The sequence below is a fragment of the Pinus tabuliformis genome, chromosome 1_2, assembly GCF_031772625.1.
Source record: "Pinus tabuliformis cultivar Carrire ecotype Pingquan chromosome 1_2, CPIR1, whole genome shotgun sequence".
In the NCBI taxonomy this organism is placed as follows: domain Eukaryota; kingdom Viridiplantae; phylum Streptophyta; class Pinopsida; order Pinales; family Pinaceae; genus Pinus; species Pinus tabuliformis.
Window position 1 is genome coordinate 1,020,328,135 of NC_142298.1, and position 72,089 is coordinate 1,020,400,223.

The 72,089-nt window shown below is 37.6% G+C and overlaps 1 protein-coding gene across 1 annotated transcript; it reads left to right on the forward strand.

Moving 5' to 3' along the window:
• The first annotated feature begins 26,851 nt into the window (after positions 1-26,851).
• LOC149209577 (cytochrome c oxidase subunit 5b-1, mitochondrial-like) lies at positions 26,852-56,517 on the forward strand. The gene is made up of 6 exons (XM_089396395.1): positions 26,852-27,195; positions 28,356-28,444; positions 28,541-28,591; positions 37,196-37,262; positions 47,941-48,020; positions 56,140-56,517. The coding sequence occupies exons 1-6, from the start codon at positions 27,015-27,017 to the stop codon at positions 56,185-56,187; spliced, it is 516 nt and encodes a 171-aa protein (XP_089252521.1). The 5' UTR covers positions 26,852-27,014; the 3' UTR covers positions 56,188-56,517.
• The last annotated feature ends 15,572 nt before the right edge of the window (positions 56,518-72,089 follow it).

The following is a 72,089-nucleotide window of genomic DNA, read 5'->3' on the forward strand; positions in this document are numbered from 1 at the left end:
ATGATGACGATTTTTGTGCTTTTGAAAATAACATTATAGGAATTGGCTTGAAGCTAATGAAGAAAATGGGATATGAAGGAAAAGGCCTAGGAGTCAAAGGCCAAGGCAACGTGAATCCCATAAAAGTGGTAAAGCTACCTCGATATGCAGGATTGGGCTATGTCAGAGAGGAAGTTGGAGAATGTTCTAAGACCACCAATGAAAGAAAATCCAAAGCCACATAATTAAGAGAATATTCATGTGACGAGTCTGAATCAATGTAGGTTGAGATCACATCACACCATTCCATCGATCGTGATTGAAATTCATCTCCAAAGGGAGGTGATAATTTTATAGGACGAGCTAAGGTAAATCCTCCTCCCCAAATCTACACCAAAGAAAACCATTCAAGGAAAGTTTTGTCAACTAGGAAGAAGCCAAGACATGAAGAGACTTCTCCACAACAGGAGAAAAAGAAGGGAAATAAAGATTGGATGAAGAAAAACCATTGCAAACATTACAACAACGGTGGAAATCAAAGATCCACATGTTGGAAGCTTCATCCAGAGCTACATCTAAAGAAGGACCAAAATTTTATTAAAGCACATGTGAAGAAAACAACCCTTATGCAATAACCAGCAGAAGAGAAAATAGAGCACATTGTAACCCTCCATGAAGTTGCTTAGGGAGAAATTACGCTACAGGAAGAAAGCCCATTAACCTGGTTAGGTAAAGATGGGTATCCTTTTTTAGTAGTTGAGTGTGGCTCCCATTGTAAATCACGTGTTTCTTTTAAAGACACCATATATGGGTGAAAGTTTTGTAAAATTTATGAATTGTATAACATCACTTAAGTATGAAACATAGCGATATTTTAGGTGTTTGATAAGTAACGAAGAGTTTGGGTTTTGTTGTAAATCAAGGAAACATGTTTGATCTCTATATGTAAACTTTTGGGGTCCAAAAGTCCTTCAGTTGGGAGGAATGGTCCAGGAGGCTCCAGGAAACCTCAAAAATCAAAGTGATCAAAATTTTATGGAAATAGTGCCACATCGAAGAGCTCAATGAGATGATTCCAATGCAAATTGAATCTCATCAAACATAGCTCACATGACAAATATATTGTATTTTGAAGTTTGCATGAAATAGGCAAAATGTTGATAGGGATCCCATGTGGCACTATAGATGTTGGTGTTGAAAGACTGTATAGGAGTGACGTGGAAGGTACAACATCTGACATGGATGATATAGAAATGCATGTGTGGCTGGATGATTGTATGCATAGGTTGACCAATTAGGGTCTACCATGTGTCCCAATCAAATGGTGCCACGTAGAAACCACGAAGACCAAAAGAGGTGGAAATTTTTTTCAACAAACATCCAACTCATAGAGACAACGTGGTTTAACCTATCAATGGGCCATGCGAGGATCATTAGAATATCAACTAATGATGCTATATTTAAAGTTTGTTTTAACTATTTTCAAATAAAGGGGAGGCTTGCGGGTTTGGCCATCATACCTCCCCCAAAACAAACTCCTTAGTATACATATGCTAGTGAATGTGCCTAATGCACATCTTTGGTAAATCTACCCTCTCTTTTTTTATTTATTTAAACAATTCTATTGGATGAGTGTGGGCAGTAGGAGAGGGGTCTATGCACAAATTACAAGAGGAGTGGGGCCTGTGTGCCCAGTCATGGGCATGACCTTCAAGGTGGCACATTTTCCAATGCAATATGAATTAATTGCATAGAGTATAGTATGCGTAGCATGCTTTTCGAGGTAGAGAAACCTAGACAGGTCCAAAAGTGATGGTAACATACACCTATGTTGTTTATATCCATTATTCATGATTTTTCCAGATGAGTCAATTGGTGTAAACATAATTTGGATTTGAGCAACAGATATGAGGGCTCATGGTAAAAATCCACATGTGTTAAAAATGTTTGGCACAAATTTCGAGAGAGAGAGATGCACCTTTTTAGAATTTGGTCGTGTTTACAGTCAAAACTTGCAGAATGATGACACGAACCAGTTTGTGTTGTGTTTGATGCATTTTGAGCAGCCAATGGATTGTTTTGACACAAAATTGTGTATTTTCCCCTTATAATATATGTAAAAGAGTGAACATGTATTTATATATATGATTGAGTTTGAACAATAGATTCAAAGAGGATCTATGCCAATTTATGTGAGAGAGTTCAACCCTTTGGAAGGGAAAAGAGTTATGCCACTTTATGTGAGATTCAAGCCCCTTTAATGTGGAGAAAGGGAGAACAGTTTATCCAACTTGTTGGTGAGAATTCATTCCTTTTGTATTGTTGAAGGATAATGTCTTTTGTAGGAGAGACATTGCCACGTGAGTGAGAGTTGAGTCCTTTCATCAACAAAGAAGAGCCTTATTGAAGAGTGGTTAATGAAATGTCTACGTAGTTAGGTGGACACTAGAGACATAGCCCACACTGGGTGTACTCTATTATTAAATATTTGTGCAATTGTATATATTGTCATTTTTTCTTGTGTTTGATTCTTCATGTGTGTTGCACTTATGGCTATTACATGCTCTTTATTCAATTTGTTTTAAAGTCATCGAAGGAAAGACCCTGGAACAAGCATAACATGGATAAATTCCATCATCAACAAGAAAGGGAATGTTCCCTTGATAGAGAAAAAACCTTCAGGAGCTGGAAATTTAAGCTAAAGAGTTGCAAGGTATAAAATAAAATGCTCATTAGGAAGCAAAAAGTGCAGGCAAGGTTGAATACAATGCTACTAAAATGCTTGTTTTACATGCAAGAGTTGTTGCAACAAGAATAATCCTCTAAGGACATAGAGGAAATTCATGTTGACAAGGTTAAAGAGAAACCTTATGAGGATGGAAAGAAAATAAATCCAATTTCATGTTGACATTATGGAGAGGAACACCTAAGAAGAGATTGTCCTAACAGACTACGAAAGAAGAAAAAAATAGTTCATGTGAGCCTCATGCACATGAACCAACAATTTGAAATACATAAAGAGAGGAGGGAGAATCCCCTCAATCTCTTTAATATACTAAAAAGTCCCTTCTTGAATTATTTCGAGGGATGTTGGAATTTTGAGGTTGCTATAAACCTTGGAAAAGACTCGGTCTAAAATTTTGTATGTATGTATATATATATATATATATATATATATATATATATATATATATATATATATATATATATATATATATATAATGGTGAAGGATAACATAGAGCATCAACAACAACACTTAAAGGATAACCTCACTCTAGCGCAGAATCAAATGAAACAACAAACAAATCAACATCATTGTGGAAGAAGTTTTAATGTAGGAGACTAGGTATTTTTACGACTACAAACATACAAACAAATGTCCCTCAAGTAAGCTAAGAAGGATAATAAATTATCACCCAAGTACTATGATCCTGACAAAGTTTTACAAAATATTGGTATTATGTCATACAAATTGGAGTTGTCTGCATCTTCTCGAGTACACCTAATTTTCCAAGTTTCATGATTAAAGAAGGTTATCGGTGACAAGCTCCCAATTCAAACAGTGTTTCCAGAACTTGACGAAGAAGTAAAATTCATATTTGAGCCTGAAGCAGTCACGGAAACAAGAACCCGACAGCTATAGAATCGATTAATTTCAGAGTATCTCATTAAGTGGAAGAACTTACCCTTTGAAGATTCCACATGGGAGGATGAGAATTTTATACAAAATCATCCAGAACTACTCAAGCATTGAGGAAAACACCTTTTTGAAGGAAAGAGGCATGTTAGGTCCCTATAATACTAGTGTATCCCCCCTATTGTTATTGTTAGTGTACCCCCTGTTGTTATTGCTAGTGTACCCCATATTGTTATTGTTATGCCCTTACATTATTATTGTTATGCAGGCTCTTATTATATTGTGACCCCTTAGACTCCTATATATACCAAGGGGTTCTTATCATTTGTATCATCGAAGAAGTGTTCATTTATAATGTAAAGGAGGTTTCCCTCTTGAAGAGGCTAATTTTTAAGTCATTGATCTATCTTTTATTCTATTTTGTGAGTTGGTTGCATAACAATGGGAGTTGTGATGATAATGGAGATTCTGATGGTAGTTGTGATGGTATGGGAGTTGTAGTGTTAAATAATATTCTTGTCGACATAAGAGTACTTGGATGATAGTGTCCACACTCATTGGGAGGCGAGTGAGAGGGGGGGATCTATTTGGACCTATACCAAAAAGACTACATGGAGTAGTATGAGGGCCATTAAGTGATTGTCTTGGGGTTGAGAAATGCCTAGTGAACTAGAATTAATAACAAAACTAGATGAATACTACATGGATCATAATAGCCACCACTGAGTTCTTGCCTTGGGGCTAAGAAACACTTAGTGCTTATGAAGCTAGGAAAGCAAAGAAAATCCAAATATAATTATTAATTTCAGTTTGAATAAATTCTATGTTTAAGTGTTGATTTGAAATTGACTTCAATTTTTTATGGTTGAATCCATAATTAAATATGTTGATGAAGGCATGTTTAATTTACTTTAAAATTCTTATGATGGAACTCATAAGACTCATATTCTTCTGATGTAAAATAACTGCTAAACTGTCCAACACAAATGCATGAGACTGACTGTAATGCAACCTGTATCAACTCAATAACATCATTAAGCATGGTAGCAACACACTGGTGTTGAAGACTTTAGGAAGTGGGCCATTGTGGTGACACTAGAACCCTATGATATGCATTCATTATCCATGAGGTATGCCATGACAGATGTGTTATGTTATTAAATCAAGGCATGGGTATGCCTTGGTTGAGAAGATCCTTCCTGTATGTGGAAGCCTTACCAAGGGATGGATGACCCGAGGGATTGGAGAAGAAAATAAGGGGATGTCTGAGCTTGGAAGGTGAGTCACTGCATGGAAGACAACCAGATTGTCTAAGGGACTAATGAAGTAGATAAGGGAATGTTGGAACTTGAAAATTGAACTAGTTTCTAGAGAATCATGTGCATACCCATTGGGATTAGAGATGCATTAGGTGTGTCCCAAGAAGAAATGAGTTGAATTTGTTCCATGAAGGAGCATTAAGCATAACGAACGACATGGATGGACATTGGAGGTGAGTCATGCTCCAAAATCAAGTAATCAAGCAAGACAAATTGCATAGGAAGTATTGTGAACTAGATGAGGCCACTTGGAAAATGCTTGATTGAATGAGTATATCCTACCCATTTCTATTCATTATGTAAATGAATGTAAAAGAGTTGTGTAAATATAAAGTTCATTGTTGAGTTTTATGCTTAGTTATAGAGAATTGTTGAATTTTATGTTTAGTAATATAACATTGTTGAATGTTGTGTTAAGTTATAGAACACTAGGGATGGTGTTCCTCTAAGGGGTAGGGGTCTATGATATCCATATTTTTATCCCTCTTGTAATTACCACTATGAATTATAATTGATGTAAATATTGTGGAAATTTAAACACAGTGACTAGGTTGAAAGGAGAGGACATGGATTCAAAGGTTTGAGGAGGAGTTTCTTGGGAATTGGTTATCTAAGGACTATTCATTTAATTGCCACTATTTTTTTTATTAGGTTTAATGACCTGCTTGGTGGGAAAGGAGGTTGAGGTTGGGAGGGGTGTGTTAGGTGGTCAACACATAAGAGGGGAGAACAAGGTCAGCGAAATAAAGGAGGCCGATAGGAAAAGAGAGGATTCATACTTTATTTCAGGGCATTTAGTAGTAATGCAAGATATGTAGGGGCAACATACAGAAAAGAGGAGATGAACTCTTATATAGTAGAGAGTTGGATAGATGGGAGCATATAAGCATGGGGAATGTGCTAAGTATGAGGATCATATCTGGATAGGCATGTGGTGATTGAGAGACCACTTGGTTTAAGGAAGGTCGAGACACAACGTAGTCTGGATTCCTGTTGGGTTGAGTGGGTGGAACCGTTGTGCTCTGGATCATTGCATACCAGATGTAGAGGAGTGTGGTTGACGAGAATAAGTAGCTTGAGACATTGTGCATTTTGGAGTCTTGCGAGATGGACAAAGTGGAATAGAGTGTACTCTAGAGTCCTTGTAGGTAGAGGGGAAACTCTATGAATTCTTGAAACACCTGTAAGAGAGTAGGTGGAGACATTGTGCATTCTAGGATCATACAAGGTGGAGCAGGTGGAATATAGTGTACTCTGGAGTCTTGGTTAGCAAAGGGAAATCTCTGTGTGGTTTAGATATTTATGGTGTTAGTAGGTGGAGATTTAGCGTGCTCTCGATTCTTGGTTGAACAAGTGGAGACACCAAGGGATATAATCGTTAGCTAAGCAGGTGCATGCAAGGTGATCTTTGGATTCCTATGTGATTAATTGATTGGCATCGATTTTAATTCCCTTGAACAATTAAACATGTTGGCTTGATGGGCCCTGACCCAGGTTCAGCGTTAATTAGCCAAGAAAATCCCTACACTACTGGCCCTTTTGGCATCAATCCACAGAGCGCAGACTGAAGTCTCACCGGAAGCAATATGGGGGGATGCAAGAACCAAGTTTCCGCACCCTCAGATAGTTGTGATGTCGTTTGTACCCTAACACTTCCTTCACGCAGACAATACTACAATGTTGTTCATAAACTGAATAGACACAACATATGCCTTCCCTCAGCCCTCCAAGCCTCCTATTTCCTTGCGCAGTTTCTCATGGGGTTCAATGTTGCCACCTGTGTGTATTTTCCTCTCACACAACTCATCAAACTCAAAAGTAACTGCGCAATCTCCACGGAATGAATTCCTTCTGCATGCAAGAGATATCCTCAATGGAATATTCCTGCAACTGATTGTACATTGTCCCATCATCTGATCTCAACTGGGTCTCTAACTGAACTGACTTGCATGAGTTATTTATGAGAGAATATTCAATTATCTGAAGTGCAGTAGTTACATGCATGCATGCATTAATTAACTGAACTCATAATCAATTCCACAAACTATTGGAACTAATGTAACTTGACTTAACCCAGATAATTGAGCTAACTAATTACAACTCAAAGCACAACTCATCCTGATCTCCTTAATCAAGGGATAACTTCCTCAATCAATGGAGAAATTGTTGCATGTCTTCACATAGACTTCGTGTTTGATCTCCTACAACCAATTATCTCAAGATGAATTAATTAATTATTTTACAAACAACTGCTAAGATCAAACTCGAATTTTAATTCTCAATTTTAGTTCAGGGACTAACTAAAATTGGAATGTATCCCGAAATGCTATTTATAGTAGTGTTATTTTTAGCACTTCTATTTTTAGCATTTCTGGTTGCTATTTTCAACACTTAACAAACTTGAATGTGTGGGACCCCAATCCAAAGTTGGGGGACTTACAACTAATGGCCTTGGCATCATGGATGAGTCATGAGGAGGCTAGGGCTAAGGAAGTAAAGAGAGTGTTGGAAAGAGAAGAAAAAGAGCCCCTTTACATCAGAGCAGAACAAATCAATTCCATGGTTGTCATTAGCACCCACAACCTCATCGCCAATGATCCCCAACTTGCACCAAGATACCTAGCTACACAAGAGCAAGCAGTCACTCATTTTGAGGACACTTTGAGATTTCTAGGGGATGAAAGCCAACAAGCATGCCAAAGGAGATGGGGCACCTTACCATACAGCCTAAAGATCAAGGAGTATCATTCCCCTGAAAGAATGAGGGATGCACTAGAGAGGACCCCACTGTATAAGAAGGCACTACAGAGGCTCAAAATCAACTGTATTGGCTTGAAACCCAGTCCATCATTGCTCTTGGGTATGTTAGAAGGAAGAAAGTGTTAGAGCCTATATTTGCCTCAGGCTAAGAAAGGTAGGATCCAGGACCAACATCAAACCACGCTTAACCTGGTAGCTAGCCCTACCAGGTCGTGAGAGGGCTCTCTCCGGGTCAATCTCAGCCAAATATGATCACTAAGGGCTTGAGATGATTGATATAACTATTGATCTTAGGCTAGGTATATGTGCAAAGTGTTTGATTGAATAAAATGATATGTTTGCTAGCTCTAATGAAAAGGCAGATCTTGGGTGCAGGGAATGAGGTTCAGTCTTGCAGAGATCTCAATGGGGCAAGGTAGGAAACTGATTTTGGCACTTTAAATCGAATGAGATGGAGGGATTAGACAGATAAAGAGTTGAAGAGGGCAAGAGAAGCCATGGATCCTCTCCAAACAGCTGAAAACATCAAGAAACTAAAGCAAACCTCAAGTAGAGCACTGCAAATTTCAATGGATTCTACGTTCACTCTTGTTTGATTTAGTTAGGAAAAAACAAGATAGATAATGTCATACATAACACATAAGTAAATTCACAAATACAGAAGAAAGCACTGTACCAAAACAAAATGCCACATGGATCCCAAAGAGTGCTACAAACCTTGATCTCAATTCCTTAACCAAAATGCTGATATGAGTGTAAAATGAAGCTCCTTGCTTTCTCAAGAGTCCAACCATGCTAATGACTGAAAAAACATAAGATATAGACAAACCATAGCTCATCCTAGCCTCTAGGGGTCGAACTCACATGTTTAGGAGCTATTCCAACTAATTCTAAACTGAGAACTAGAAATTAGGCAACGGAACAGCATGCCTCTAGAAACAAGGGAACTGATTCATTCAGTTTCAAACAACTTTTTAACATATGAATCTACCTCCATAAGTGAAAATTTGACATATTTACATCATGATCCGTTAGTGTACATTAATTTACATCACAAATTTGACATTGAGAAGGTGAAAAAGTCAAACTGGCAAAAGCTAGGCGAAAAATAGAGCATTCATGGTCAAACTGGGCCAAATTTCCCCTATGCGTCACGCCAATTTCTCTATGCGTAGCGCCTGTTTGAAGCCACTTTTGGAGGCCTTTCTGGTGTCCAAATTTGCTCCAAGTGTGCTTTTTGGAAAGGTATGCCTGTCTACTTTCCAACCCAAGTGGGATTTTTGAATTTGGCCTCCATTTGCTCCTCCAAAATTGAGTTCTCCCAACATTGCTTCCTCTGTGTCAAAATAGGCACAGTAAGGTCATTTTTTTGGTGTTTTTGACCTTTTTGAGGGCCCAAAACCTGTCAAAATTTCTTGGCCATTGGTAGGCAAGCATATTTTCTCATGCTAAATCCAAAAATGCTGATTTTTTGTCATTTGGAGGCTCCCATCAAAAGCGAGTGCCACGTGGCGCAGCGCATAGAGCAAAAAATCCTGTTTTTTGTGCCAAAATTTTCAAAAATGCAAAAAGTGCCCCAAATTTTTTGAAATTTGGGCTGAGTCTTATCCATCAAGAATTTTGTTGGGCCAAGGAAGCCTCAGCCAATATTTGAAGTCGATCACGCTCCTTTCGCCTCTTTGATGCCCTCTTCAATTTTTCCTTTAAGCTCCTGATTCTCGCCTTGCAAACTTTGTTTCTCGCCATGTAATGATGGGCCATGTGCCTCAACATATTTTTCGCATTGTTGGACTTCTCTAGCATCCTTTCCCAAGTGCAACTTTGTCCTCTCAAGCCAAGATTCCCGGTCATGTTCAATCTCTTGCTCATACCCACGATCATTGTGCCTTTCCATTGTTTTCCTTTAGTTTTGAATAATGTGGTTGTATATGGATGGTTTTGTGGATAACAGTGTGAAAATATGGTGGAGGAATGAAATGGGTAGAGTGTATGGAAGAGAGTGTAAAAATGTATGTGTGAACAGAGTTTAGGGATGGGAGTAAGAGTTTTAGGGATGTGAGTAGGGTTTAGGAATATGGATAGGGTTTGGGGATAGGGGTGAATGAATTTAGGGATATGGGGGATAGTGAAATGGGTTAACGAAACTAGAAAAGAAGTGAAGGAATAAAAGGCGAGGGAGTGATGGCAACAAAAAAAAATTTACAAACCCTAAGCAATCATGTTTTCAACAAAAATTGCAAGGAGGTAGGGTTTTTGAAATTTTATCACTAAATCATCATAAACATCTTAAGACACACTTTCATTGGAATTTGGAGAGTTGTTGACTTGCTTTTGACCAGAGGAAACCAAGAAAATTGAGAATATGGATGAATTTTTGGTGAAAATGGCTTGTAGATCTATGCGCCGCGCCACAAACCCAATGCGCCGTGCCCCAAACTCAATGCGTCGCGCCACTAAACCCAATGCATAACGCTTTTTGCAGGAGACTTTTGGAGGCCTTCCCGGTGTCCAAATTGGGCGTAGGATAGCTCGTTGGAAATATTATTGAGTCTAATTTTCAACCCAACTAGAATTTTTCAATTTGGAGTTCATTTGCCCTGTCAAAAATCAAATCTCCCAAGACTAGTCAAAATGTGCAAAATGAGGCTGCCTAAAGGCAGAGTGCTGTTGCAGTCAACTTTTGAAAGCCTTCCTAAACTCCAAATTGAGCTCATGATAGCTCATTGGAAAGCTATTTGTGTCTAGTTATCATTTGACTCATCAATCAAGTCATTTGGCCAACCAATCTAGGAGAAATCTTGATTTTCCCAAGGTCACTTCAGAGGCGCATCAACTCTCCTGAGGCAACTGTATTTTTGACATTTCTATAAATCCATGACACCTGTGTAAAACATGAAGGAGGTTTTTCTTCCTTGGCCTATTTTGGACAAAAACCTATATCAGTTTTCCAAAATTCATCTTTTCTTGCTCAGAAACATCATTTGAGTAAAACCTACCTCAATGTGTGGAACAGGGGATTTGATGAAATGAAGTGAAATGAAGGGGATAAGGGGCTTCTAAATTCTTGAGAAAATTTTGAGAAGTAGGGAGGGATGTTAGGAAGTAGGGGAAAGTGGAATTTCAAAGATTGAGTGAGGGTAAGGGGTCCAAATGGGAAAAACACAGGCCTGGCCTAGAAAATTGTCAAGTTGTAGCAAGAAACTAGGGTTTGTGCGAAAATGATGAATTTGAGGGATATCAGTGATGGGAAGTGTTTAATAAGGTACATTAAGGATAGGGGAAGGTGTATGAACATCAGGATACAAATTTTGCTGATGCCTTGACCATCCATGAGAAATTGCCTTCAAAACCCATGGAGAGGGAAATGAACCTTACCTAGGCACAACTGAAGCATGAACAAGGTGTAAAATGACCCATTGGAACCTGACATGATGATGAAAACCCTTTGAATGATGGTAAACTCAGCTGAATGGTGACATGGACCGACATTTGGACAACTTTGAAAGGAGTAAAAGCAAACCCTAGACCTAATGCCTAGTGACCAAATTTCATTTGAAGATGCTCTGAAATGACAAAATTTGACCTTGACACCTTAAAATCACATTGTAAGAGCATGTTTGATCACTGGAGGAAGGCTGCAAAGACTGACACTAACATTGGCTCCAATGGGGATGGTAGCTCCTTGGAGGTGCCAAGAACGACAGATCTTTGAGAGAGCAGACCAGTGCCTTATCCATTGGGCAATGGAGTCAAAAACTCAAGTTGAAATGCATGACTGAAAACTGACGACTTGACGACACAAACTGACTCTCACTCAACTAAAAACTGACTCCACACTTAAACACAACTGACAAACTGCAAATGATGCTCAAAGTAGAGCTTATTCATCAAAACCTACTCTAACAGTTTCATTCATCACCTGATCAAGTGAAATGAAACAACCAATGCAACCAAGTAAGTAGTCTGACTGCTGTTTGTATTCTTCGCAAGTGCTTGCTTATGAACAACAAGAGAGAGCTACTGAAAGGCAACTCCCATGAAAACTTGTGAACAGATCCGTTGAATACTATGGATTCTATATCCGCCTCCAAAAACACTGCATAAGGGTCTCGAAATTCATGCACACTGGGACTTAGCTCATCCAATTGATTACTTCTCTTCTCTTCATACCATGAATGCAAACTTTGATATGAGCTTTTGATCCAGGTGGATGTTGGTGGCCACCCACCAACCCATTTGGACCCCCACAACTGTCTCTTTCAGTCTTTTCAGTTTCCTAAATTGCAGCACAGTTTACTATTTTTAGCAGTTTTTCGGGTCCTGAACTTCCGGAGCCGTTTTGAGGCCCTAAACGACGTTTTTTTTGGGATTCTGGGGCAACATGGGTCGATGGACCAATGTTGCCTCCCAAAGTGGTAGTACTCGGATAGATCTTTCTAACGAGCTATCGTACGCGTCAAACGGAGATCGTATGCCAAAGTTACGACCCCGGGAAATTGATGTACCAATTTACCCAAACGGGGCCCACAATTTGGCGTTTCATCTTCTAGGGTTAGGTTTCGGTATGTGAAGGGTTTTCCATTGTTTCTCAACAATAAATAGGCCTTCGAGCCTCATTGTAACACAGTTCGGAACAGTTCAGAGGCATGTAGCCGCACATCTCTTCTCAGAGATAGCTACCATCGCCCTAGCTGGTTTATTTCCATTTCGGGTTGTAAGCATATTTCAGTATTTTCCATTAATGAAATGAAGTATTATTTCCGCTGCATCTCTGTTTTTATGGTTATCGTATCTCTGTATTTATGGTTATCTTTGTAATCTATTGCGTTCCTGCTTAAATCCGGATCAGTGGTATCAGAGCGGTCTGCTTTTTCTCTGTTTTTCTTTGCATGTCCCCAACGAGGTCGGGATATAAGGAGTTAGGGCTTGAACTGGTCGAACCTTTGCAAGACCAGCCTCGCAAATCCCGACGGCCTCCCATGGCGGACGAGAAGAAAGACGAGGGAGCAGGAGATCCTATCAAAATCTTGCTCGAAGAAGCACTCGAGCGGCAAAGGAATGCGATGATGGATAGCTTTGCGCAGATCCTTCAGCGGCTACCCAGAGGCGACGCATCGGCTTCCAGCAGCAACTCTGGAAACGCCACGCCCTTCAAGGTACAAGTTAATTTTGAAATCCCCATCTTTGAGGGTCAAATAGACGCAGATGCCGTAGATAAATGGTTAAATCTGCTAGATGGGTATTTTTCTGTTCACGAATTTTCAAGTCGGGAAAAGATTGTTTTCGCTCTTCTCAAAGCAGCCCCCCACGTCAAGGACTGGTGGGAAACCTACTGCGAGCAGAAGGATGAAAGTACAGGCTCACTATTTTCGGCCGCACCCACTTGGAATGACTTTCAGGATGCCATCAAGGAGCAGTACTACCCTGTCGGAAGCTATGAGGACAAATACATCAAATGGACCACACTGCGGCAGGGACGAGACCAAGATGTGCCAGAGTTCACAAACATTTTTCATACCCTTCGCACACAGTTGGGTATCAAAGATTCTGAGCTGCATCTGGTACTCAAATACCGCGGCTGCCTACACAGATACATCCAGGAAGAGATGGGGTTCTTGAACATCCCCTCACTCGGCACAGCATACCGATACGCTGTCAAAATCGAACAAAAGTTCAAACAGAAGAAGCGAGACTTTGGATCTGCAAATCCGAAGCCCAAAGGACAAAGCCAAGGCGAGGTAACCCAAGACAACCCGTCGAAGCCGCAAGAAAAGAACAACACCACGAAGCTGAAGAAGGACACAGGAAAGTGGTGTGAGTTCCACAAGAGTCCCACTCATAACACAAGTGAGTGTCGGACCAAGCAGTCGCTGGTGGCCGAGTTGAAGGCTTCCGAATCAGATGCATGTTCCGACCTTGAGCCAAAACTCGACAAGGGGACTGGCAAAGGGAAGCAGATCATTGATGCGGATCCCAGCGCCACTGTTGCCACCGCCAAGATCCAGAAAGATGAGCCCGAAAATCCAGAGGAAGGGGAGCGTCTTTTCCACTCACAGATGTGGGTGAAGGGTTCGCCGCTACAGTTCATTGTCGACAGTGGCAGCCAAAAGAACCTCATTTCAGCAGAGGTCGTGAAGCGGTTGGGCCTACCGACTACACCACACCCACAACCGTACAGTATCGGGTGGCTTCATGAAGGATGAGATCTCAAAGTTCGCCAGCAGTGTCGCCTTCCCTACAGCATCAAACCCTTCACAGACGAGGTATTGTGTGATGTTACACCTCTGGATGTTTGTGATGTATTATTAGGCCAGCCATACTTGTGGAGGCGACATGTTGTGTATGAGCCAAGGCCTCGTGCTGTCATTATTTCTTTGAATAATTCATTATACAGGATACCGGAGGTAACCCCACTTACCGCCACATCTTTGATCACTACCAAGAAAGGCAGCAAGCTCATATCACAGACCAGGAAATTCATCTGTCTGGTTCACTCCCAAAGTAAGGGGAAGATCGTTGCTACATCCATGACCCCTGCAAAGGGTTCCTCTACGCAGCAGCAGCAGCAAAAGGATACGGTCATGACAAAACACAGGAACAACTTCTCCTTACCCACATGGGTACCATACAAGTTTCAGGTGGGCAACAAAGTCTGGTTGCATCGACAGAAAGAACGCCTTACCAGAACCCATCAGAAGCTCAGATCACTCGGACATGGTCTTTACAACAGTACCAAGGCTATGGGGAACAATGCTTTGGAGCACATCATTCCTCCATTCCTTCACTGGCACCAAATGTTCAATGTGGACCATCGTCAACCATGCTTCCCACCATCACTGGACACATCAGAGATTGCAGGACAAGTTCAGCAGATGGAGGAACTCAACGCAATGGGGACCATTGCTTCCTAAGGGGGGAGGAATGATCCAGGTGGATGTTGGTGGCCACCCACCAACCCATTTGGACCCCCACAACTGTCTCTTTCAGTCTTTTCAGTTTCCTAAATTGCAGCACAGTTTACTATTTTTAGCAGTTTTTCGGGTCCTGAACTTCCGGAGCCGTTTTGAGGCCCTAAACGACGTTTTTTTGGGATTCTGGGGCAACCATGGACCCATGTTGCCTCTCAAAGTGGTAGTACTCGGATAGATCTTTCTAACGAGCTATCGTACGCGTCAAACGGAGATCGTATGCCAAAGTTACGACCTCGGGAAATTGATGTACCAATTTACCCAAACGGGGCCCACAATTTGGCGTTTCATCTTCTAGGGTTAGGTTTCGGTATGTGAAGGGTTTTCCATTGTTTCTCAACAATAAATAGGCCTTCGAGCCTCATTGTAACACAGTTCGGAACAGTTCAGAGGCATGTAGCCGCACATCTCTTCTCAGAGATAGCTACCATCGCCCTAGCTGGTTTATTTCCATTTCGGGTTGTAAGCATATTTCGGTATTTTCCATTAATGAAATGAAGTATTATTTCCGCTGCATCTCTGTTTTTATGGTTATCGTATCTCTGTATTTATGGTTATCTTTGTAATCTATTGCGTTCCTGCTTAAATCCGGATCAGCTTTGTGACGAGACTCCTGCTGAAAATAACAAAGAAACCAGTTGCCGGATCAAGTTTGTGTCAATACTTTTGTCAATCTCACAGAGAGGAGAAGGACTTTGACTACAGACATTATCCAACACATCAGCTATTGGATTGTGAAAAACTTGAAAAGACTGTTGCAACCCATTTTCTAGTGGTTCCGATGAGATTGCATGACTTTCTACAGGCTGCTCATCCTTTGAAGATATACTATGCAGTTTTCCCTTTAGAAACTGAAATGATTCAAAACAGAAAGGTACATAATCATCTTGCATCATTTGATCATATGTGTCAGCTTCCAAGTCTTCATCTGCAACTTGACAATCAATGGCATTCGGGGGCCGCAAATTTGGGTATGAGAAGTCTTGAACAAGGATTTCATTGTCCTCAAGATGATCCAAATCAAGACTTGTCGATAGTTGATTTCTGATTGCATGAATGTTGTATCTGATGAACTGAAACGAAGCAAAACAAAAAGGCAAATATCCTTCACTTAATTCAACATTTGCTGCACTTTCCTCATCACTCTCATAGCTGATATGCATCGGCTAATCACTGTATTCGAGCTGCTGAAAATGAACTTCCTCCTCCCACAAACTAGCTGCTGATTTGTCTACAAGATTAGCTTCTGTTTGGAGAACATAATCGTCATCATACTGATCAAACTGAGGCAAATCATCAACATAAAAGACATCATCAAGCACACATGTCATATCAACAGATCTCTCTTCTCCAAGATGATCTATAAAACAATCATTATCTGATCTATGACATCTGGGATAAGAAAGAAAATGTTTTGGAGCAGCAACTTATTCTTCTTCAATCAGCAAGCCATGGGCTTGAACATTATACTCATTTGTTGTGGTGATCCTTTGCATCATCTCTTCCACTGCACTTGCCAAAATGTCAAGCTTTACCTCTAGAGATGTCGATTCCTCCATATCTGTGTTTCTCATCTCTTCTTCCTTCAACTTTGCCCTTCGGATCAACAAATGAACCTCTACATCTACTGCACTGTTTTGCATCTCTTCAAGTGTTGCAAGATTCCTTTCTCTCGGCTAAAACTCCATTTCTGGATCAAAGGTACCCGCGTAGTGCAAGAGAGCGGGTCCAAGAGGAGGTCTTATATTAACAGGCATCGAATAAAAACTTGGTTAAATCTGGCAGAAAACTGTTGTATTGTCTCTATTGGTTGTCTTTTCAGCTGGTTATACTCTTCTATAATCAAGAAAGGGGTTTGTCTTACCACCCACCTGTCGAGGAAAACTTTGACGAACTGTTGTAAATATGAGATGCTCGCATCAGGTAGGGTTTTGAACCAACTCTTGACTTTGCCTTGCAAAGAAAGAGCAAAAAGCCTAATACTGACATCTTCTTCGTCAACTTCAAAAAGGTCGAGAAAAGACTCAAAATTCAATACATGTCTCTCAGCAGTGATGTTGTCGCGTTCACCACCAAATCTTGGTAGATATAGATCATGATTTTTAGGGAAAGCATGGGATATAAGAGGTAAAATCAAAGGCTTGTATGATCTGGAATTTTACAAGGTATAGGGGTATGTATAGAAGGTATAGAATCAATCTTGGTCTCTTGGGGCTCATCAATTTGAAGACGGTCATCACAAGATTCAGAAGAAGGGTCTTGATCAAGCTCAAAGGCATGCAAATCTTTGGTATTTACAATCTTCAAAGGGAAGGAATCAAATGCAGGCCGAGGATCTCTTCTCAAACATAGTATACTTTGCAAAGCCTTCTTGACATTCTCGGGAAAAGAGAAGAAATAATTTATAACAAAGAACAAAATGTCTTGGATGAAATTCCAACTTGAATACCTGATCTGTCCATATTGTCCTTTCATGTTTTTGTTGGTCAGGTTCATCCTCTAGTGGAGTCTTTGGATTTGATCTTGAAAATGATTTGGAATCGCTAGGTGAATGATTTCAGCCTTTCTGTGTCTGATCGTTGTCCACCCTTAACAATCAGAACTTGATACATGTTACTGGGGAAATTTGCAAGTCAGATGTTTAGCTTATAAGACTAGACTGGAGATTGACTGAAGCAGCTTTTATCTACTTATGCACTCGCAAACCAATGTGTAGTTCAAAGGCTTCCTGGCATAACTTCAGGCTCCGACTGTAGTTTATAAAGCAAGAACACTAAAAAACAAACAATTTCTTCCCTAGTGGAGTCGCCACTATGTTAGTGCCTAGATTTGCCTCGGGCTGAGAAAGGTAGGATCCATGACCAACATCAAACCACGCTTAACCTGGTAGCTAGCCCTACCAGGTCGGGAGAGGGCTCTCTTCGGGTCAATCTCAACCAAATATGATCACTAAGGGCTTGAGACGACTGATATAACTATTGATCTTATGCTAGGTATATGTGCAAAACGTTTGATTGAATAAAATGATATGTTTGTTGGCTCTAATGAAAAGGCAGATCTTGGGTGCAGGGAATGAGGTTCAGTCTTGCAGAGATCTCAATGGGGCAAGGTAGGCAACTGATTTTGGCACTTTAAATCGAATGAGATGGAGGGATTAGATAGATGAGGAGTTGAAGAGGGCAAGAGAAGCCATGGATCCTCTCCAAACAACTGAAAACATCAAGAAACTAAAGCAAACCTCAAGTAGAGCACTGCAATTTCAATGGATTCTACTTTCACTCTTGTTTGATTTAGTTAGGAAGAAACAAGATAGATAATGTCATACATAACACATAAGTAAATTCACAAATACAGAAGAAAGCACTGTACCAAAACAAAATGCCACATGGATCCCAAAGAGTGCTGCAAACCCTGGTCTCAATTCCTTAACCAAAATGTTGATATGAGTGTACAATAAAGCTCCTTGCTTTCTCAAGAGTCCAACCATGCTAATGACTGAAAAAACATAAGATATAGACAAACCATAGCTCATCCTAGCCTTTAGGGGTCGAGCTCACATGTTTAGGAGTTGTTCCAACTAATTCTAAACTGAGAACTAGAAATTAGGCAGTGGAACAGCATGCCTCTAGAAACAAGGGAACTGATTCATTCAGTTTCAAACAACTTTTTAATAGATGAATCTACATCCATAAGTGAAAAGTTGACATATTTACATCATGATCCATCAATGTACATTAAATTACATTACAAATTTGACATTAGGAAGGTGGGAAAGTCAAACTAGCAAAAGCTAGGTGAAAAACAGAGCATTCCTGGTCAAACTGGGCCAAATTTCCCCTATGCACCGCGTCAATTTCTCTATGCGTAGCGCCTGTTTGGAGCCACTTTTGGAGGCCTTCTTGATGTCTAAATTTGCTCCAAGTGTGCTTGTTGGAAAGGTCTACCTGTCTACTTTCCAACCCAACTAGAATTTTTGAATTTGGCCTCCATTTGCCCCTCCAAAACTGAGTTGTCCCAACGCTGCTTCCTGTGTGTCAAAATAGGGGCAGTAAGGTCATTTTTTGGGTGTTTTTGACCTTTTTGAGGGCTCAAAAGCTGTCAAAATTTCATGGCCATTGGTAGGAAAGCATATTTTTTCATGCCAAATCCAAAAATGTTGAGTTTTTCTCATTTGGAGGCTCCCATCGAAAGCGAGCGCCACGTGGCGCGGTGCATAGAGCAGAAAATCCTGTTTTTTGTGCCAAAAATTTCAAAAATGCAAAAAGTGCCCCAAATTTTTTGAAATTTGGGCTGAATATTCTCCATCGATCATTGTGTTGGGCCAAGGAAGCCTCAGCCAATATCTAAAGTTGATCATGCTCCTTTTGACTCTTTGATGCCCTCTTCAATTTTGCCTTTAAGCTCTTGATTCTCTCCTTGCAAACTTTGTTTCTCGCCATGTAATGATGGGCCATGTGCCTCAACATAGTTTTCGCATTGTTGGCCTTCTATATAATCCTTTCCCAAGTGCAAGTTTGTCCTCTCAAGCCAAGATTCCCGGTCATGTTCAATCTCTTGCTCATACCCATGATCATTGTGTATTTCCATTGTTTTCCTTTGGTTTTGAAAAATGTGGTTGTATATGGATGGTTTTGTGGATAACAGTGTGAAAATATGGTGGAGGAATGAAATGGGTAGAGTGTATGGAAAAGAGTGTAAAAATGTATGTGTGAACAGAGTTTAGGGATGGGAGTAAGAGTTTTAGGGATGTGAGTAGGGTTTAGGAATATGGATAGGGTTTGGGGATAGGGGTGAATGAATTTAGGGATATGGGGGATAGTGAAATGGGTTAACGAAACTAGAAAAGAAGTGAAGGAATAAAAGGTGAGGGGGTGATGGCAACAAAAACAAATTTACAAACCCTAAGCAATCATGTTTTGAACAAAAATTGCAAGGAGGTAGGGTTTTGAAAATTTTTCACTAAATCATCATAAACATCTTAAGACACACTTTCATTGGCATTTGGAGAGTTGTTGACTTACTTTGGACCAGAGGAAACCAAGAAAATTGAGAATATGGATGAATTTGTGGCGAAAATAGCTTGCAGTTCTATGCGTCGCGCCACAAACCCAATGCGCCGCGCCCCAAACTCAATGCGCCGCGCCACCAAACCCAATGCGCAGCGCTTTTTGTAGGAGACTTTTGGAGGCCTTCCCAGTGTCCAAATTGGATGCAGGATAGCTCGTTGGAAAGCTTATTGAATCCACTTTCCAATCCAACTAGAGCGTTTCAATTTGGAGTTCATTTTCCCTATAAAAAATCAAATCTCCCAAGACTGGTCAAAATGTGCAAAATGAGGCTGCCTAAAGGAAAAGTGCTGTTGCAGTCAACTTTTGAAAGTCTTCCTCAACTCCAAATTGATCTCATGATAGCTCATCGGAAAGATATTTGTGTCTAGTTATCATTTGACTCATCATGCAAGTCATTTGGCCAACCAAGCTAGGAGAAATCTTGATTTTCCCAAGGTCACTTCAGAGGTGCATCAATTCTCCTCAGGCAACTGTATTTTTGACATTTCTACAAAACCATGACACCTGTGCAAAAAGTGAAGGAGGTTTTTCTTCCTTGGCCTATTGTGGACAAAAAATTCTCTCAGTTTTCCAAAATTCATCTTTTCTTGCTCAAAAACATCATTTGAGTAAAACCTACCCCGATGTGTGGAACAGAGGATTTGTTTAAATGAAGTGAAATGAAGGGGATAAGGGGCTTCTAAATTCTTGAGAAAATTTTGAGAAGTAGGGAGGGATGTTAGGCAGTAGGGGAAAGTTGAATTTCAAAGATTGAGTGAGGGGAAGGGGTCCAAAAGGGAAAAACACATTCCTAGCCTAGAAAATTGTCAAGTTGTAGCAAGAAACTAGGGTTTGTGCGAAAATGAGGAATTTGAGGGATATCAGTGATGGGAAGCATTTAATAAGGTACATTAAGGATATGGGAAGGCGTATTAATATCAGGATACAAATTTTGCTAATGCTTTGACCATCCAAGAGAAATTGCCTTCAAATCCCTAGGAGAGGGAAATGAACCTTACCTAGGCACAACTGAAGCATGGATAAGGTGTAAAGTGACCCATTGGAACCTGACATGATGATGACAACCCTTTGAATGATGGTACACTCAGCTGAATGGTGACATGGACCGGCATTTGGACAACTTTTAAAGGAGTAAAAGCAAACCCTAGACCTAATGCCTAGTGACCAAATTTTATTTGAAGATGCTCTGAAATGACAAAATTTGACCTTGACACCTTAAAATCACTTTGTAAGAGCATGTTTGATCATTGGAGGAAGGTTGAGAAGACTGACACTAACAAAAAGGAAGAAGAAGAAAGAAAGCATTGGGAGGAAATAGAGAAGCATGCAAGATTTTATCCACAAGAGGGCAATACAACAACAAAAGCCTGGAATGTCAGAGACGCCACAAGAGAAATGAAAGACATGGACATAGATTAAGTTGCTCAAAGGATGAGCAACACTTTCAGTAGGGGGTGATGATGAGGCTCATCAATATGTAAATTATATGGACCTTAATGCCACTCTCTAGCTTATTAAAATCAACTTTTCTCACATTTCTTTACATGTTTTGTTATATTTTTCTTACTGAGAAGGGTAAATATGGGATGTTATGTCATGTGGCCTAATGTGCATTAATTGTGGGATTTGGAGCAATTTTGGTTAATTTAAGCGTAGGAACTCGAAGTAGACAAGCAAAAGGGATTTTAGGAGGTTGGATCTCCCTCCTTAACTTCTCACTCACTCGAAGATTCCTCCACCAAATCTCATCAGCTCGGAGTTACAAGCAGCCAAGCCACCGAGGTCATTGGTAGCGAAGCCAGTGATAGTTGAAGATAAGTTGATCTTGAGTTCGGAGCTAAGCCTCCCTAGATTTAAGGAAGTTGTTGGTAGCTTCATTTGTATAAATAAGTAGGCCTAGAGCCTCATTAGGATTCAAATTTTTTGTTGTAGCCAAGAGGCATTTTCAAGCTAAGACATTGTGACTGATAACTCTTATGTATTTTTTATATTTTAATGAAAATGAAAAGTATTCCCTTGATCCAGCACTGAGTTGACTCAGAGGGCTGAAGCTCTTGGGTTAGGGCCCAACCCTAGCAGCAAAGTTTCCTTTTTCTGTACGTGTATGCTTAGATTACTTTCATAGTTAGCTGCTGAAGTGATTTTGGTTTTGTTTAAATCTGCAAGTATTTGGATCATTACTTAGTTTGCTTCCACTTGTGGATAGATAGATCAGTGGTACCATAGTGACAATAAACACTTCAGAAAGGCTTGTGATAGCGGCCTTTACCTCATCTCCCTTATGGGATCATGATTTGAGGGTTCTATTCACACAACCCCAAAATAGATTTATTGTTTGATTACTGCATAACCTAGGGTTTCTTGTTGAATAGATCATTGTCTCTAAATTTCTTAGAAGCATCTGCAATTGTCACTTTGATCTCGTGAGTTTGCTATGGTTTAGAAGCACTTCCATTCATAAACTTATCCATTAGCTATTAATAACTCTATTTTTCCTACATTCAACTCATCTTTTCCATGTATAGATGAACTTGTGCATAAATGAAGAAAAGAGTTTATGTTGTTGCAGGAGCTTCTGATCGACAGGGAGACCTCATCTCATTCGCCTCAACCTACGCTGCCAAAGTCCACCAAACCCTAATCCGAATTCTTGTTTTGTAAGCAAAGTTGACATTTTCCTTGAGTAAATCCAACCATCTTGAAGCATTTGATTGAACCTTGGGTAGTGTGCACCTCCTCCATGCCTTATTTCCCTATCAAACACCTTTCCCACCCTTCATTCTACCTTTTCTACCTCCTTATAAGCTTTCAGCCGGTTTCCTGTAGTAAAACAGGGCATCCTATAGTAGAACTAGGATATCCTGTAATACTACAGGAAACCTTGTAGCAGCCTCTTTTAAGCCCGAATTGAGCAAAAATCATCATATGAGCTTAGGTTAGGCCTCCACTTGGCTTCCATACTCTTGAAACTATTCCAAACATTCCCCCCCCCCCCCCCCCCCCCCCCTACCTATCTCCCATGCCAAAGAACAAAACGATTAAATTAGCATTTGCATTCATAATACTAAAAATCCTAAAAGGTTTTTTTTTTTTTTTTTTTTTTTCTTTTTTCTGCAATTTCTAAGTTAGCACATGCATGCAGTAGTCACAATAGTTCTTAGATAAAATTCCATGCTCAGTTAGTCCAGATAACTAGATGTTATATACAAGGTTAAGTTAGGTCTCTTTTGCAAGCAAAATGTGTAGATGCTTAGCTAGATGATTTCATGTCACTTTATAGCACCTTCCAATTCAGCGCTTTCATTTCCTAGAGTAGGCAGCATTCCCTTTTTGCATTAAGAATAATTTTCCCTTTGCCATTTGGTAGTCAGACTCCTTCTAATCAATAGAAGACTAGTTTGAAAAACCCTAGTAGTCTATCGCCCCAGTTGAAAAGTGACAAGAGAATACCATTGCATCTACTGTGTATACAACACTGTCACCTCCAAGTTTGTACGGACCCCAAGTTGATGAAGTAAAGTTGGTAGTCCCAGGAGTTGCAACATTCTTGCTGCAATACTGTTGCTCATCGCCGTCTTTGACCTATAAGTCACCTTTGGTGTCTATGCCATTTTCTATTCCCGACTTTTTTGTTAATGATCTTATTGTGGTTCCTTCTTTACATGATGACAAAGAGGATGAAAACACACCTTCTTCTACTTCGAGTTAGATTCATTGAGCAACACCACTACTTTGTGGATGGGTTCGTACAACACACGAAGCAACTGGTAATTGTACAAATCAATGTCGGACAGATTAATAGTTCTAGCGAACCTCCTCTTTTCACTCAAGCTTCAAAGACTCATGGTCTATAAACATGTGCAAAAGTTTGACCATCCGTATTAAGACATAAAAATGAATGAAGAATAACATTTGTCAATGGCAAACTATACTTGGGATCTTGTACCTCTCCCCCCATAACCGAAAAGAGAAGAAGAAACTTGTCAGATGTAAATGGGTGTATAGGACTAGTACACATAAGATGGAAGTGTTGAAAAAAAGAAGGCCTGGTTACTTGTAAAATGGTTTCCTCAAGCTAAAGGGATTAACTATGATGAAACTTCCCCTTGGCCAAAATGAATTCCATCTTCCCTGTTCTAGCCCTTCCCGTCTCATGTAAGTGGCAGGTCCATTAGATAGATGTTAAATCCACTTTCTTGAATGGGGATTTGCAAGAAGAAATTTACATGGAATAACCTCTAACCTATGTTTAGAATGACCCTAGCCTTGTTTGCCACCCTAAGAAATCTCTTTATGGTTGTAAGTAAGCTCCTCTAGCTTGGCATGCTAAAATGGATAACTTTCTTCTTGACATTGATTTTTTTAGATCTAGTTACAACCCCAATCTCTAATCCAAGAAAGTAGGTAACCATCTCATAATACTTGTTCTTTATGCTGACGACCTTATTCTCATTGATAAGTGATTGGTACCAACATCAAACTTTTGAACCATGTGAAATCCAACCTTAGAAAGACATTTTAAATGATGAATTTAGGTTATTTACATTATTTCCTTAGCCTCGAAGTATTGCAAACCAATGAATGAATTTCACTTTCATAGTCTAAGTACGCATGTGTCCTTCTTCATCTCTTTCACATGGAAGATTGTAAACAAACCCCATTTGCCTTCTAGTTTGGACTTGTTTCTGTTGGTACTGCATCCAAAGTAGATGGCACTCTGTACATTTAATTAGTTGGCAACCTTTCATGCTTGACTCATACCCATCTTGATATTTTGTTTGTTGTTAGCCTTGTTGCCTAGTATATGCAAATATCCCATGAGAGCCTCTGCAAGTAGCAAATATTATACTTTGAGATATTTGAAGTATAGTTAAGATTGGGAAACATTACAATTTAGGTATGATTCCTTTGTTGGTTTGTTTCATTGGTGTAGATTAGGTTGGTGACCTTGATGATCGTAAGTCTACTACAAGTTATGTTTTAGTCATGCTTTTGGACCTATCACTTAGGCTTGTAACAAGCAATAAGCTCTTGCTCTTTGTCTAATAAAGTAGAGTATCAAGCAACAACTAATGCAAGTCAAAAAGCTATTTGGTTTTGGCAAATTCTTTCAGAGTTTGGATTATAGCAACAACATTTGACCACACTCTAGTGTGGTGATCAGAGTGTCATCAATGTTACTAAAAGTCCAATTGAACATCAATGTAACAAGCACACCACACTACATAGACAATTGACTAGAAAACTTATTCAATATCATGTTTTCAAAGTGCTCTTTTGACTTACAAATAATAAAATTATAGGATTTTTCGCAAAGTCTCTTATAGAAGCATTTTAAAAAAAATTCGATTAATGTTAGGAACTTAGGAAGTTGTTACTAAAGGGAGATATGTTCTAATGCCTTCTTCCTTCTCCTATTGTGTCATCTTTATAAATCATTCAATCTTGTTCCAAGTTGTTCTAAAGGAGAGATGCTAGGATATTTAGACACCTTGGAGTTTTTTAAGATCAACTTGGTCTAATGTGTCTTCAAGTAAAGTGTGTTTCAGTAGTATTAATTTATAGTCATTTAATATAATAGTCATGATATGTTTTACACATAAAATGATCTGATGCTCAATGTTTTCTTAATGGTGACAATTATATTGCCCAATAGCTTAGCACTTGATTCACACGCGATTTATATTTAAACAACATGGAGGGTCATTTGTTGGTGATCAATTATGAAAAAGTCATATGTAAGTTTTTTTTCCTTTTTCATTCCTATATTGCATCAAGTGCCCGTGTTGGTTGTGACTATGGATTGTTTCCCTCTTTGAGAGTTTTAATCATATAAAACATAGGTGTATTGATCTTTGATTTGCATGTGTGAATAGTTATTAAGGTGTTCAACTTGTGTGGAAATACCATGTTTATCAAATAAATTTTTTATTATAATTGTATATATAGTTTATCAACATATAGTTTTAATACTCTTATTTCTTATAAACAATAATTTTGTTTTTGAGCATACAATGGCATCACTTTTACTCATGTGACGACAACTCTCTCATGTTAGGACGTAAATACATCTTTTGGTGCAGTGAATTCTAAAGTCTTTTGGCTAGGAGGGTCATCAAAGTAAGCTATCTATATATATATATAATTTTTTTTTAACACTGGGAAAACTTATCATAACTTTGTTTCCAAACCAACAGTGGGAACGACCATCACTGGCTGCTATCAGCAAATGCATGCAACTCATTACTGTTATTCAAGGAAAACCACTCTACTTGGAACTACCCAGTGGTTCAAAAGGAGGCATGTTTTCACTCTGGTAAGATGCCTTTGGGTCTTGGACCATTAACCTATTTCCTTACGCCTGGAGAAGATGAACTCTTAGCCAAACCAACACAGTTTTAGAGCATACTCCAAGCTAAAAGTAAGCGCTCTTAGCCAAACCAACATAGCTTTAAAGCATACTCCAAACCAAAAGTAAACTAATCTTATAGCAAAAAAATTCCCTTTTTCTTTTATTTTTACGAATATAATAAAAATCTAAAAAAAAATCATAAAATAAAATAAAATAATATTCCACAAATTTGACTCAATTTTAAATCTAGCCAAATCCATCAAAATGATAAAAATATATCTATTAATTATCTGTACATTAATCAAAATATCCCATTTCCAAGCATTCATATTATACTCCACTAATTCCTTTGATCAAAATATCCCATTTCCAAGCATTCATATTATACTCCACTAATTCCTTTGAGTCTAACTAATTCCTTTCGAGAATTACAGCCTTCATAACTTAATTCAGTTCAAACCAAAAATAAAAACCTTTAAAATATGTTTATGAAACAATAAATTAAACATTCAATATGATTGTAATGTCTAAGCTTCACCCTTAGAAAAAGCGCTTAAAATATATTTTATGAAACAATAAATTACTGATTTTAAAATATAATAAAATTGTAAAATGCCTTTGCCTTTTCTCAAATGACAAGCACCCTTATTTCCTAAAAAATGGCTTTTGCTATAAATAAAATTTAATAAAAAGACCATAGCACGTGGCAAATGGGGAAGATGGAGAAATTAGAGAAAGTGTTTCAGTAGATGTGACCAATTGACCAACACCTCATACTTCGGTGGAATTTGGGAAAACTTCCGCCCCATTTATATTTTCCCTTAAATTAATCGGGAAAACCCCATATACCTTCATCCATTATCAGCCCAGATCTCTCTATTTTTGTTTCTTTTGCCTTCTCAGAGGAGTTGGAGGCCGAGGCAGCTACAATGTGGAGAAGAGGAGCAGCCAGACTTGAAGCCCTAGCGGCCTCCGCGCTTAAACAGCGCGCATTAGTTCCTCATAGATGCGGCGGCCATTGCTGCAGCAGGGCCTCGTCATCGTTCATTCATTCTTACGCGGCTCCTTTTTCTAAAACGTCCCCTCTATCAGCCCATTCTGGAGACGGCGGTAAGTTAAATGACTCCTTTTTCGTGGAGGAATGGATCGATTGCGTACATTTTGCCATCTGGTTAATAGATCGGTTAAAGGTCTCGTACTTTTTCCCGTTATTTGTTAATCGTCTCGTATCTTTAGGCTTCTGTTTGATATGTGGCGGTCTTTTAATAAAAAAAACTTATTTGAAGTAAATGACAAGGATTTATCTATACATGAAGGAATTCATCTGGATGATAATATAATTTTGAACTCAATCACGGGCATGATCGAGGGTTTCTAAGGCTAGGTTTATGGTCGTTATGTGACACCATGGGAATTAAACTTGTGAATGTAGTTTTGCAAAACCTGCCGGTGGAAAAACGTTAACCTAAATTGTTGGGTTAAGCATGGGATTTTATTTGTCTTCGGGGTTTACTATCAGGGTTTAGGGCAGGTTTGGTGATCAAGCGGCAACTATCCAGTAAGGCTAAAAGAGCTTAGGTTCAGTATTTAGCGATGAAAAGGATTTATTTAAAGTTATTTTAAATGTTTTTAATCCGATAAATCAGTAACCTGTTGCATCTGATCTATGGGTTTAATTGTGTGAGTCTTGAATACTTAGATAAACGGCGGAAATACATTGAAATCAATAACTATGTGATAGTTCAAAAGCCATGGGTGGTTAGAGATATAGGGCGTTTCTTTAGCTCTCTGTTACCTATATCACAATTGATGTGCAAGCTTCCGTTGATCTCCATTGTTAATGTTACATTCTGCACTTTTTCTCCTTGGGTTTAGGGGTTATTCAAATTTTCTGTGTAATTCTATTCAATGTGCAAACTTCCATTGATCTTCATTGTTAACTTTCTTTTACACCTTTTCTTCTTGGGTTTAGGGTTTACTCCAGTTTTTTCTTTGTACAAAGAATTTGGTTTTTTGCTAAATTTGAAGCCAGGGTTCAATTTTCCATTCTAATTGGGACAGGCCTTTGATATGACATGGCTGTTGTCTGATTAGCCAATGTCATCTGCAGAATTGTTTTATCACCTGACACAGAAATATCAAGTACTTGGGGAAAATGTTATTTTGTCAAGAATTCAAAATTATTTGCACGTGAATAAATTGTGACCATGTGTGTTGGATTGGTGGTATGCTTGTGCATCACTAAAATTTGATAAAGTGGAATGATACAGAGAAACTGCTGAAGAAGGAGAAATCAGTGGAAGAAGTTATGCCAATTGCAACTGGACTTGAGCGAGAGGAATTGGAGTTTGAACTTGAGGTATTTTCTAAGAATCTGTGTTGTTTTCAGATCTTATTGTGTGCTCTGTATTGATTGCTGTTTGATGGTATCTAAAGCTTTTAAACTGTCATACAGGGGAAGCAGCGTTTTGAATTGGATCCTCCTTCTGGTCCTTTCGGAACCAAGGTTAGTTTCTAATAAATTGTTTGCTAGATGTTGCAATATCAATGCTATAATTTATGTTCTGGTTCATCTTACATATTATCTTTTAGTATCACGTGATAGCCATTTGGTCAATTTAATTACATTGTTTTGTACTTTCTTTTTTTTCCTGAGAAAAAAATTCCAGTAATTTTAAACTATAAAATCATATTTATAGATATGCTTTTGTAGCCTTCCAGTCCATCCCAACCTACATTGTTTTTTACCATATTAGACAGGCATTACTAATTGTTTGACGCTGTTGTAATTTACTCTTTAAGCCTAGGTTGCAGGAAACGTTGGAGAAGGGTCTGTTTCCGGCCGGAAACGAGGAAACTCGTACCGTATGGCCTGGAAACACGTTTCCAGCCGTACTGGCCCATTTTTCGAGGAGGAAACGTGGCCAGTATGGTCGGAAGCGTGTTTTCAGGCCGTACGGTGGAGTTTCCTCTTCTAACTTGATTTTTTCTTGTATTTTATTTTTATCTTTTCACTTCTAATTTTTTATTGGGTGACTAAAATATCTTTTGGATGCTTCTAGATGCCTTTCAAGTTATAAAAAAGAGGATTTTCTTTAGTGAGGCAGCCTAATTTTCAAGCCTATGGCCCTAGTGTTGATATGCAGGTCATGGTAATGTTAAATTCTTAAAGTAAAAGGATGAAAATGAAAAATAAAGGAGAATGTCACTTTTACATTTTAACATTACCATGAAATGACTCAGGATGTTTGAGAGTGGTTTCGCCCTCATTGGATTTCGTATGGAAAAAGTAGTATTTTAGATCTCAGTCAAAATCCAACAGACTTATTTGTTTTTTAGGATTTCAAGATTAGGGGAATTGCAATATTTCCATTGGATTTTGTCATGTACTAGGGTATGGAATTTGTATTTAATCAAGAGAACCAAGCCCTCTATGCAGGGGAGACTCCCAATAATCAAGAGCACGTAGGGTATGGAACTTGTATTTAATCAAGAGCACTAAGGTCGTTCGATTATGTAGGAGGAAACTCCCAATCAAGCATGAGACAAGAAATTAGAAATTTCTCGTGGCTGATTTTGGATATTGCTATTTTCATTATCTGATCATTCATGAGTAAATGTGATGTAAATTTAGAGACTTATAGTTTATGCATTGACAATTGACAATTTAATCATAATGTAACAAATTAGAATGGATCATATATGCTTTATGATTGCACATATTTCTTAAATGTCCTAATATATATATTGCGTTTCCCCGTTTCAAAATTTGCAGGGGTCACGTTTCGTACCTGTGCCCGTTTCGGAAACTCGTACCCGTTTCCTCGTTTCGTGCAACTTAGCTTAAGCTCATTTTGAGGTAGGCATTTCAGGTGTTCAAAATACTGGGAGAATCCTTAATTAATGCTTGCATGTTAAGGAGCAAATGGATATCGAAATTGTCCATTTTGACTAAGATATTCCACTGTTACCTCTTAAGTACATCTTGGCAATTAGAAGGCAACCTGTCCATAAATTATATCAACATTATGACAGATTTACCAAAGGAAGAAGTTGGTGGCGTCTCCAATATTTGAAACAAAGTGGGCTCTCTAGTGCATGACACAAAATGGCCTTCGTAGTGTATGATGATGATGATGATGGTAGTGGTTAACATCCACTGAGACCAAATTGGTCTATCAGACCTATAATTTTCTTAGTTTTTAACTGTCTGGCTCCTTGTCTTTCTTGGCGAGATTGATGCTGTAGCTTTCTTTTTTTTCTCTATGGTCTTCCAACTGCCTGTATCTTACACCTCCTTAATCTCTTCTAGTTCTTGGGACATTGGTGTCTTAGCTTCGCGATCTATTGTGTTCGTCCTCTTGAAGATAGACGGAGAAGAAGTTTGGTCTAGGAGATCTGCTTTGCTGTTAAATGAAGATTTATTTTGTGTGGTATCCGAATCCTCATAATTGTTGATGCTTGAGGGGTTGTCGAGTTCACTTTTTTGTTGCTGGGCGGGGCTTCTCTCTGCTTGTCTTGAGAGTTGTTTCTTTCTTGTGATTCAGAGTTTTCTCTAGAGTATTCTTCTTTGATGACAGTGTAGTGTTCTTTTTGTGCTCCTTCCCACCATGTAGATCTGTGGTGGTTTTTTCTAGCAGAATTTTTCTGGGAGGCTTTTGGGCATTTTTTGGCTAGATGGCCCGTCTCAAAGCAGGATTGACATCTGAAGAGGACACTTTCATAATCGTGTTTTTGGTTCCACACAGTCTTTACTTGTTAGGTTTATTTCAACTAGGAATCTGGCGCTGAAGTCCATTTCCACACAGATGCGTGCATAGGTGTTTTTGGCATATTCCTCTGTTTTTGGGCATCTGCAATAAAATTTCCCAATTGCATTTCCAATGGCTTTTAGCGAGGAGAGATTCCAGAGATGCAAGGGTAGGCTTGGCAATCTCACCCAAACTAGTGCTGAGGTTATGACTGCTGTTGAGGGATCGAATGATGGGTTCCATGGCTTCATGAATAGGCATGAGTTTTCCCAAAACCAAGGGCCGGAATCTAGAATACATTGTCTGCTTTCAGGATTTTCAAAATCTACTATAAAGAAACCCCTAGCACAGGGGTAGATATTAATTTCATTAGAAATGACAGGCTTCCATACCTCCGAGATCCAATTGTGGAGAGATGTCAACTACGGCCAAAAACCATTGAACCAGCAGATTAGGGCACTTTCAGAAAACTTCAAAGCCTCATTTAGTGAGGCTTGGACCACCTAGACAGTGGGAGCTGGGGCTTCACTGACGATATGGGCAGGAGTTTGCCCTCCAGAAGTGGACGGAATTGAGCCAGCAACTATTTTCGCGAAGCTGGGAGTCATATTTGCCCGTAGAAAGCTGAGACCCAGCCGCAGAGAAATAAGGCAGAAGATTAGATCTAGATCTAGCCGCAAGAGATTAGATCTAGAACCCAGCCACAAGAGATTAGATCTAGAACCCAGCCGCAAAGAAGACTAGTTCTAGATCTAGCCGCAGAAGATTAGATCTAGAACCTAGCAGGAAAAAATAAATCACCGACTTTCGCTTCATGAACCACTCGATCCGGAGATGCCCACGTAAAGGAAGACTTGCTTACAGATCTATTTTCGCAGATCTGAGATTGGTGATCATTATGGAGAATGCCGAATGCAGTCGCAGATGGAAGACGAAAGAACTGACGATTGAATTAGAGTGATAACTAAGAATCGCAAACCGAACTAAGAATTAGAGTGAAGAACTAACGATTGAATTAGAGTGAAGAACTAAGAACCTAGCCGCAGACGGAAGAACGCAGCTTCTTACTATAAAAAATATAAAAAATAACGCAGATCTGAGAACCGCAGCCACAGATGGAAGAATGCAGCTTATAAAAATATAGGAATTGCAGCTGCAGCTTAACGACATGCCTTCATAAACTTGTTTACTTTATGCCAGAGATAATCTTATGCCGCAGCCGCAGACGGAAGAACGCAGCCGCAGAGATAATCTTATGTCGCAGCCGCAGATGGAAGAACCTCAATGCCGCAGAGATCTGGTCTAGTCTATTTATAACTAGCAATGAAGCGACATTATACTTTCTTTGCTGCTCTTCTGCTCTCTAGTGCATGACACAAAATGGCCTCCCTAATGTATGATATAAAATGGCCAATTTTGATAAATTACTGAGATCTGGTCTAGTCTATTTATAACTAGTAATGAAGTGACATTGTACTTTCTTTGACAGTGTAGAGTGAGGTAATCTCACTAATTTCTTATGCTAAGTGATATTCTCTCTATTGGATTGCCAACAAGGCATCTAGAGTTTGTATTCAGAAATAACTCTTGCTTAATAATAAAAATCCTCAGATATGTTGCACCGGTTTTCCCACATTGGGTTTTTCTGTGGGCATTTGTCCAAAAAATAATGGTGTCATTGTGTTGTATTTTCTTTCTTGCTCAATTTCTTGTTTCCGTATTATATTAAATTAAGTGAAGGTTGCAGTGTATGTATTTCGATATTTGCTGTAGGAAACTGCAAGTAATTTGTTTAAAGGAATCTAACAAATAGGAGAAATATCATCAGTTGCTGCAGTAGGTGTTTCCTAGTGCACTTGCCTTTTTGCTAGGAAAACATTTTATAGCACCTTTTTAGCAAGTGACTTTATGTGTTATATGAAAGTCACTTTATAAAGTACTAAGTACTAATTACTTTCTAATATTAAAGTCACTTTATATTTTTAAGTTGACTTTATGTGGAGAAGAAGTACAAAATACAAATATAATGTTATAAAGTGACTAGTGAGTCATTAATGAGGGGGACCACATGAAAAGGGGGTCAAGTGAGGGAATGATATCCACCATTGATCTAGAGGGCTGAGATCTCAGCCCTTGATCAAAAGGGTTAGGGTTCTCCTACCTAATGAAGCTAAAGAAGGGAGAAAAATGCATAGGGCTCTCATTTTATACATGAGAAGTGTTGAAGGGGAGAGCAGGGAGAAGAGGAGAAATGTTGCTGAAGGAGTGTTCAATCCTTAGGCAGTCCTGAAATTCTAGGCAAACTCAGGCAGACAGTTCAAGGGAAGTTCCAGCTCTTATTTCAGGGAGAACAGGCCGCACCATTGAGGGGCTGACTGTAGCAGACAGACAGGCTGAGTCTCAAGCTGACCTGTGTGAATTTCGAGGAGAGAATTCACTGAAAGCAGGGACACAAATTTCCAGATTGACAGAGATACCTGGGCACACTTTTCTAGGTGAGAAATTTGGACTGTGGGTGTGAAATTTGAGGGACAGAGGTCAGATTCCAGTGCAATTTTTGAGGGCATTAATTACTGTTCAGTGGCTTAAATTTTGAGGAATAAATTCAGGCAGAGGACACAATTTTTAGAGCAAAGGAAGTCACATTGTTGGCACACTTTTTGAGGAGCTCAGAGCTGACCTGTGGCACAAAAATCTATGCTGGAAAATTCTGACTGTGGCTTGAACTTCAAGGGGATAGATAAGTATCCGCAAGAAATTATTAAAATATCTCTAAGAAATTAATGCTTTTATAATTTTCCTTAGAAAGCAAATAAAATCTCCTTAGTACTGCTTTTCCCTTGTGGGTTTTTCTACAGTCAAGTTTTGACCAAAAATAGCTGTGTCAAAATTTGCGAATGCTTGTGTCTATTTTGTTTTCTATCTGCTGAAAAGTGCAAAAGAAGTAGAGGTAGCCTACTAGTGTTTCAACTAATTTTCATTAAAGTTTAGTGTTTCAAATAATTTTCATTCAATTTTATTTATCAGCTAACATGTGGGGCTGTGGGCATTAAACCAAATGCAAAACCATTGAAACTTGGTTGGGGCTACAGATCTTGAAATTTTTACATGAGCAAGGCAGGCTCCAGTAGCATTCTCTTTCCTAATTTCTAAGGCCAATGGAGAAGCTCTGGACATAATGCTTACTGGAAAGGAGCTGGAAGATAAACTGGACTGTGCAATATATTCTCTAGCTTGCCTAGTTGCTGTTACATGGTTTTATTGTGGTTCAGGCTCTTTCCTCTTCCCCTTAGCACTTAATTTCATTGTGAATGTTTTCAGCTAATTTCCAATCTGCATTTACAAATTGTTTAAATGACCCCTGAGCCATCCTTGTTAGAAGACCTTTCATTTGCCACTGTTATTCTCTTGCTTTCTTACAAATGGATTTTGTCTCTCGTTTGAGCTGGGTCCCCTGGGAGAAAACTCAGCAGCTCTTCTTTCTTCTCTGCATCTGAGCAATACCTTGTAATCTAAGCCCCCTTCTACTCACATATCTCTAATTTCTCTCTTCCAGATTCAAATTGTTCTTTAAGCCTCAGATTTATCAAATCCTCGTTGCTACAAAGAGTTCCTCTCTTGTTTACTGTTTGTCCTAATTCCTTTCATCCCTCCATTAATTCTTCCGTCAGATTTTGATTCGCTTGTCTCATCCCTCCATTAATTCTTCCATCAGATTTGGTTCCCATGTCTCATCCCTCCATTAATTCTCCCATCAGATTTGATTCACATGTCTCATCCATCCTTTAATTCTTCTATCAGATTTGATTCCCCTGTCTCATCTCTCATTGCTTCTTCTATCTGATCCCTTTTCAACTTCCTTTCAACCCTGATAACTGAATGTCTAGCTACTAGAATTTGTCACCTTTAATTTGTTGATTGAACAGCTGTAATTTTCTCCCTTATGGGAGCATGATTAAATGGCTCTCCTTTCCATGTCACCTAGGTGGGGAAGGCTCAACAAGGGATTCAATATCAGCAATGCAGCAAGGGATTTAGTATCAACAATGTATATTTTGTCCAGCATACAATTTTTACAATCTGATTTCTTAAAGGCAACTGAAAATTTTCTTGGATTACTCACTTATCTTTCACAATTCAATAGAATTTACTGAGTTGCGAGGTAGATTTACAGTTCTGACAGCTTATACTCGGGTTTTCATCATTTTATTGTAATGTGAATGCCAATGTATGTAGAATGAGAGTAATATTGGCCTTTAATGTTCTATCCCCTCGTATACTCTTAGTTTCTCAATGCCTTAATAAAAGATAACCATGATAGACTGCAGACTCTCTGTCAGGCCAGGAGGTAACTCAAATGTAATTGCATTATTCATTCAGGTTGTTCATTATTATATACAAGAGGGAGTGACTGTTCAGTTCATCTCCCGATGACTCTCTATTTCCTCTATTATTTATTTACACTAATTACAGTTGTTCACCCAATCCTTATGATTAGGTGTCAACATTCCCCCCGTTAATCTGAAGGGATGCTGGTGAGTCCAAGCATCATTTTGAATCTTTCAAGCTTTTCTCTTCCAAGCGCTTTGGTGAAGATGTATGAAATCTACTCATTAGTGGAACAATGGTGAAGATGGATTGTTTTGGCCTCAACATGATGTCAAATTAGATGATATTTTGAATTGATGTGCTTCGTTCGATCATGGAATTTTGGGTTCTTGGCCAACTCTATTGCTGAGGTATTGTCAATCATGAGTGGAGTCGATTGTATTTGTTTTACCTGCAAATCTTCCAGAATTTTCCTGAGCCACACAATTTCTTTTGTTGCCTTAGCTGCTGCCACATATTTTGCCTCTGTTGTGGAATCTGCTGGAATTGATTGTTTGCGTGATTTCCAGGAGACAACTCCTGATCTATGATAGCATAACCCGAAGTAGATACTTTAGTTTCTTTGTCTCCATCGAAGTCTGAATCAGAGTATCCAATCAAGCTGAAGTTGCCCACCTGTGTATACTTGAGTTCAAAGTCTTGAGTTCCCTTCAAGTACTTTAGAACTATTTTTGCAGCAGAGTCCAGACCAATGTCCCTCACAAGGCTTTTGCATAAACTTGGAGAGGATTCCAACAACAAACGAAATGTCTGGTCTGGTAGTAGTCAGGTAGTTGAGACTTCCTATAAGCTGTCTATACTTTGTTGCATCCTCAAATTATTTTCCTTCAATGGATGTGAGCTTTAAGTTTTGTTCCATTGGAGTAGTCAGAGGATTGCATTCAGTCATGCCAAACCTGTTCAACATATTTCCAATGTACTTCTTTTGAGAAAGAAATATGGACTTCAGATGTTGAGTTACTCCAATACCAAGATAGGAATGAACATAGCCCAAATTAGTCATTTCAAAAGCTTTCCTCAATTCCTTCTTTATGGATGCAATATAGCTCTCATTGTTCCCTGTCATCAAAAGATCATCTACATATACAAGATATACAACTGTTTGTCAACTCTCTTGACAAACAAAGTTGCATCATCAAGATCATAATGTTTGAAATTGAGTTTCAGAAGATGCTTAGTTAGTTTTCATGCCAGGCTCGTGGTGCTTGTTTGAGGCCATACAAGGATTTCACAAGTTTGCATACTTTATGTTCATGTTTGAGAACGTATTGCATCTATATAACATTGAAATAAATAAACTGAAGTCAACATATTATCTAATTTAATTTTAGTGCCTTAGGTGCCCTTAGGAAAGCTCCGGTTATGTGGATGTGCCTTTAATTTTTATGCAATTGTGTTGTTTCATTTGAACCTACAATGAAGGCATAAAGTGTCATGAGAACATAATACAGTTAATTTAATTTCTTAATCTCATGTAAGCTAAGTAATCTTGACATGAAATTGTACTGGATAAAATGTGATCTTCAGTCGTTCCTTTGCATACTTCTTCTTTTTACATGTTAAACCTAAAATTAATATAACAAGTCCAATGTGAGCATTATATGGGCAAAATGTATATAATTTCTTTAGTCAGTATAACTTGGACAGTCTTGATATGAATTTCTATTGGATAAACTATAATATAACATGTGATCTTTTAATATCTTTTATGAAAATTTGTTTTAAGCATGCACTTCTAAGTTCACCAGTTAGATGATAGATTAATAATAGGCTTTTCATGTGGTTTCTCTAATCAGAGTTCTGTTCAAAACCTGCTGGTTCCCATCATGCATGAATGTGTGTGACAGAGAGACATTTGTTGTGTGTTGCTTTCAAAAAATTAGCTTCTCTATCATGAGGGGTCATCGATGTTGGTCTGGAAGAAGAATATTCCAGAAATGATGGATTTTGAATTGTTGTCTTCACTACAGGAAGCACCTGCTATTGTAGAATCCTATTTTGACAAGCGAATAGTTGGCTGCCCTGGAGGAGTTGGTGGTGAGTTAAAAGTTATTTATATCATATTAGATAAGGCCTAAGGGTCGTTGAAAGGTTTTGGCCTTTTTTACTGTTGTTTTGCTTGTTGTTTATATATTATTTTGAGAAGCTGCCTTTCTTTCTTACTTATGTTCGTTTTTCATTTACTTTTCAGTTCTATTTTTGTTTCATCTTTTCCTGTTAGTTTTTGGTAATAGTTGCTGTATCTGTTTCTTTTTATGTTACCAGAATGATTTAATAATGTGTACTTAAATTTGTAATAGTTCTTCCCCTTTTTTTTGATGACTACCAAAAAGCATGCTTATGTATATTTGTTTGTTTAGGATTAAAACATTTCAGCATTGCTGATGTTCAACTCTGCTTAATTCCTTGATCACCGACTATTGGTATGCTGTCGGTGATAAAAAGGGCGGGCCGGTTTTTTGTTACTGTTTTCAAGCCGGTTGGTTTCCTTTGTTAGATGAGAAAATTTTGTTTACCCTGTAGTTTTTATGATTATTCTGTTTGCAAAATCCAAACATAAGGCTTTTTGGATCCCATGATGAATTCTCAAAATTATCTAGAAGAAGTTCTAGACATGCAATAAAAATCTGAAACTTCTTATCTTACTGTAATTAAGTATTTTCTTGTTCACAAAGCTTATGATTAGTTGTTCAATCCCTCTATCTGCTTCGACACTATCGTTCTATGGCTTAAATCTTTGAAATCCATTTATCATTGTATACTGCATATAGTTCAGAGATTAATAAATTTAGAGATTTTTCTGAACCTAGATATTTGTAATTGTTGTAACTAATTTAGCAATTATAGGGTAAGGTTAGAGTTCTTAGTTAGGGCTGGCTGGCCTTTACTAGGGGTGCTAAGAATGTTTAAAGGAAGGATAATGCCTACTTGAATAAAGTTGAGAAAAGTTTTTTTCAAAAGAAAGATAAAGTTGGTCATGATAGATAATAAAAGGCCAGACAATAATGATTTATGGATTTGGTAACAACCCTTTACCAACTACATGGGAAGGAAATCAAAATCATAGTAATAGAGATGGTCTATTGGATGTTTATTAAGAATGACATCTCTGACTAAATCATGACATTCTAGAAATGTCAAGTAATGTTACATTTATCATTATTGACAATTCATCTCCAAGCGTCCGAAATTCAAATTATATGCAATATTGGAAATTATTGGGACACTTTTGAAAAAAAATATTTTTCTTTACTTTTCAAAATTTTAACCTCTAAAGTAACATCAACATCAAAACAAACACATTGCTACATAAATACGAAAATAAAATTGATATAGAAGACATATAAGATGTCAAGTGGTACATCGGTTGTTGTTTCTGAAACATGATATATGTCTTGAGTCATAAGATTTGATAAAATGATACAAAACCACATCAAAACACAAATAAATGTATCTCATGAGATGAATCATAGCAATGAAAACAATGGATTTCCCTTTGTTTGCTTGATGGAAAATGGTCACAAAATCTTACAATGTTATTAGAATTGGAGCAGTCAATCTCAAAAACTTGAAAGATTGGTGACCAAAAAATACTTAAAAGTTTCAAATATTGAGAAAAACATATAATTCATGTGCATCCATATGAATCCAAATCACTATACACAAATATGTAAAGTTTTTCATGTATATTGCAATTAAGGGTGCGTCTAACCGAAATAGCACAGAGTGTAATCCATCTTTAAAGTTTAAACCAAAATACATCTACAAAGAGTCTTTAAATGACCTTAGAGTCCAAGAAAAAATCATGCTACAACAAATAGCTACATAACATCAAAATTATTGCCCATGTCTGGATCTCATCAATATCACCCTCGAAGCATTAAAAGAAGATAGGAAAAGCTAAACATGCGTAAATAGTGATTTTACTTGAGTGAAGTGTACATTTTCATCAGGGTCATGATAGAGGAGTTCATCAATCAATGCCACCAACGTCAAGGTACATAGAGGGTTTGGTGCCCTTGATTAAATGTTAGTTGCATGCCCTTATACATCACAAAATTTAGTGGAAACATTGCAATCCTGCAAATTTGAAGTTTGCTGAATTTGAATGGAATCTAAATTCTACTTTATTCATATGAAATCCAATGAGGTTGGAACCACTCTCAAACATTTTGAAGCAATTAAAGATAATTTTAAAAATTTGAATAAAATGATGTATCTCATGAGGTGAATCATGGGAAATTAAAACAATTGATTTCTCCTTATTTGCTTGATGGAAAATAGTCATAATATCCTCAGAGCTCAATCCCTTAACTCACTTTTATATGAGCATGAATTTGGTTATAAGGTGGCAATAATGGAGATAAAACAATAATCTCCAACATAATTACCTTAATTATCATGATGATTTCAAAAGGGCAAATTATCACGATATATGGCAGTGATATTATCATGATAATTTCGATAATATCATGATAAGTAAAACTCTATTGAAACTACCTAAGGAGGAGGGTGTTGTATTGTTGTTTTACAAGATCTTTGTTGGAGCAACTACTGTAGTACCTTCTTTGTATGTGCTCAAATCTTCTTTTCTTGTTGTTTCCATTAATGGCACTCTACTGGGCACTTCCTAAGGTATTAAAAGTCCAACACTCCTTGTTATTGAGGAAGTGTTCTTTGCCAAACACAAGATACTCTTGTTGCCTCTAGAATCTCCCCTTAGGTAAGCGTTTAGCCCAACAATTGGCCATCAACAAACCTAAAGAAACATGAATCTAGATCACTGATCCCTTTTGTACTTTGAAGTCTCTTCAAAATCTTCAAGGTGAAAACCTTCTAATCTGTAAATTTTGATGGATATTCTACTAGATAATTTGTCCCAATAAATCTACTAAAATGTATTAGAAAATCTGAAATCTACACTATGAAGGCTAATATGGATTTGTTAATTGTTATTTATTGTGCATGCATGCAAATGATAAATATGCAAAAAATAGAGAAAAAATATAATAGTCACCCATAAAACACAATAACACAAGATATTACGTGGGAAACCCCTCCGAGTTGAAGGTGACGCTGTTTCGCCCTCTTTCTCTGAATGGAAAAGGATGCAAGTACAAAAGAGTCAGACATGTGGCTCGTAGGCTACTACATTGTACAAAACAAATTCTCTCTATTTGCTATCTCACCTTATCCACTCTCATCTACTTTGCTCATCTATGGAACAAATTGCACTCGAATAGAATGGACCCCCTTTTCCTCTTGGTGGCCTAGTTATAACATAGCTTGGTAACGTATTAGTGGTCAAGTTTGATTCCTTAAACTCTTAAGTAGAGTTATGACATGGACTCTTCTAGACTCTTCTTCATCATGATCACATGGCTGGCCTCCTTTTCATGAATAATGGGGGATGATGTGTCATCCTCTCGTATTATAATGGGCAAAACAGGAATATCAACTTTTTGGTGGAATAACCTTTGCATATAGACTTTGATTGAGGTGTTTCTTGCATTGTGGAAAGGTCTGTATGTAGAATGGCGCTAGGGGATGATGCACTTAAGTGACAAAGTTTTAAAACCAAAAAGCACTGTTTGATGCCTCAAATTGCTTTCGGGTTTCAGACCCCAATTTGCCAAATTGGATGGATGACAAATAATATAATGACTTGATCTGGATTACCTTCCATACAAGGAACAGTCTGTTAGCAAGCTACCGACCTTCATCTTTCATGCTATATTTGTTGACTAAAATCTTCTCATGCCGCATCATGGACCATTTGGGATTTACTGCAATAATCCACTTGTCTATATACAAGGCCTAGACAAGCGTATCATTTCAAATAACAAATTGAAATCTACACTTAACTTAAAATAACATGAGTGCAACTTACTGGTATTGAATCCAAAAGGTGGCACATGTTCCAAATTGTCTAGGGAAACTCCCTTCTACTAGGAGAACCATCCAACAATCATCAAGGTCAACTACCTCTTGCAAAGAGAATCCTTCTGTAACACGCTAATCATGGTACTCTTCCATACTCCCATTATCTACAATTAAGAAATCAGTCACTGATTCGATATTTAGTTCATTTGTCTCAAGGCTAGAGAAACCCTCCTCCATAATGGCATGTTGCCTTCCTATTCAATTGAATCTACAAGTAGCCTTTGATGGCCACCTTCTTCCATTCCTTTGTCCAAAAATCGTTGCCTACCTATTCAACTAGATCTACAAGTAGCCTTTAAAGACCACCTTTTTTCTGACTCTTTTGGCCAAAAATCAACCAAATCCATGGTTGATGTCTCTAATGGTGACTACTTCATCAAACTTAGGTAAACACTATAAATATGTTATGCAAGAAACTGAAAGTGGACTTTTCATTAAGGCAAAGGGCATGCAAGATTTAATCTAATTCAGTAGAATCAGCTAAAGGCATATGGAAAGATATGTAGCCCATTCCCTTCACAGGGCATGTGGCATTATCACCCATCTCCATGAGAAATCCTCTCTCTATTGAAACTTGTTGAAGATCCTTTTATCATATGCTCTATACCATGAAGCTCCGGTATCTACATATCATCCAACCCCTGAAATTTTGTATATGAAAAGATGGGAAACCATGACAAAGTGGGTATCTAGCTTAGCAATCAAATCAATTTTCATCACTTTATTCCTAATTTAGATGTTTCATATTTAGAACTTTGTTTCTATTTTTGAATTTTGTTTTATTTACGAGTTGCATGCATAATTAGTTAGGGTGCTTTGCATGTGGGAAGGTTCCAAGAATAGATGGGGTACAAATCCTTAGAAGAGAGAGATGCAGGCATGCATACTTGCACTCTCTTCTAGTGGACACACCTTGCTAGTAATAGATATCGCTAGCGTTCCACCTAGTGTCTAGGATGCAAGGACACAAGAGTGGGGTAATGTTTTCCATGCATAGCAGAAGTACTCCCCAAATTTTCAGGAATGTTGAAGGGGACATCGGGGTCTTCAACAAAGGGGACCCCAATCGAGGTACTAAAGATCATTGGAATTTTAGAATCTCTTATGCATAATAATGTAACAAAAGAAATCATAATTGTTATCATCTGTAGGCTATCACCATTGCATTTATCATTATATTTAGAAAACCGAAAATTCAAAAGACATAGATCTAAGGCAAGATAAGCTGATAACTATTACAAATTTATGACATGAATCAAGAGAAAAAATGAAATACTACCACTTTGAAATGAAAACTCAAAGCTATGAACTCTTAATCTTCTATATCAAGATTCAAAATTTAAAGTGTTCGAGGACTTAAAGAAGCAACATGATTAAAACTAAAACAAACTAAAAGAAGAAAGTAGTAGAACGTGTCAAATGACAAATGGTCATCATGGCTCAAGGTAATGCTCCACTAGTCTCTGCATGCAGCTACTACACGAAGGAATCAGGATCAACCATGGGAATGTTTCTATTTGAATCAAAATTATTAAAACTAAAACAAACTAAAAGAAGAAAGTAGTAGAACGTGTCAAATGACAAATGGTCATCATGGCTCAAGGTAATGCTCCACTAGTCTCTGCATGCAGCTACTACACGAAGGAATCAAGATCAACCATGGGAATGTTTCTATTTGAATCAAAATCATTTGCATTCCTAGTCATGCTTAAGGGCACACCAACCAACTCGAGTTGTGCCTCATTAGGGCACCTGTTATGCATATACACGTCTATCATCTTTTAGATCAACATCCCGTTGTGTAGCTAGATCCTTCAAATAGTCAGGTGGCTTTTTGTGCTCAAGTCGTAGGGCATTATGCACAATGACTAACTTGCTTGCCCTTTTAGAGGTAAATTTGTTCCTCTTGAGAGAGTGGATGAAATTATGTGGTCCAATTCTTCTTTGCCACAGAGGAACTAGCAATCTAAGACAAGAAGTGGATAGCAAGTTATTTGAAGCTTTGGAGCTCCATCCTCCTGCATCCTTCACCAACCATGTGAGTCAGCTTGGCCTAGATCAATGCGATTTGCTTGAGCATTGAGCTTGTTGAAGGGGCTGCTAAGACTTGCAAGTTGAACAAATTGTTCATCTTGAAAATCATTCTTTACCCTAGGATCATCAATGGAGGGAGCTCTTCCAGGCCTTGCCACATACCATTCTGGTTTAAGTGCATATATTGCCATGTGCAAAGATGTGTTCATGATGTCCCATCTCCTAGGGCTTTCCACATACCATTTTGGGTTAAGTGCAAATGCTGCCATGTGTGAAGATGTGTTAATGCAGCCCTATCTACGCTCAATGATGTGTCAAAGTTGGGTCATTTAGAACTCTTAAGAGGGCTTACTATGGCTAATGGTCAACCTAACCTGACCCAACATGCTATCAAAAGTCTTGTAGAGACTAGGAGCATTTAAATTAGTATAATGGATGACCTCCACTATATGGGCCATTAATGACACCAAATAAGTACAATATGTTTACCAATCACTGTCCAACACTTGAAGTCTTGCCTTCTTTCAAAAGTTTGTGTTGGATTTTGACCATCTTGCCCACTCCGGACTTTTAACCAAGAAATGTAATGGTTCTTGTGCCTCCAACATCCTTTCTAGTTAGAGAAAATAGTTAGCATATCTAGTATTAGCAAGCTTGAGGAACTTCCTTGTGCAAGCCATGTACATGGCTAAGGAGGTGTGGTGGTTTCAAATAAACATCTGCACATCTCTAGCAGCTTTCACCAAGTTTGATGCCCTTTGAATTTTTCCAATGTCTTTCAGTACATTGTTGAGTGCATGCATTCAATGAGTTCAATAAATATTCTTATATTTGATCTTGATTGATAACCCAGTCAATAAAAAAATTGCTGCTACATCTGTTGCAACTTGTACCACATTGTTAGCCTAGACATCCTTTATAGCATCCAAAATAAGCTCAAATTGGAAGGTTACATCCTTCTGCTTTCTAGAACAATCAATGGATCTAAGAAAGAGTGGATCTGCCATAATTGTCACTATGATGTTGATTAGTGGGTGCTTTCTAATGTTTGCCTACCCATCCATAACAATAGATGACTATCCTCACCCATGTTTGTCTCAACTTCTCCTTTTACACATTAATTTTTGATACTTTCTAAAATTGTTGTTTTTTGCTTATGTTCACTAGGGGGTACATTGAGGGTCCCATCAGAATGCTTCCTTATAACAAGGAGACAGAGTAACATGGAAGGGAATTCTATTAACAAAATGAAATTTGCCAGCGGCATCATATGTGTCATCTCATTTTCGATATTATACATTCAGTCAATGTGGCACCTATTACAAAAGAACGAGATGTAACCCCTCTGTTTTTGATGAAGTAGCCCCAACCATTGATGATGGTGGCATAAATGTTGATGGGTTAGCCCAGGAGGTGATATTTTTGCTAGGAAAAATCCCTTTTTCATCCTCGGCCCTTTGCAACCTCAAAAGTTCATATTTTTGAGAGGTTGTCAGATTTAGGCATATAGTTACTCCTTTACTTGCAATCCCCAAAATATGTTGCCTAGGCCTACTATAACTTCAAACATAATGATGGCCACCAGAAGTCTTTGAGCTTACTTCTTTTCAATTGTTTGTTTGCATATAATAAGCAAGGATTTTTAAGGATTGAATGACAACCTCTTTGAGTATTTTGACAAATATTTTGGTGGGTTGGAATTCACTTCAAATCTTCGTCCATGCTCATGTTCATTTGTTGCCGTCCATCCCGTTGTGTTTGCTTCTCCCATTTATCCCTCATTTCCATTGCTTTTTGCATCAATATCATAGTCACTATCACTTTAACCACTGTTGGTGTTGCCAGAATGACTCGTCTTTGTTATATGTTTTAGGTCTATCTAGTTTTATAAAGTAACCTACAACAAGGGCTTGCAGTATTTCATATTGTCATTGAATGAAACATTTATGGTTTTTCATGTTTATAGGTCTAAAATTTCAAATAATAATTATTGTTATCAATCACTAACAACTTTTAAAGAGATGATGATTGAAGTTTGGTTCTGGAACAATAACCATTGATATCTGAAATTGCAAATTGATTAAAACATATTTTTTTGGTTCACCTACATCCAACAGCTCCTCTAAATGGCGAATACACAGTTTGCAACAGCTTGAGCAGCCCACAAGAGGATAAGATCTAGCAGTGTAGTAGCACTGTCGACTGCAACACCCTCATTTGTAAGTTGTTGAATGATCTAAACTTGAACTCTAGGAGCATACAGGTTGATCTCTCTACTCTCCCTTAGTGACCCAAGTTGGTAACTTGATGACTATAGTCTCTACTCCCCTGGATCCACAACCCTATTCACACAGCAGTATGGTATACCTGTCCAGTGGCTATGGTCCACCCTCCCCAAGGTTCACACAGCAATACAATATACTGTATTACCTTTACTCTGACCCATCTCACTCTAGTGTCTATACCCTCCTCTCCCGCGGGCTTAGACTCTACTGTCTGCGGCCCCACAAAGTTCAAGCCTCACGCAATGGCTTAATCCCTCTCACACGGAAATGAGTTGAACTGTCCAACATGACATCATGATCACTTGCACAACAGGCTCAACCCCTCTCACAGCAGACAGAAATATGAAAATGGTGGGTGGAATGGAGGGTGGCAAGTGTCCAGAAGGAAAAATCACAGGTAGCGGATGTCCAAAGAAGAAACTTGCAATAATTGCAGAGGAGAAATCACACAGCAGCAAGGAAAAAAATAATGACCAATGAAAGATTAGGCTAAATGAGATCATATGGGAAGCATTTCCTTCAATTTTTTATTTTATTTCCAAATTTGGTCAATGGGGATAGGAATACCATTGTTGGGGAGGGAACATTCCCTTTTTTAAGGGGTGTTGCTTTCTGTGTTTTGGTGCGTTCCCTCAAAAGGGAACATCTGGGAAGTCCTCTTTTAGTGTAGGCATCTCTCGGGAGCACATGGAACAAGTCCTCTACCCTTCGGAATGTGTCCGTGTGTGAATACTGGATCTTTCATGCAGGTTGAAGGCTTTAATCCCAAGGCCAGGAATGGATCCAGGTTTTAGGTTTATTTCAGTCAAGGCACTGATGTACATGTCCGGTTTCATTGTACCTTCTAGTCTGTGAAAGAGAAGGTAGGTGTATAGGTTTTATTCCTTCAATTTATAGAGTAGCAGCAGTGGGTGAATGGTAGAGATTGAAGCATTCAGTGTATTTCCAGTTTTCAAGACTAATAAACAATGATGATTTGAGTTTAGGGTCTGTGTACTTGATGGCACTTTCATCAGTAGAATGTATTTTGGTATATATTATCTAGTAGGGTTCAGATTGCAGTTTTGATAGAAGATTTCAGTTCTCTGTTTTTCTGAGTAGGTAGGTTAGAAATTAGACTGGGACAGTTACCGTGCGCTGAATAATTTTAACTTAACTGTGGTGTGAAGGCCTTTTTTTAATTAAATCTTACTGCATACTGATATGATATCTGAATATTTGGCAGATCAATTTACAGCATTACTGGCCTTAAAACCGTTTTGATTGACAAGGTGGGTGTATCTGTGAGAATGTAACTGTAGAATTTGGATTTATGCAAGAATTTATTCCTTGCACAAAATCTATGCATACCTTTAGTATGAGATGCTCATTTTGGAAAATTTTGCAAGGTTTAAATACTACAAATTACAATACGGAGGTCTTGTGACATATGACTTCTTAAATCCTTTATGCTCATCGAAATTTCAAATATGTAAATATACAAAGGGAAGACAAACTCTCAGGATGGTCTCTGTCCCTTCTGAAAAACTAAAATCTGCAAGGGATGGAGCCATTCATGTATGCAAATAAAATAACTAAGAATCCCTATCAAATAACTTTCTCTATAATTGACCAGAAAGCTGAATTTTTTTTCTACCACAATAACGACAATTGTGGAAAAAGTTATGGTCATCTTGCCAAAATCCGTTTGATAGGTATATATCAGCGATGGCCCAATTTGTTATAGATGTATGCTTGTCAATAGTTTATAGTGTTAAAATATATAAAAACTATGAACTGCAAAGTCATTTGTTTGATAAGCTTAATCTATGAAGTGCTTTTAGGAAAAGCCTGGTGATTTAAAAATTCTAAAAGCGTTAGGAGCTTTTGTATTCAGTATTACAGAATAGCAGGAGCAAATCTCAAAATGTACATATAATAGTAACATGCAATGTGTACTTGCATAATGGTCATCAAAACTTTGTACTACTACCTGATATGCAATACTGTTACGATTGAATATAACAGCATGGATAAAAACTCAACTTTTGTGGCTTGCTTAGTTATGGATATGAAAAATATATTTTTCTTGCAATACCTGGGATTTATTTATCTGAAGTTTCAACATGACTTGCCATTTATTTTTCTTTGGTTTACGCTGATCTCTGTTCTAGGACTAGTTTCTAATTTTCAATACAAAACCTAAAATCTATTTGGCAACTTCTTTGAACTTAAACCAACATATATCAGTTCAACCTGGTTTTCTTTATGGTATGGTATTTCTATATTCTGTTGAAAGCTACACATCTTTTATTTGTTATTTTATTTTCCAGAATCTTGTAATTTTTTTGCATTTCTTGTGTGACTGTAAATTTGTAGACCTTTCTTTTCTGAACTTCGAAGTGGCATGTTTTGTTTAGTTCCTATATTTTTGTTGTATGATAAATGTGTTCAATCACTTGTGTATATTGCAGAGGAGGAGCATGATGTAATTTGGTTTTGGCTGGAGAAAGATAAACCTTATGAATGTCCAGTCTGCAGTCAATACTTCCAGGTGAGATCCACTATTTCGTAATGCTATTGTTTTCTTATATGTCATTTCTTCCATGTTGATATTGCTTCTGGAAATAGTACATCAGCAAGTCTCTTGCAAAATGTTGGGTGGCCCGTTTCTGTGCCAGGTAGTATCTGGTACATAAACTGGTAGACAAACCCTGGATGATGATATGGAAACTATTTGTAAGCTTTTGAGTAACCTTTCCTTGACGTTTCATGGCAGTTTGTTGTATAGTAGAGTTGTTGCTGGCTTAAAAATGTTTTCTTTCTAAGATAATTTTTGAAAGACATTTCCTTGATTTTTCATGGAAGTTTCTTGAATAGTTGGTGTGTAACGTGTTGCTTGCTTCAAAGTTCAAAAAGATGTTTTGAATTTGGGTGTTGTAGGCTCTAAAAATGTTTTTGTTCAAGATAACTGAAAAAAATAGTGCAGCATCAATACGCAAGTACAAAAAGAAAAGAAGGAATAACAGAAATAAGAGCCTACCTAAAGATCTTCTAGGTGTTGTGTCCTTGGGTTTTTTTATGTTATCTTTAGTTACTGGAACAAATGATATGAGCTTGCTGCCAAGTGAATGTGTATCCAATTGAGGAGAGTGCTTTTAAATAAGTCTGGCTAAAATGGCTTGGTATAGTATATACACAAAATCTGGAGGAGTTATTCTCTTTACTTTAGTTACTGGCATTTTTGAGCTCACGGTGTATCCCATTGAAATTCATAATCTGTTAGGAGTTTGAGGGGAAGCTAAGTCACCTGACATGAGCACACGGGACATGCAAATTCGAGCGTCTGACACAGGGCATGTAGACCCCCTGGAACAGTACACATATGACACTTTATATATATACATGTTAAAAATTAATAATAAATAGATATTTCTTACACACATTCTATTTCATGATTCAAATTCAGACAGAGATCTAGATTCTACGTTGTAAATGTAAAATTTGTAAGTTGTACAATGTAACATTATGCATTCAAGTACAATTGTGACAGATTCATCAATGATCCAATAGGAGAAGGACAAGAAACTGCAGTTTTCTTATTAAGTCATCAAAATCAACATGTGTTATATAGGTAGTAGCGATGCCAATGGCAAATAGAAATAGCAAATACAAAACAACTACAAGGTAGTAGGTAGCTCATCAATCATCATCATCAAAATCAGCATCACTGTCATGGTCACCACTACTCTCGTCTATTGTATGATTGCATCCTTCTTGCTGTATCCTCTGTAATCTCTGCATCTGCTGGTGTGGAGAATGGCCCCCCCAAGAGTATCACCATCATCAAAAGTGACAGACTCTAGCACTAGGCCATTAAGATCCAAGTTGGCCAATGCCAACTCAGCACTGTTGTCCAAACTCATATCATCAGGAAAGACATCCCACATCTTTGTCTTTTCCTTCAACCACTAGGGGCAATGCAAAGTTGTGCAATTCTTGTCCCATCTGCGGACAAGAATACCCTGTATGGTGGTGAAGAAGGCCTCTGATGATGTTTTATACTCGGGGCACTCACTCTGTAAAATAATGGTCCTCACTGACCCAATAATGGAATCCCATTCCACATAAACCTCTCATAGGATGGGTTGGTCTATATTTGCAAATCATAGCAAAGAAATGATATGGTCCATGATCTTAATAGTGAGATCTACCCTCTCCCACCAAGCATCATCTAACACTGCGTCCTTCACTCTTTTTGAGACTGCTTGATTTGTCTTTATCGAAAAGGACCAAAAAGCTGAAATAACCATGGCCCCAAGAGTGGTCTTGGCCTCCCCCAACCTCTTCAACATTATGAAGGAAGAGGCAGACTGTGTATCTGCAATCTTTCAACAATGATAGATGTGTGTATTCCTTGTAGATTGTGAGGGAATTTGTATGATTGTGTACAAAGTTGCGGATAATGCAGTGCATCCTCAATAATACTTCCAATCCAAGGCACATCAGAAGCAATAGTTTTAAGTGCTAAATTCAAGGAATGGACAATGCAAGGTGTCCAAAATACTTGTGGATATTTTGCTTCCAAAATCATTCCAACAACCTTGCAAATATGTGCATTGTCTGTAATGATTTGCACGCAAGTATCAACACTTACATCTTCAATAAATTTAATGAACAACTTACCAATATATTGTGCATCCTTGTATTATCCATGTGCATCCAGTGATTTCAAGAAAATTAGTCCATTCAAGGAAGACACCATGAAGTTGATGAGTGGGTGGCATGTTGGATCTGTCCATCCATCAGAAGCAATACTAACCTCAGATGTTGGCCATGTTGATTTAATAGGCTCAAGCATTTTGTCCACCTCTTTCTCTGCCTTAGTCAACAATGTAGTTCTAAGCTTCTTTGACCCAGGAGGTACACACCCTAATGGAGCCCCTTGAGTTAGAGCTCGACACATCTCAAGAAATAAAGGTGAGCGTGCAACATTAAAGGATTTGAAGTTCGGATAGAAAAGTCTTGTCCATTGGACCAAGTGCCACTGCCTTTCTTTTTGCTGCTTGACCCACAACCCCAAAAATCTCAAATGGAAATTTGTTGCTGCTTTTCCTCAAGAATGGAAGGGGATCAGGAAAGACATCCCACACCAAGAATCTGCCCTCAACATTTGAAGCTGCTGTTGCAGCCCCACTTCCAATAGAGGGAACACTTGCAGACCCCGATGAAATTGGAACAAGAGGGGCATCACCAATGGGGACATTCTTCCCCTTCCTTGCTGCCCTTGACTGAGCCATGAATGTTGTAAAAAATAAAGAAAAAATGCACATACTCGTAAAAAAAATTGGACAGGAAAACTGCTGTAGCAAAAATGCAAAAAAAAAATAGAAGCAAAATGCACTTACCTGTTTGCTTGAATCACCTTCAAAATGCCACCAAACCCTTTGCTAGTCGCTCCCACACACACAACAAGAGAGTCAAGAATGAGTGAGAAATGGGCCCAAATGGGCCCTTAAAGGCCGCGCGGCACGCCTTTCAAAGGGACATGTACCCATCAAATCGGACTCACGTAAAATATGTTTTAAAAATACATGCGATTTTTATGTATCTAGACCGTATAAACTAAAACTCTATATGCAGTCTTCCCATTTCCTAACAATTTGAAAGTGGTGTTTCTGACATTTGTGCAAATGTGTGGTGTTTTGGAAAACCTAACATGGTATCATAGAAATATACACTCCCATATGATCACCACTCTATTCATAATATTGTGCACATTTGTTAAACCTAGGCATGCCAGAAAGCCATACTAATATTGGTTTTCAACTATACCCAAGCTAAGGATAAGAAACTATCTTGATTCTTGACTCCTTCAGGAATCGGTTCTTAACAAATAAAAAAATTGTGTTACAATTATCCAATCTAGGTAAAGTGATTGTTTACTTTATGTTTTTTCTTCCTCCAAATATTATGCTTCTCTAAATGGTAAATCTAACAAGATGCATGAAGGTCATCTATTCTACTAATTTGGGAAAATTCTATGTTTGTTAGGTGAGAAAGGCCCATGTTTGGAAGTTTGTGCACCTATGGTTTTATTTTCTAGTATTCTGGCTTCATTTTTTGAGTAATTAGTTCCTTAGTAATAAAAATTATAAAATTACATATGTGATTCTTTCTTCTTGGGCAGAAAAAGTTATTAATTTTATAATATCAAATTTCTACAAATGTCAGGTCTTTGTCATGTACCAGCTTGCCAATCCTTCTTTATGTAAAACATACCTGAATTTTTGGGTTACGTGAAATAGGGAAATGGGTTCAGTTTACAAAACAGCTGGAAAACATTACTTTAAAAGTTTTAGTAATTGGGGAAACAGTGGTGTGTCATGTGTAAGATTCCTTTCCAATAATTTTCTGAGGTTTCAACAATTTTCTGGGTTTATGTTTTAAATTTTCACTGATGCCATTGGTCAAACAGTTCGAATACACACTGCTGTGGGTTTACTTTTTGCAATCCCAACCAAACAAAAATACAAGCACAGTAACCAATATGCATTCAACTGGTATATTCAAAAGAGAGACTGATATTGTATAATACTCAGAAAGTTATATACAACTGGTACATGATAATAACATTATAAAATAAACTGCAATAATTCCTCCAACTTTCCTCCAATGAATACACAGAGAATAATGGAATAGGGAAACCTGCAAATTTATTTTGATGCAATCTTTCACATATCAGCCAAAGGAATAGATGAGGCCATCCCTACAAGCTCAGAAAACAACAGCTCCCAACTGATGCGAACCATATTCTTGTTTGTTGAAGTTAGGAGCTCCCCAAATCTGGAAATGAATGTTCTTGGGCTTAATGTTCAGGCATGGGAAAGTTAACCCACACATCCAACCAGGGAGAGAGTCTCAACACGCCCTAACTGAAGATAATTTCCAGCCAGTTGTATGCTCTTTACAGCCAATAAATCACTTCATAAAATCGGTCCCTTAGTGAGGTAGGTTCAGCTTCACACTCAGAATTTGATATGGCTCTCAACAGTGATAGAATCTCGTCCCTTCAGCCAGAAACTCGACTCAGAACTAAGGTGATTCTTCCCATGATAAGTGTAATGTGGTTTGTCCTTTGTTCTCAGAGAACCACGTCCAGACTGTAGCAAATAACTGCACTGATACAGGAGGGAGATTAGATTTCCTTTAATGGAGAACTTGTGCCATTAGTAACCAGAACTCGGCCTTGTCTCTTTTCCCAATATACGACCTCTATTCTCAAGATTCGACCAGCAGAATAAGAAGGGAACTTGTTCTCTTTCCTGCTGTGGCTGTGGCTCAGTTGTGGCTTGAGTCTTCTACCTGAAAGATTAATGAAGAGAAATAAATAATGGATTCAGCGGATAATACCTCTTCTAACTCAGAATCTTTTGCAAATCTTGTACTTCTTTGAAGTGCATTGGTGAAATCTATGTGATTTCACTCTTTGGACCGGCCAGAGTGTGTAGTCTCAACTCTGAAACCAACTATGGCGGCTAGGGTTCCAATAAGCTTCCCCTCAAGAAAACTCTCCAAGAGCTCGTTTCTCCAAAAACTTAAATGCACAAATGAGGAGTCTCCTCATTTTCATTCTTTTATAAACTTATGGTCATCTTTTTGCGTCCACTTTACCAAATCAACTTTTATAAAGTCACTTTATGATATTTCACTTTATAAAGTTAAAGCGACTTTTCACTTGCCAGGGAAATGTCACGTTTTCCCCTTTTTAGCCTTTATAATGTTTTCCTTGGGCAAATTAAGTCCCATTTATTACATCATGTGTGCGAGTGATAGTGATCAAGCATTGAAAAATTCTAAACATTTTATTGATGTTCATGTAGTAATAATAGCAATAATCTAATTTTAAGGTCACAGCCAAGCCAGACATCAAATTGGTGGTTGAGACCTTCTTTGAGAACATGCATTGATGTACTATATTGATGAGCCACTTTAAAACCAGAAGTGCTTTTATTTGCTAGAATTTAGGTACTAGACGAGAAAGTGGTTGGATAGATGATGGATTTTACTAGACAAGAAAATGGTTGGATAGATGATGGATTTTACTTTATAAACTAGGCAATACAGTTAAATTACAATAAAATAGACACCAAATGTCCTTGGTGATGAACTGCATTGGACATCTTCATGCATCTTACAGGTACTACTAGCTGTGTGTGGTGCAGAAGCTGAAAACTTTATTGTGGTTGAAGATAAGTTTCAGTGAAACTGAGATTAGTGCCCAATTCAAGTTAGGATCCCTAGCATCCACAAAATCTTTGAAGGTCAACAATATTGTAATTATATGTTTGACTGCAAATAAAAAGTATTTACATTGATATGCTATATGAAAGCAAGTCCCATCACCAACTCCGGCCTCTGGAGTTTTGGTGTTTGGAATAGACTTGCAAGTAGTCCCACCCGTGTTGTTGTATCGATGTAAAGGTTTTGCTGAGGTGGAAGATTGAAAAAGCCAAAAGGGATCTGCCATTTTTGTTTAAAGAAGATAAATAAAGGATTGTCAGACATGGTTTGTTCGTTATGACATTTGGATTTCCCCTGAACATGCTTAACCCCATAAATGATAAGGGTAATGATCAAATCAATCTACAAATCTGGTGATTGGTGGTCTTATATGAGAGGTCACAGGTACTACTAGCTGCCTGTGGTGCTGAAGCTGAAGACTTATATTGAAGATGAGTTTCTAGCCAAACTGAGATTAGTGCCCCTTCAAGTTAGAATCCTTCGGATCCACATCAAATCTTTGAAGGCCAACAATATCACAAGTATATGTTTAACTGCAAATGAAAAAGTATTTACATTAGCCTGCTATGGATGGTGATGGTTTTGCTGAGCTGGAAGATTGGAAAAGCCAAAAGAGCTCTGCTAGTTTTGTTTAAAGAAGACAGAAAGGAGTGCGAGACATGGTTATTTCCCTTTCCCCAGACATGCTTAGCCCGATAAATGATCAAGGTAATGATCAGCTCATATCTAATTCTAGGTGTGTTGTGTCCAAGGAGATCATGCCATCTATTTGCTCCAGGCTAACCATTTCACAAATCTGCTGATGCTTTCATTTGGGTTCATTGAAAGTCTTGTTGAACACATTGTTCCTAAAAATTAATTAACATGTAGTAACTAGTGTTCCATAAGCATCAAGTTGTCAGTATTTTGGACATTGTGTTGCGAGTCCTCTTAGATTTTTCTGCCCATAAGTGCAAACTGTTCAAGCTTGTTGTAGTTTAGGATAAGTATTAATAAAACATTTGTTTCAAGACTGTATTATAGCATTTTGCATTTTGATAGTGCCTGAGTTCAATTATCGGTTTTATGGTTACCTATATTACGCCTTGTGTATTTCAATAGGGTTATGCTGTCTCATGATGTGAAGACTCAGAGGTAGTTTCATTTGTAAAAGGTAAATGTGCACAGCTATAATTGTGAGAGAGCGGGTGTCTGAAATTGGGGTGTGATAAATATCAAAATTTGGAAGCTCGTAAAATTCAATGCTGATTATGAAATTATTCAACGGTCAGATTGGGCTTACGATATATATTACTGATTATGGTTTATCTGGGTTATATATGAAAAGCCTTGTGGCTGCATTTTCTGAAATTGGCTGTGTTGCTAGAGTATGGATTTGCCACTAAATATTTTTGTCAACAGGATTTGAGTTCAAAAAATAATGGGGTTACCAGTATGGATAATCTCAAAGGCCTATGTTCTTGTATTATGAAATTGGGGTGGTTCTCTGGAATCAAACTGGGGACTATGTGTTTACAGGTTCAACTACAAGATATAGATGACTTTTACGAATGGTAATAGTGGGTCAAACTAAATGCCAAACATAAAATTCTCTGTTAGTGTTCTTGTATTATGAAAGCGGTGTTGATCTCTGTAATCAAACTCGGGACTGTCTTTTGACAGTTTCAATTACAAGATATGGATGACTTTGCAGAGCAGTAACAGTCAAACTAGTTGTCAATATTTCACATAAAATTCTGTGTGTTGATCTCTGGAATCAAACTGGGGACTATGTGTTGACAGCTTCAACTACAAGATATAGATGACTTTGCAGAGTGGTAACAGTTAGTCAAACTATATGCCAATAAGTCGCTTGTAATTCTCTGTTAATGTTGCATCATGAAAGTGGGGTTGATCTCTCTAATCAAACTGGGGACCGTGTGTTGACAGCTTCAACTACAAGATATAGATGATTTTGCAGAGCAGTAAAGTCAATGAAACTAGTTGTCAATACCTCAAATAAAATTCTCTTAGTGTCTTAGGGAATGGCCAAAATAAAACGGGTTTCATGAACCTGAGGTTGATATATTCTTTTAGTAGATTTGTTGGTAGGGGCCTATGTGAAAATAAATATGACTGGATAAAATCTGATTGTGCATAAGTTCATGGCCGTTTAGAAATTGGAATAATTCAAACATGTTTTGTATGTGTGCCTATGTTTTGACTGGTATATGAAAATAATAAAATTTTCTTAACTGTCCTTTACAAATTAGTTTCTATTCCAAAAAAAATGACGTGTTTGATGTTATGAATGTTTAATTGCTTTTAGGCAGTACATGCATACATAATACTGTCTATTTTGACAAGTGCATTCTTTATGGGCCATGCAGCTTAAGGTAGTTGGTCCCGGAGGGCCTCCAGGTGGGCACCATCACTAAGAACTCAGGAGAGTCAGTTGTAACAGATTGTATGGCTTGGTGACCTGGGATCATAATCTCAATAAAGTAGCAGCCGAAGCTTGTACACTCTTGCTAGATTATGCAAGAGATGCTATTTATTTCTTTTTGGAGGAGAATGCAGGATTATTTCCAGGATGCTAGCTAACAGTGATGCTCCATTGTAATTTCTGCATTCTATTTTTGCGGATTTGGAATTAAGAGTGACTCATTCTGTTGGCTTTGGATAGTCTGTTCTCATAACATTCTATTTTATTTTTCTGAGCGACTTTCATTGTATGAAGATGAATGAAAATAATTGGTTGCTTGCAACGACTTGATGTTTTAGAAATTTGTTGGCATGGTTTTTACTATGCCTGTGAAATGCATGGTTTTTACTATGCATTTTCATTTCTTTCTTACAAGTTCTCCCCTGTAGGTTTTAACAGTGGTCTCAGTCTTTCTCCGGTGGTTCAGCAAACTCTTTGTCTATCTACTTTACATTCTGTTTTTTCCTAAGTCTCAATGGTTTTCATGGATTTTGCAAGATATACACTTTAAGCAAGTGATCTCTTTGTTCCAGACATTGTTGCTATGCTCTTTAGTAGATCAATATAAAAATTAATGGTCGCATAGGCTGTAGAAGAAAGATGAAGATGTTACAAGCAATTTATACTAATTGGAGAAATTGCAAATGGTGCCCATTGTTTTCATTTTCCATAAATGAAAATTGAAGCACGTTTCATAATCATTGGAACTGTGATTGCAGTAAATTTAGAATCTATTTCACATTTTGATGATTGGTTCACTAAAAACATCCCTATTTGACTAAAAACATCCCTATTATTGTTAGTTCTGATATGGTATACCTTTGCACAACCTAAAATTCTTCACAAGCTCATGCATAAAGAATCCCATCAATGTATTCACTATTTTAAGTATCACTTACTGTGAAACATCCCTATTATTGTTAATTCTGATATGGTGTACCTTTGCACAACCTAAAATTATTCACAAGCTCATGCTTAAAGAATCCCAGCAATGTATTCACTATTTTAAGTTATCACTTACCGTGAGTTCCCAAGAGAAGCTTGGACACTTTATTCTTTTTAAATCCCCAAAATAGATTTTTAATTCTTGTTAATATGACAATTGGCATGATGTTTGATATTGATATTTTGTGTTGATCCCTCTATTATAATTCCATTTCCTTTGTTATATTTGCATTTACTATATGCTTTGTAAAAAACCAAAACAATTAGTTATGGTGCATGATTATAAACCAATAATCACATTACAAATTTATAAGCAAGTTTCACTACAAGTGTGGGATCCAATCCATGACAATTATTAAAGAGCAAACTATGTTGTTTTTCTTTCTTCATGTGCATACAATATTCCTATAAGCAAGTTTCACTACAAGTGTGGGATCCAATCCATGACAATTATTAAAGAGCAAACTATGTTGTTTTTCTTTCTTCATGTTCATACAATATTCCCATTTTTCTGAAGCATCCAACATCTTGTCAAATCTAATCTAACATTCCTTACAACAATGCTATTCAATATTATCTTGTCAAATCTAACATTCCTTATAACATTGCTATTCAATATTTTCTTATTATTAGAGAAAGAATTTGGTCTTTCAACCACTTAGTATGTAGTTCATGACATCCACATTATGTCAACATATACTTGGGAAAAAATACATGATACTTGAATGCAAGTCTTTCAATAATCCCCACTAATCTTTTATGTATTTTGTCAAGCTCGGCATACACATTAATAATAACATAGAAATATTTAGAATTGGTGATAACTTGCATGTCCTTGATTAAGTTTGTGTGAACCTACACAAAATGGACTTCACCGATATCGCTTAAAATTGGGACTATAAGAATAAGAATTGTGATATTCTATTGAATCAACTTTTTGCAACAATAATTTCATACTATTCATTCTCATTGTATCTTTATCTGTCACATTTTTTTTCCTTCTTCTTTATAGAAAGATTGGCATTATTGTGATGATACTTAGTAACATAATTCATGTTATCATGAGATCTATTGAATATGGATTATGCTCTAAATCCACGATGTCATGCTCTTTTGCATGGTTTGAAATATAGTGTATAATCGATGTCCTCACTAAGAATAACTAGCGAATAATCAATGTCCTCATTAAGAATACCATTACCATTCTCTGTTCTTGATAAGTAATTTCCTTTTGCTTTGTGCTAATATCAATGTCCTCATTAAGAATACCATTACCATTCTCTGTTCTTGATAAGTAATTTCCTTTTGCTTTGTGCTAATAATTTCCTTTTGCTTTGTGTTAGTAATTTCCTTTTGCTTTGTGTTAGTAATTTCCTTTTGCTTTGTGTTTGTATTGACCTTTAGAATTATAGAGGTACTAGCTTACATATAAAAAGAAATGGATAGACTTGTACTGAAAGAAATGGATAGACTTATACTGAATATTTATATGTTCATAGAGCCCTATAAAGCAAGAAATCTCTTTTGTAGTTCTTATAATGTTTTGATATTATTACCTTTTTAATAAAGCCTTTTTCTAATGTTATTTAGAACATGCATGATCTCTATAGATAAGCATTATTATGATATGTTTGAGATTAGTTTAAGATGAATCTCTCAATCATCACATGTATACACAAAACAAATATTTTTTTGATACGAGTGTTATACCAATATTTAATTATAACTGTGTTTAAAGCTCTGCATTATCTTTTTCGATACTTATAAATTCCTTTAATTAAAATGATTATGGGTTGGAATTAATAAAATTTTATTTATTTATTAATTTCTAACGTTGTAATAAAGCTCTACATTATGTTTTTCTTTACTTATAAATTCCATTTTAATTAATGGTTCGAATTAATAAAATTTTATTTATTTATTAATTTCTAACATTGTAATAATATAAATATGGGTTACCATTAATAAATTTTATTTTTATTCATTAATTTCTTATAAATTCCTTTAATTAAAATAATTATGGGTTGGAATTAATAAAATTTTATTTATTTATTAATTTCTAACATTGTAATAAAATAAATATGGGTTACTATTAATAAATTTTATTTTTATTCATTAATTTCTAACACCGTAAAAATTGTGAAGACCATATTTAATTTTGAAACATGTATGAGAAAGAGTTTTATTTTTATTTATTAATTTCTAACCTCGTATAAATTGTAAAGACAATATTTAATTTTGAAACATGTATGAGAGAGCCGGATGAAAATACATGAATGCTATGCTACATAATAATTAAAATAATTAAGACAATATTTAATTTTGAAACATGTATAAGAATGAATGCTACGCTACATAATAATTCAAATAACTAAGACTATTTAATTTTGAAACATGTATGAGAAAGAGTCGGATGAAGATACATAAATGCTACATAATAATTAAAATAATTAAGATAATATTTAATTTTGAAACATGTATGAGAAAGAGTCGGATGAAAATACATGAATGCTACATAATAATTAAAATAATTAAAAATAACTAATGGTTATATTTTGGAATATGAAATATTTGATGCATGATTAAAAGGATATTCAAAGATAGTTGAAAGTGTTGGATATTTTTTTTAAACACTGGGAAAACCTATCATAACTCAGTGGTCAAACCATGGGGACAACTGTTACTAGTTGCGATCCACAAATGTAAGTTGACTCATCACTATTATTCAAGGAAAATCACACTGCTTGTAATTATTCGTTGGTAGTCTATAGGGGCGTAGGCTTTTATCTCTGCCAGATGCCTCTGTGTTTTGGGTCGTTAACCTGTTTCTTTACGTACAAGGAAGACACGCTCTTAGCCAACGAGAAGCAGTTTTAGAATCATAAAATTGGCTAACAAAGTTCAAAGTTTTGCATGCTCATCATTGTGGTTTGCTAAAAGGGAAACTAGACCAACGACAATGAAGGCTGCTGACTAGTTTCCCATCCAAAAAAATACTCAAATAAAAGTTTAGTACTAGTTACCTTACGTTTAGGACATTTGCCTAAAGGGATTGTCAAAATTACTACAAATCATTTGCGATATGTAGTTGGCCATCCATTTAACTATGAAAATAAAATATTTTTTCTAAAGCCAAAACATAAGCCAAGAGACCTTGGTGAGCATCATTTATCAAATGATGTTATTGGGGTTGGGTCTTGTGCACTTGAGCTCGCTGGAAGTTTGTGGCCACATCGAAGATGACCTTCGATATGTGCCAAGCGAGCATCGAGGTTGGCCAAACAATAGTGTTGGTGGTGTTGGACCCTTTGGATTTCTTTGAGGCATGCAATGATCTAATTGCTATCTGTATTTTTCTTTTAGAACTTGTCTCAAAGGTATCTTTACTTGTTAATGGAGGGTGATGAAATTAAGGTATTGACTGTGTCAACCCCTAGTATGGCCAGGGTCAGGGACCCAATTAGCAACTTAACTTTGGTTTTAAAACTAGAGCAGGTTTGGCAGTTATTGGTGGTTAAAGCTTCCAATCATTGAATTTTCGCTTGGATCTCTAGTGGAGTAGCTGAATGGAAAATAATAGTAGTTGACTAGGCTTGATTTTGAAATTGGGGCTTGCTCGAAGGGCCACAAACTCCAGACCCCCAATAAGAGTGCATCCTTTGTTGTGGCATGGTGTTCAGGTGCATACATAAAATGAAGCTAGTAAACCCTAGAGGATGTGAGGATCAGTGAACCCACCAACACTAAACTAGAACATGGTTAAGAAAGAAATTAGAAACTGTGCCCAATCTAACTGGGGGGTGGGATGAAACAATGGTTGAGGGAATGGTTTCAGGGGGGAGCTCTAGGTGGGAGTAAGATCCCAAACAAAGCAAAACACCCAAAAATTTTCAACGCTACTAGAACACCTCACATACCAAACATAGAATTCCACCATGCAAAGAAATCCTAACTAGAAAAATTGCAAAGACTCGACATAGGAGAATTTACCATTTTGTTGGCCCCACCAGGCTCAGAGTCGCTATGATTGCAACTCACTACTCCGCTAGATGGCTCGTATCCTAACATTGTCTTCCCCTACAATTGCTCTTGTGAACATGTTTGATATTCTGTCAAAATGTGGATGTTGTAGGGATCCAGGGTAGGGGGGCGGGGCCTTCACTTATCGAGGAGCCAGAAAAACCAACACTGTAGTGAAAATATCACACCTAAGGTTGGGAATAACTTACTATTTAGCATAAAAGGTTGGGATAATAGCGGGGGAGGTAAGAATTCATGGTGGATGAAAAGTATGCCACCTTAATGTGCTTGAATGTCAAGGCTAGTGGCATGTGTGAGTGCATAGGGTAAAATGACCACACTATTCCTCTCCCTTCTTTAATGTTGGAGGCGGCAGCGAGCACCCCACTTTCCGTTGGCTCAATTTTCGACATGCTTATCGGGGAATAACTTTTTTCTTTCTTGTTTAAATGTATTTCTTTAAAAAATGAATGCAAAGATATTTAAAGATGGTTGAAATTGTTGGAATAAAATCATATGATATAGTGTTGAAAATATCGGTATTGGCAAAATATCAGTGAGGGTCCAGAAAACATCTTATCGGTAATATTGGCGAAAATATCGACAAATATCGGCAAGCATAAAAAATGCATAATATATTCATTTTTTTTTGATTTCTAAACATATAAAGCAATAAAAACATGAACTAAACACATTGACACATAAATATGAAGAAGGCACTAATATATATGATGTCAAATAGAAATGATACATCAAACTTCAAAGGTGGTACCAAATCTTGCTGATCCCTGATAATTGTCCAATGAAGGACTCAAACAAAATAACATCACATATCATGTTGATCCCTGATAATTGTCCAATCAAGGACTCAAACAAAATAACATCACATATATAAAACTTTAAAAGTATTTCATCATCATGAGTTATAAATTTATATGTAGCAAAAGTTACAAAACAAATAAAACTAGCAGCTATCTATTTGAGACCATTGGCCTCTCCTAGCAGCTTTCTTTCTGCCTTGTTCAACGATTGCTTCAAGAGATTTTTGTATAACCTCTGCACTAGAAACCATACAAGGCATTATATCTGCATCATGTGCAGAGAGTTTAGCCAGATGGTATTTCAATCGTGTAACCCCTCTTGACATCTTGGTCCCACACAATTTGCATGATATATATGCCCGATTTACCCCACCAACAACCTCCCCAAACTCCCAAAATGGGTCCAAGGCTTTTGGCATATTTGACATTTGTAGTGAACTAATTCAAACCCAGGGCACAAAAAAAACAAAAAATTGGCATTAAACCCCCCAACACAAAAAATAATAAGTAATAACCACCTCATTTAAAAAAAATTACTACATTATTTGCATTTTGTAATGTGAATGAAAAATGGCAATAAGAGGGTGCATAAGAAAGTTGAAAAAAAAATGAAGCTCGCTGTACAAATATGGAGAAAACCCTTGCATTGGCTCATGGGCATGAAAATCATAGCAAATGGAAAAGAACAAAGAAACAAAATGTTGGTAGGCAAAGAGGCAAGCAAACATAACCTTGAATCTATGAAAAAATCATTAACATAGGGGTTTTTAAGAACATACCTGTTAATGGAAGAAATGAATTTTGTCTCACTATTCTTCAATCTTTGATCCACAAAAAAATCTTAGTTGGTGGTGATGATCGTTGTTTGATCCTCAAACCCTCCTTGACAACCACCACAAAACTCTTCCCCTTCCTTCTCCAACACTTAGAAACAAAAATGAAGAAAAGAAAAAACGATTTTCCCTTTTTCTAGCCGCGACAAAACACGCCCGGCGATATTTTACGTCGTCTCGCGATATTTTGCCGAGATATCGGTGATATCTCAGTAATATCGCGATATTTTCTCGGCAATATTTCGGCTTGCCGAAAATATTGCGATATTTTCGATATTCGGCGATATATCGCTATTATATTATAATTTTTTTTTCCAAGGAAAAAAACGGTAACTTTTTATTTAAAAAATGAAAAGTTACACTAGCAGATGCATTGAAGCATTTCAGTATGATGCCCATTGGGTTCCAGTGCTCTCGCACCCCATGCAACGTTACAAACTAACTTGCATTAGAAGAAGAAAAAGAGAAAAGAGAGAAGAAAAGAGAAAAAGGCAGAAAAATTGGAATCCGGAAGTGAGTAAGAGACTCACACATCAAGTTTTTCTCCCCTTTTTCTTTTCAACCTTGCGCCACTCTCCTTGAGTAGGCTCAATCGAAGCTATGACTAACTGTGTTTCTGCTTTCTGTGAGGCTGTTTCCTTGTCTGAGTCTGAAGTGTCTGAGTGGTGATGCCTTTTGATCCCTCCCATATTCAGATCCTCGCTTGCCTTCTCTGCCTGATTTGAGTGAAACTGTGAATCCTTGTTGTCTGATGTGGTTCCCTTCTGAGTCTCCATTTCTTGAGAAACCTCGGCATTCTCTGTGGGGGTCTCTTCCTCCTCTGCTTCTGACTCTTCGTCCTCTGTGTCTGGGTGGGGAATTTCCATCCTTTCCTCTGCTTCCCTTTCTGCTTTTTTTTACTGTTTACTTTCTTGGCTTCTGGACGTGTGCTTTGCAAGTGTCCTGTCTGCCTACAGAGCCTACATCTGAAAGTGGTGTTTTCATAGTCTAGTGCTTGCAGCCAATTTTGTTGTTTGTAGATCAGCTTTATGTTGTCCGGCAGCCCTTTGCTTAGATCTACTTCCACACAAATGCGTGCGAAAGTGTAGACCCTTTCATCAATCCTTTCCAGATCTGTTTTGATATATTTCCCTATGCTGTTCCCAATGCCTTCCAGTACTCGTTCACTCCAAAAGTGAAGGGGAAGGTTGTATAGGCGGACCCAGACCGGCACTTTGGAGACAGTCATTTTGATTGGATCGAAATCTGGAAACCATGGGGTCATAAACAACCCCGATGTTCCTCAAAACCAAGGCCCAGCACTGATGACTGTATCTCTGGCTTCCTTGGATGCAAATCTTACTATAAAAAACCCCTTGGAGCATAGATGTATATCACATTCCATGGTCCAACTGGTGAAAATCCAATGGAATAGATCCATTGGTTTTCGCCAAAAACTGTTAAAACGACAGATTAGGGCCTGTGTTTCATAGGACTTAACGAAATCATCAAGCCCTGTAGAATCAACGTTCAGGGCTGGGGTTTGCCCTAACTGATCTACTATGTATGGCCTGGGTTTATATCCGCCGTGATCTGGAGAGGACCCTGAGTCTTTGTTGCCCTGTAAAATGTTTTTGTAGGATAAGCCTCCCTTGGGTTGGTGCTGGGGTGCTGTCTTTTTCCCCTTGTCTCCCCCTGAAGAGCTTGGCTGTCCCTGAGGCAGAGCCCCTCCTCTCAGCCTCAGGTTTAAACCAATGGTTGTTCCTGAACTGATCTCATAACTTTTCATCGTTCTACAATCCTGGAGGGACCACCTACCACTAACCAAATGTTGGATCTGAACTGGGTATCCCGTCTCTGCCCATATTTGCTGTTTCAGCTGCAAGATGGTGCCTCCTGCATGAACCCACACTAAACGAGTTTTCCCCTCAGGGAATTTAATAAAAATCTGAAAACGAGTTGTTGTTACCTGCTCTGGCTGTAATCAATCCTCCAGATCTGGCCTCGTTTTGGGTCGTCTTTCTTTGTGCATGGCTAGATCTACAAACCCTCTGCTCGATCTATGCTTGGTGCCACCGATCTGCTGCCTGGGATCTGGCTGTTCTCGAATGTTTGCTGGATTAGGGAGATCCAGGCCGGATCTGTAATGTTTGGGCCAATGCATTGAAAGAGGGATCAAATCTGCAGCATGCAGACCCCCCTGCCATTTCTCCATGAGTTCTGAGTATGACGCGCCCTGGCCTCTAAACGCGTTACAGCTTGTTTGCTGCTTGCTACTAAATCGTATTTGAGGTTCCACGCTCCCTGCGTAGGATCCAGTCCATGGACCATCTGAATCTGGCCCCATCGTTTGATCAAACGAACCCTAGACCTCAGGATTATCTTACAACAACGAGAGAAGGGCAAGAGATCTAATCCTTTGCTTGCCGTCAGCGCAAATCCGCTCAGTCTTTGTTCAGGCGGATCAGAAAACTTCGTATCGACAGCACGGTCCACAGCAAAAACGAAGTTTTCTCTCACGAGATCTACGCTCGTGACGTCCAGGGTTTGTTCGCCATCATATTTCGCGTTGAGCTTAAACTCCACCGAGCGATAATGGCACTAGGCTTCGCCGCCGCAGGTGTTGCAGCCGCAGGGGAGTCTCCTTTCCATGGCGCTCTGAAATCCGTGTCCTCTGATTATCACTATTATAATATATAACATTTTTTTCTCTTTTTTTCTTAGTTAAGTTTTAAAAATAAATAAATGATTATAGCATTGCGTTTTTCTTATTAAATATTAATAATATTATTACATAAATAAAATTAGGGTTAATAATTCTTTACTTTCAAGAGAGTGGATGACAAATATTTGCATAAAAGAATTTGATTTATTATTAATATTAATATTAATATTAATATTATTATCTAGAAGAATCGACAAGCGGGTTGGTTTTGTACTCGCATGACACAAGGTCTATTCCAACTGTTACCACTAACCTTTAGGTGCCTATGTATGCCCCTTAGGTCATTCAAGGGGATTTTAATCTCGAATCTCCTTGTACATAACACTCTATTTTCATGGCCATTGCCAATTGAGTTGTCACACTAGGGCTTTATTATTTAAATTAATTAAATATAGAATATATTTTATTTATGTTTTCATCGATTTACTTCTAGTTAGTAAATATTTTAATATTTTATAAAAGAATGTAAATTATCTCACACACACACACAGTTGGTTTGGCCCATGGGGGATTTGAACCTTGAATCACATGGTTTACACACACACATATATATGGACAACTCGCTTTGTTATGAAGTAGTGTGTAAACCATGTGATTCAAGGCTCAATCCCCGTTGGGTCAAACCAACTATATATATATACACAAAAAAAACACATGTTGAGCTTTGATGCTTTAATGAATATTGTTGTACTAGCTTCAACTCTAAGAAAAACACTCTTAATTGAAAATAATTGTAGGGTGGTTTGGTACCAACCACCTCACTCTTGCCTTTAGGTTGAGATGGAGACCAATTTATTTTCTTGAAAAATAAATATTTTTTTATACATGTATATTATTTTATTTTTTCTATTATTTGGAATGGATGATTGTTAAAAATTGGGTAGCTATGGGATGAATTTTCCCATAGGAACCCAAAGACCTCAAAGGAAGCCTAACTACCCAAAAAACTTCAAATTGGATAAAGAAATATTATTATTAATATGACAAAAAAACACATGGTAAAGCAATCATTAAAGATGTGAAAAATATATTTAATATTATTTTGAGTGAAATTCAAATTTAAGAATTTCCCTCCAATATATGCAAGTCGACTCAAGTCAGACTCACAAGCAAAGACACCCCATCGATTTGTATAAATAAAAGATTTCTATGACTCATTTGGTTCGTCGCATCGTTGAGAGAAATAATTTATATGGCTCACAATTATACAATTTGGTTCGTTGGCATTATTTTTGAAGATTGTATTGGTTCGTTGACATTTTTTTTATGAAGATTGTATTGGTTTGCGTACATTATTTCGGAAGATCATATTGGTTCACTGAGAATATTGGTTCGTTGACACTATTTTTAAAGCTCGTATTGGTTCGGTGACATCTTGTATTGTGGCTTGCTTTGTATTTTCTATGGATCGTTTTATATCCAATAGTGGTTCGCAGTTTATGGTTCACATAACATTTGTGGAGGATCACACTAATATACAATGGCTTGTTAGATATACACTTTGTGGTATGCAATGTTTATAATGACTCGATGAGTGGCCTGCATACGTTTCTATGGCTTATAGAGGCTCATTGACATCGCATTAGTTTTGGCTTAGTGATGTGAACTTCACATCACTATACATAATGGCTGGCATCTTTTGTGGTTCAAATCAACAGTGGCTCACACTCTTCAGTTCTGTGTGACGTTGTGACCCTGATCTATGGACAATGATTTAGATCTTAATGTAAACACTGATCTATATAACAATGAAGCATATGAAAATGATCTATGTGGTAGAGGCATGGCTGTAATGTATGTAATAATGACTTGGAAGCATAAGACCTAGATGTGTAACAATAACCTTGGCATGAAAGTGATAATATATAGCATAATGACTCTTTGGTATGGTATGGCAATAGACCTTAATATGGCAGAAACCTAGTAGCATAGTGACCCTTGGTATGGAAGTGATCTCAAGTCAATATGACAATGGAAATATATTGACAAGGATGTATGGAAGTTCATATGATAGTGATATACGTTGCATGGTATGACAATGCAATGATGTATGACTTGACATGACAAGGATGTAGTTTGACTTATGAGGATCATGTATGATCCCTGGTTGGCCATATGCGGCCTAATATGATTGATGTGTCTCATTGCACATTGTATTTCAGTTGAACATTTGATGAATATCTAATTGAAGAAGAATCTGGTCGGGTTTCCCCCCTTGTGTGGTTTTGCCTTGGTCTTCTTTGACTTAAATCTTGGTGTCTCTATTATGTATGCTTTTCTTCTATTGTTTTTTACTCTTCCGCTGCATTGATGATGTTATTGTTCTCTCTACATAATTGCTAATGATGAAATGATGTTATGGGGTGAATGAAGTATGTAAATGATAGAAAAAGTTTGAAAATGAAATTATCAACAAGATAGAACAATCTAGCCCTAAAAATTAACATGGTATTAGAGCTGGGCTGAAGAAAAGTCATCAAGTTCACCCCTCGTGAAGACACCTATGATGAAGTTCATGATCAAAGTAGAGTGAAAGAGATGAAGATTGTAGAGACCTAATATAATGCTAGGGTTTGAAGGAAATACTAGGGAAGCCTTTTTATTGTAAATATAATCCAGGGTTTGGGAGAAACCCTAGGAGTGGCCTTGATATGGAAAGGACCTAGTATGATTAAGAAGATTTCATGATATGATGTAATCAGTAAAAATCCATTCACTTATTCAAGTACTTGTGACAGATTTAGAGAAACCCTAGATGGACTTGTCTCCTACCCAATAAGAAATGATATGATACAATGATCATCTTATACATTGATAAGTTGGGCTTCGTTGTTGATGAAAGAGATCAAGGATTTAGGTGGTGTTCAAGAGGAAGCATTTGTAGATGACTTCAACATATGGTTGATGGTTCGCGACGTAGGATCAAGAGGGAGTTGATAGCTTCCTATAATCCTCATCAAAGATAAGTAATTTTAGAGCCATTCGATGGTTAGATTGACACTTGAAAGATGAACAAGAGCTCAGACCCTGAAGGAAGGATCCCTATCTCCCAATTTGATATTTGTGACTAAAAGAGGCTTTCCATTCAGAGGAAGCATACCATCATGTAAAAAAGAGATATTTTGAGATAATAAAAAGATGAGAAGTGATATGTCCTTTATGTAGGAATTTACAGGGTAAGTTCCTCAAATAGAACACCAAAGGACACCACTCACAAACAGATCACAGATCAAACACCCACAATCCTTAACCGTTGGCCTAACCGTGCAAGGAGAAGACCGTAACGGGCACATGTGAGCAGGTATGTGGTGTAGTTAACCAGGGGCAGTTTGCAGTTAACTATATCAGAACCATGAAGAATTAACCGTGTACATGTGATTGGCTAGCAGCTACCGGTAGTAGGTGAGTCATCGCAGTTTGGTAACCGCAATAGCTAACTGCGCAGGGGAACAGAACCATCGAGCGGAGGTTATCACATGTAATTCAGTTGACTGCGACCGCCATGCTTAACATGCAAGGTGGCAGCTTATGACAAGACCACAACAGAATGTCCCGTTCACATGCGGACAATCAACCAACTCCGCGCAGTCAATCTGACCGCCAACAGTTCGCGCTAATCCAAAGTCATTTTTGGGTTTTGGTGGTTGTTTAAACACTAAATTAATTCAAAGACCATGCAAGTCTATCCCTAGGTGTCATTCAATGACAAGATCGAAGGATATGAACCCTAAATTCAACTTATTCACTCCTAAACTCAGCATGAAGGAGTTAGAGTGTATCTGGAGGGCTATAAAGTCAATTTGGTGCTTTGAAGAGAAGAGGAGAGTGGTTTTGAGTTTTGTATGCAGATTTTGGAGGATATAAGCTGTTTTGTTTTCAGTGTAACAAGAGCATCTAGAGTCAGAATTGGGAATCGTGCCAGGCGTTAGAAAGCTAATTTAGAGAGATTTCTTGTGATAGTGACTAGAAGTGCCTACATGCACAATCATTCTGGTAAATTCGTTGTGTAATCGACCTCCTCGGATTCAATCCTAATAAAGTGTACACCCATCTTGAAAGCAGACCCGGAGACGTAGTCCATCAGGGATGAACTCTGTAATCAATCTTGCTGTCTGGTATCACTGTGTTGTTGCTTTTCACTTCTATTTACCTATTTCTTATGTTTCAATTCTGTCGTCAATTCATTCCTTTTCAATCAGTTCTCACGATTAAAGCACTTTAAGTTAACAATCAGTTCATTGATGGCATTGATCAATTCTACTTCAGTTTAACATATGATCATTTCAGATCATATAATTTGGTATCAGAGCATGTTACGTTTGTAGAATTTGTCAGTGAATGTTAACCAGGTCTAAGTCGCAACGTGGAGAAGGAATTCTTGAGGAGATTGATCCAAAGATTGGAAAGCAAAGAGTCGCTCAAAAGTCGACCATGACAGGATCTGATACAGGTGAAACTCCAGAAACTAAGATGAGCAAGGAAGAGTTTCAACAAGCATTCTTGAGTATGTAGCAGATGTTGGAGAACTTTACAAAGATAGGAAGGTGAGAGATGCAGCTTCTTCTTCAAAGACATCGAAGAAGGATAAAGGTAAAGGCAAGGATGATAAACCTCCTTCACCTCCGTCATCTCCATCATCATCATCATCATCATCTTCTTCCAGTTTAGATTCTGAAATAGAAAATAAACCTAAGAAAACATTTCTTTTGAAATTTGAGTTACCTATTTATGATGGTGAAATGAATCCTGAAAAGTTAGATAATTGGATTAAGCAGTTAGAAGTGTAATGTCGCATTCAGAACATTTCTGGCGATAAAAACGAAAATTCAGTTAGATACACTTAGAATGGGGGGAACAACTTTAATCTGGTGGGAAATTAAAACTAAAATAGATGTAAAGCGGAAAGGTAAAGTCATCTCTTCGTGGTATAAGTTTTTAAATGCTCTTAGGAAACAATTCTATCCTTTAGGATACATGCAACAAGCTGTTATTGATTGGCAACACTTGAGGCAAGGTAAAGGGCAGAGTGTTCAGGAGTTTACTCAGGAGTTCAGAAAGAAAGCATTGGCACTTAATATTTCATTGGATACACGTGAAACTTTATTAAAATACATCGGCATTTTACATTCATATTTGAAGCATACATTATTGATGTTTAATCTTGATGACTTTGATGAAGTGTGTGTTCAAGCCATACATATTGAATCGGGTGGTAGACCATTCAAGTTTTCACCGCAATCATCCAAAGAGTTGGAAATCAAGGATTCCAATGACATTAAAGGGAAGAACAATTCGAAGAGAAAGAAATCAGTGACAGCTCAGAAGGAAAGTCCTACTTGTTCTCATTGCTAGAGAGTCAGTCTTGATGAATCTAGGTGTTGGAAACTTCATCCCAAACTTAAGCCAAAGAAGTTCCTTAAGGAGAAGGATGAAAAGAAAGAAAATGCAGCGATCCAACAAGATCTAGGCTCCAATTTAGGTGATGAAACTTCTGACACTGGTTCAAGTTCGAATACTATTGCATCGTCATCAAACATAAATCCTTAAAATGAGGATAAAAGAGTTGAATTATTTAACATAAGGATAACTTCTAAGCACACAAAGATAGATACAATGTTTAACAGTGGATCACAGACAAATTTGATATCTGAATATTTACTCAAGAACTTGGATTTGGAGACACAGAATCATCCAAGACCTTACCCATTAGGATGGCTAAATAAATCAACTCAGATAAAAGTCACAAAACAATGTCGGTTAAAATTTCCCATTACAACTAATTACGTTGATGAAGTGGAATTAGATGTGGTTCCAGTAGACATATGTGGAGTTTTCTTAGGAAGTCCTTATCTTTATGATTGTGATGCAGTGTTTTATAGGAGAGAGCATAAATATCACCTTAAGAAAGATGGGTTTGAATTTATTGTTAGGGCACATAAAAGTAAAAATCACTTGAATTTAGTTGTTGTTAATAAGATGAAGCGATTAATAAGTTCAAATAAGAGATTTATATTGACGTGTGTAAAAGAACAACATAAGAATCGACATGATGTTTCAAGGTTGTGAGTCTCAGTTTAAAGATAGTTTGATCGAAGAGGTAGAAACGTTTTTAGTTCTATTTAAAGAAACCAAACATCTTACTCATAAGCAGGGAATACAACATAAATTACACTTGATGCCCAAAGCTCCTCTTCCTAATGTCAGAATGAATCAATTCAATCCAAGTTTGGAAGTTATCAGTTACAGGGATGCAGGTCAGTATTGGGGAAAGTCAGTGTTAAATTTCTCTTATATGGTGTCACCATTTCATGTTTCAAACAATTTGGAAGCCTCTTTTCAAGTAGAGAGGAAGCCACTTTGTTTTCATATCAAAGCCTTTTCTAAAGCAGTGTTAAAGTATCCAGTACAAAAAATGGAAAATTATGCATTAGGGGAAAGTGCTAATAAATGGAAACATCATTTAATGAATGAAGAAATAGTGATTCAAACAAATCAACAACCACTTCAATGCTTTCAAAATCAAACTAAGTTG

Bases quoted from the DNA above. Each gene is read 5' to 3' on its own strand.
- LOC149209577 (XM_089396395.1), top strand. From the start codon at position 27,015: ATGTGGAGAAGAGGAGCAGCCAGACTTGAAGCCCTAGCGGCCTCCGCG. The intron at 27,196-28,355 runs GTAAGTTAAATG...GGAATGATACAG, and splicing joins AGCCCATTCTGGAGACGGCG to AGAAACTGCTGAAGAAGGAG. The intron at 28,445-28,540 runs GTATTTTCTAAG...ACTGTCATACAG, and splicing joins AATTGGAGTTTGAACTTGAG to GGGAAGCAGCGTTTTGAATT.